Consider the following 70,236-nt stretch of genomic DNA (forward strand, 5'->3'; position numbering starts at 1 on the left):
ATTTCATCGACATATCAATGGAGGAAAACTACTGCTGCCGCTGAAGAGAGGAAATGTTGTTGTTTTTGTGAACACACAAATCACGAAGGCATCCGAATGCTCACAACCAATCATCGTAATCTAGAGAGATTTGTGATGCTGATATCCTAGTGTTGATTCCTTGGCTCAAAACCTTCGGGTTTATCATAGCCTCATCTAACAACTCCATGCGAGGCGTTTGCGCACGGGATATAGGTAAAAACAAAGAAATCAAAACGTATCAGTAAAGATCCATGGGGTTAGACAAATATAAAGTACTGAAATGTAAACAAGACCGAGGTTTACGTGGTTCAGCACTAAGGCCTACGTCCACGGGGTTTGCTGTTTTACTATATTCTTCACGGTTACACGAGTAGTCGAATGACTTTTGGGTTTACATGTTTCTCTTTTCTAAAGGATTAACTTACACTTGCAATCTCTCTCTCTCCTTCCCTTCCTGATTTTTCCGATCCCCCTTCCTCTTGGTGGAGAAGGGGTATTTATAAGGTTAGAATGTGGGACCCATCTCTGAAGGCCGTTGGAACCTTATCTTCTTGTGTCCTTGCGTCTATCACGCAGAGGTCTGCGTTTGCCCCTTGATCCCGCAGACATCCTCGCTCGTTCCACAGGTTGATCGACACGTACACTGCTCAGAGTGTTTAATGGGTAGTTGAGGGTCTGCTCGTGTCAGACAAGTGTCTTCTGCCCCTGTCACGTCCGTGTCAGCTAACTTTCTCTCCACCGTTGATCTTAGCTTCTTTTGGGGATGAGATAAAGTAACTCCTCGGGGTTTATTTGGTGTTTCGCAGCGCATCATGTTTTGATGTTTGGCCTGCATGCTTTCCACGTATCTTTTTATATACACGTGTCTGATAGTGAGATATATGTGTACACAATTTGCCCCTTTTCTTCGGGCTTGAATGTCTAATGGGTGCCTTGAAGAAAAACCATCGTCGCATATTCTTCTCACTCCTAATAACTTCTCCTAGATACTTGGGCACGTCTTTTATTCGTGCATTAACTGCTTATGTAACGGGCACGTTTCCCATTCCTCCATTAATTTCCTTCTCTTTCTTTCGGGTATATTAAGGAGAGAAAGAAAATTAATTTCATTCTTCCTAAACATTCTCTCAGTTTTCATTCTTTGTTTTTCAGCCCTTAAATTCTCTGTCAGTCTTCATTGAACCTGTGACCTTAAATTCTCTCCCCTTAGCATTAATCACGCCCGCTTCCACTGTTTGTTTCTTCTGCTGCTGTTTTTGCCGGTAAGTTTTTCTTTTCTTTGTTTCCACTGTTTTACGCTGTGTTGATTTGTAAATTCTCTGCTACTGTTGTTCCTTGTTTGTGATGAAGAACTTCTTTTATGCTTGCATACTAGTTTGCCCCTGTTCTTCATCTTAAATCAAGGAGCCACTGTTTTGCTTGTATTTGAGTTTTTAGGGTGAATTTTATGGAATTTTGAGCATGTATACTAATTTTAGGGTTTCTGCGTTATCGTGTGTGGATTGCTATTGATGTGGTTTTTTGATCTTTGGTAATGTTTTTGAATGTGTGTAACTTGTTCTGATTTTAATCTTTTCGCAGCCATGTCTGACCGTCCGCGGCTTCTTATCAGACTCCTGGTTCTGGCTATCGAGATCTCCTCCGCGTAGAGAGTCTCAAGATGATGTTCGTCGAGTCGAGTTTCTTCTGGAGCGAAGGCCTCGTCTTCTAGGGAAGAGATTCCTCGACAAATCCTTCTGGTCCCGAAGAGTCTTCGATCGCGCAGCTCGTCCTCGTGATGATATTAGGAGTACGCAGGCTCCGCCTCGTGCTGTTGCTTTTGATGTTCCTCCTCTACGTTCGTAGTGCCCGAGCATCATCTGCGTCCCCTCCAACTTTTAAAGGGAAGAATACGAAGGGTGTAGTTCCGAGGGCTGAATCTTCAAAGAATCCTCCTGTGAAGAGAAAAGCTTCCGAAGCGTTCATTAGTTCATCCGGCCCCGCCGAGGAGGATGAGGCTGCCCCCTTGATACGCAGTGTTCGGTTAGTAAGAAAAAAGTAACCTTCAAGCATATTGATCTCGAAATATTCAAGGAAAAGCATGAGCTTCAAGCCTTCGGGTTCGTTTCTATGCCCCTGAGGATGATATTACTTATGAGCTTATCTCAAAGTATGAGTTCGATGAATTTCATTTGTTAACGACGGTTGGAGCGTTCGAAGCTGGTCTTATGCTGCCGTTGTACAAATCAGGTGATTCCTTCTACTATGACGTGCTCGCTAGTCGTGAAGGCTCTTCCACCAATACTCACAGCCGTTCCGTATCCCAACTATCGGGGAATTATCTCCGCGCCCTGAAGGAGTGCTATCTGCGGAGTAAGGGGAGACGTCGATGACTTGCTACGTCCCAATCCCGCGGAGAAGGAATGGTATACTCCTGAGAATTTCAATAACTCCTTCGGTGATTACGTCAATAGTAGGAACCGCAAGCCGTGGAGTGTCAGCCTTCGGAATCTCGCTGCTCCTCGGGGCGAGATTCGTCTGTTAAATGAGGTCAGCGATGCCAAGCTGAAGTATGTTCCTGGCACGGAGGGGTCTAGTCATCGGAAACTTTCCCAGCGCGCGAGAGGATCAAGCGCGACCATGACTACGAGTGGCACGCCACCGTTATCGAAATAGTTGGTCCATGGGCTTACGGTTGGATTCCTGGTCCCCGCGGTTGGCGGCCTACCGAGAGTAGCAAGCCACGCGAGTCTCCTCCTGCTCGTTATGGGATTTCTGTCCCTGGCGTTTGAACTTTGCGGGTATGAATTTTCCTTATGCCCTTGACGTCGTAGAGGGAGACGAGGAGGAAGGTTCTGGTGCTATACTTCCACCGAAGAATACCTCAACTGCTCAGGTACGCGGATTCTAGCTGCGCTTCTCCTCTTTTAGAAATTCAACTGTCGGGAAAAATAATTCTTTTTGTGGTGTGTTGGTTTTCAGGTGTTGAAGAAGAAAAAGATTAAGCCGAAGCAGTCTTCTACTATTGTGATGGGCGAGGCTGAGGCCCAAGAAGTTACTAGTCCAGTGAACGAAGAGTTTGCTGAGGATGAGGAGATTACAGATGGGGAGGAACGTACTGGTACTTCCCCTATCAATGTCGAAGAAGAGGTCTTCGTGGTCATGGTGATGAAGGAGAAACAAAGCCGTGGTGGCTGATGACGTTGTTATTGGGACATTTCTGTCCCTGCTGGTGATGTCGCGGATACCCTTCCCACCTCTCAAGAATTTTCTTTTGATCGGATGTACTCCACAGGGGAGTTCTTTGACGATGCCCTCGATTTTCCCGAGGACTTCTCTTTACTTTCCCCCAATGATAATTGGGATGTTCTTGGTGGTGATGGTAATGGAGACGCTACTGTTGAAGATGGTGGCGCGGAGGAGCATGCTGCGCATGTAGGTGCCGACATTTGTGCTGAGGGGCCGTGTCAGAGAAGGGGAAATCGGTCATTGATGCGCCTGCTGGTAATCTTCCCAGTCGCCGACGTCTGAGGGTGAGGACGCCATAATGGATTGGTTCAAGGAAAAGAATCTTCTATTTGTCCCTCATCCCGCCCCTGTTGTTGCTGGGGAAAAGGAATCTACTGCGTATACCCGTCGCATGATGGAGATGTCTTCCAAGGCGCGGGTGTCTGAAGCCTGGGGAAAAAATTTGAGTGTTCCCGAAGCTACCCTTGTGCCGGAGCCTCCTACTTCCGTTGCAGATATGATGGCCATAGCCGACGGGTATCAATATGGCTTTCCGCAGCAGCGTGTCTTGGAGGTAAATTTTCGTACATACTTCTTCGTGACGATCGAATTCTTCGGTGAAATAATGTTTGTCGTCTTGATGTGTAGATGATGAGGAGTGAGCATTGTAACCACGTGCTGTATCAGTTCTTCAAAGCGAAATCTCTGAAGCTCGAGGCTAAGCTTCGTCACAGAGAAAAGGAATTATCTGCGGCTGAGGTGGAAATAGAAGAGCTGAAGAAAAGCCTCAAGGAGAAAGAAAAGCTGGGTGAAGCAGAGGCCGGTCTTCGTTCAGAGCTTGTTGCTGTTCGCGCTGAGTTAGAGCAAACTCGCGCCAAGTTTCACTTTCACAGGTTTGGTTCTTTTTCCCTCGCAGTGTGTCGTCATTCCTCTATTTCTTAGTTGTTCTGTCTGAGTCTCCCCACCCTATCTCCAGTGGGTGGCGTCCCCGAGCTGATATGGCTTCGAAACGAAAGAGCTCGGCAAAAATCTCGTATTAAGATCTGTTGAGAAAATTAAGAATGAAGCCAAGAAATGGGATGCTCGGGCTGAGGTATGGCGCGCAGGCATGTTCAGATGGTCGACATGCAAAATCTGTACAACCATGATCGTGCTTTATTTAATGGCACACTGCTGTGGACACGTGATAGTCTGCGGGAAGCCCGTGAGCGTACTTCCTTGCTGGAGTCTAGGATTCAGCTGCTGGAAGAAGAATTACAGAAGGCTCGATCCATTCCTCTTTCAGGGTTAAGGATAGTATGCTCTGTCTTGTCAGAGAAAGAGATGATGCCCGTGCCGAAGTCTGCGCTCTCAGCAATGCTCTTGCCGCGTCCCGTGCCGACGTAGCTCGTCAGGCTGAGTCTGAGAGGAATCTTGAAGTGTGTATGTACAGACTTAGCAAAGGGGTCTCAGAGATAAATAAAGAGGTCGACCACCTTCGTCACATGGATTCGATGAAGCAGGTAGAATTAGATGCCTGTCAATTTACTCTCACCAACCTTCAACTAGACTATAAGAAATTATCCGCGGAATATGACATCTTGATGAAGCGCGAGATGCGGTTGTTAATGAGTATGAAGAGGCTTCGGCTTGTGTCGAAGGTATAACCTATTTCATCGAGTGTGACCGTGTTTTTTTCTGCGCTAACTCCGTGGTGTTGTCTTTTTCAGAGCTCGAGGGACACCTTCGCGTCACAAATGAAAAACTTGAAAAGGCTCAATCTTCCTTAGCGCAGCAGGAAGAACAGACCAATCATTTCAAGAATTTAGCGGCAACCCGCGAGGAGGCCGTTGGTGCTGCTTCTAGAGAAGTGAATCGGCTATCTTCGTTATTATCCCAAGCCCAACAGCGGACAACAGTTATTAAGCACAAGGCTCGTTGTCAATTGGCTGAGGAGACGAACAAGATGCTGGAGAGGATAGAACTTGGCCTAAAGAACGAGCATGGTCTCGTGAAGAACTATCCTCGTCGTCCAGTTCCTTCTGCCTTGCCTGGCTCCTCGGGACCCTCTTCTGGTGGGAGCGTCCCTTCAAGTCTTCGGAATAATCCTGCCGATGGGGCGGCATCATAGGTAGAGACCGCAGCATTTTGTAGAGACCGCATCATTATCCTTCCCTTTTTGTAATCATGTAACAAGAATATTTTTTGCTATATCATGTAAAAGGAATATTTTTTGATGTGTATCCTTGAATTGGCCTTTCACTTTTTGTAATCATCCTTTATGAAATGGATCCTTTTCTTGATATACCTGCAATGTTGGTTTGTTTTTATTTTAAGCATTTGTGAAAAAAAAACAAAGTTTTTAAGTGTTTGGGTGCGATACTGAAGGAAGGTACCTTCGTGATCGTCTTGAGACCTGTCACCCCGCTGGCGAATCCTGGGCCAGAGGATTCCCAGACGGTGGGGGCCGGGGCAACGTTCTAGGATATGGGATTAAAATATTTACACACCCATTCCGTCGACCCGTTGCCTTAAGATTGGTTGGGTATCTCTTTCTGCTGGGTGCCTTCCCCCTGGTCTTACACTTATGGACACTGATGGGGGAGCCCTGAGAGATTGTAGATTAACTACTTTCCCCAATATTGTCGATAGATTCCGTGACTTGATAATTTGAAAGCTTGTTTGATTGATAGGTTGAGGCCTGCAATTCCTCTTCCAGAGATAGAAACATGTGGAGCGGTCAGGCTCCCTTCTTCTTCTGGTACACTCCAAGCAGATTCAAGTCTGCGTTGCTCCTATGGGAAGTATGGTTTGAGCCACTTAGCATTCCAAGGATGCCGGAGGACCTCGCCTTTTAGATTACGAAGGTAGTAGGAACCGTTACCCGCAACGTCGTGTATTATAAAAGGTCCTCCCCACGTAGGTGCTAATTTTCCCCATTTCTTTTCTTGCTGATACCGTGGGATTGTTCTCAACACATACTGCCCCTCTACAAAATTCCGAGCTTTACCTTTTTGTTGTACTCCCTTGCTAGTCTTCGTTGATAATTTTCCATCTTTTGTAATGCTGCTTCCCTTCTTCCTTCCAAGTCGTCCAACCTTTCTAACATCATATCTGTTGTGAGGTTTTTCTCCCAAGCTTCGGTCTTCGTGGTTGGCATGAGGATTTCCGTAGGGATGACTGCTTCAGCTCCATAAGTTAGAAGAAACGGGGATTCCCCGGTGGCGGATCTTCGTGTTGTCCTGTATGCCCATAACACATTGTGCAGTTGTTCGCACCATCTTCCCTTATGCTCGTCTAATTGTTTTTTGAGTATAAGGGCGAGGGTCTTGTTGGTAGCTTCCGCTTGTCCGTTGCTTTGAGGGTATATGGGGGTGGACTTGTTCTTTCTTATTTTGAAAGTATCGAAGAGCATGTCTATATTTTTCCCCTGTAATTGCTTGCCATTATCAGACAATTTCAGCGGGTATACCAATCTGCAAATGATGTTCTGGAATATGAAAGTAAACACATCCGCGTCTCTGATCCTGGCCAAGGCCTTAGCCTCCACCCATTTACTGAAGTAGTCCGTGGCTACTATCAAAAATCGTCTTTTCCCTGATCCTTCGATGAAAGGCCCGACGATGTCTACGCCCCATTTTGCAAATGGCCACGGGCTATCGACGGAGTTTAACATTGTTGCCGGCGCGTGGATCTTTTTGCGAAGCGCTGACATTCTTCACACGTCGGGACATCCTCGCGGCATCCTGTATCATTGTCGGCCAGTAATATCCTTGCGTTTTTGCTTTGTCAGCTAGTGATCTCATGCCGCTATGATTCCCCGCGTCACCATAATGGATATCATTTAGAATTCGATGCCCCTCTTTCCGGGACAAGCAACGTAGTAATGGTCCAAGGAAGGATTTCTTGTACAGGACCCCATCCCGAAGATCATATCTTCCCACTTTGGAGAGTATCTTCCTAGCTTGTTTCTGATCCGCAGGTAAGCTTCCTTTTCGAGAAAGGCATGGATCGTCACTCTCCAGTCATCTTCGTTGCTGAAGTCTTCGTCTTGATTTGCTCTTGACAGGATATCTCTTCGTCAAAGTCATTATGGATGTCTTCTCCTACCTGGTCTTCGATATTTTCTTCCACTGTATCTTGATTGGTAGCGAAGGAGAATTGAGATGCAATCGAAGGCTCGTATACCCTTGCTATTTTAATAGCTTCGACATTTTTATCCCTCAGCATGGATGATATATATGCTAGGGCATCCGCGTGCCTGAGGTCCCTTCTGCATAAGTGCCGGAACTTAATGTTCGGGATTTGTGATGCCAATGTTTGGACCAAGGCCATGTAAGCTGAGAGGGTGTCATCGTACACATTATACTCGAGCCCTATTTGCCGTATGACAAGCTGCGAATCACTTGTCAGCCTTACATCGGTTACCCCCATCTCTATTATTATACGGAGGGCATGTACGACAGCTTCGTATTCAACAATGTTGTTGGTATGCTCTTTGAATTCCAACTAAGTGCCTGTATAATCCTTTCTCCGTTGGGGTGATAATGACAATGCCTATTCCTGCTCCTTCCTTATTTTTGGATCCGTCGACGAAGACTTCCCATTGTCTTTGACTCGCAGGTTCGAGGATATCCATTGGATCCTTGTTTTCTTCCTCGGCTTCTGGTATTCCCTTAATCTCTTCGTCGTTGTCAAGGGGGAGGTCTGCTAAGAAATCCGCCAGAACTTGGGACTTCCGAGAATGTTGAATTTCATGAATGATGTTGAATTGGTCCAGATGGGTGTTCCATTTGGCTATTCGGCCCACTTTTCCCGTGCTTTTGAGGACTGCTTCCAATGGTGCTTTGCATGGGACCCTGACGAGGTGAGTTAGGAAGTAGGTTCTCAGTTTTTGGTAGCCCATACCAATGCGAGGATGAGTGTTCAATCTTAGTATAGTTCTTTCCGCAGAATTGAGGGTCTTGCTGACGTAATAGATAGGTTGTTCTATCTTTGTATTGGTTTTGACCAATACGCGCTGACTGCGTCTCTGTTGCTGCTATGTACAGTGCCAAAACCTCGTCAGGATCTGGCTTCTGCAGGATCGGGATTGAGGCTAGGTGTTCTTTGATTTTTTGGAATGCTTCCTCGCATTCAACGGTCCATTCGAACCTGCTCCCTTTTTTGAGAATATTGAAGAAATGTTTGCATTTGTCCGAGACCGGCAATAAATCTGCCCAACGCTGCTATGATCCATTGAGTTTCTGTACTTCCTTTAAATTCTTTGGGGACGGCATCTCTACTATGGCTTGAATCTTTGCTGGGTCTACCTCGATGCCCCTTTTTGTTACCAGATACCCGAGGAATTCCCCGAGGTGACACCGAAAGTACATTTCTCCGGATTCACTTTCATGTGATGTTTCTCATTGCTTCGAAGATATTCCTCAGGTCCTGGTGGTGATCTTTACGCAGCTTGCTTTTGACGAGCATGTCGTCAACGTAGACTTCTAGGTTCCTCCAATCCATGGCTTGAAGATAGCATCGACCATCCTTTGGTATGTTGCCCCTGCGTTTCGAAGTCCGAAGGCATTCTAGTGTAGCAATAAAGGCCATGTGGGGTGTAGAACGCTGTGTGTGGCTGATCTTCTTCTGCCAGGGCTACTTGGTTGTAGCCAGAATGTCCATCCATGAATGACAGTTCTTCATATCCTTCTACTGCTTCTACCAGCTGATCTATGCTCGGCAGGGGATAGCTGTCCTTTGGACATGCCTTGTTGAGATTAGTAAAGTCGATGCATATTCTAACCCCTCCATTTTTCTTAGGAACAATGACCATGTTGGAGATCCAGGTAGGATACTTGACTTCCTTGATAAATCCTGCGTCTAGTAGTTTCCGAAGTTCTGTTTCTACTGCCTCATGATACTCTGGAGCTACTTTTCGTATTTTCTGCCTGAACGGGGGCGTGCCCGGTTTGATGCGTAGTCGTGTTGGATTACTTTTGGGTCAATCCCCGGCATATCTCCTAGCTTCCAGGCGAACACATCCGCGTATTCCTTAAGTAATTTGGTTAAAATGTTCCCTTCCTTCGTCCATTATGGTCCCTATTTTGATCATCTTCGGGTTTTCTTCCGTTCCTATGTTGATTTCTTTACGGGCTCCACTGGTGTGAACACAGGCTTCGGGTTTCCGAGGACTGGGACGTTCTTTAATTGCTATTTAGCGTGTTTCTGTTCTTCGCTGGTTGTTGAAGTACTTGTCTCTGTGCTTAGGACATTATCATCTTTCGTCAAGCCCTTCCCTGTAGTTTCCTTGAGGAACAGGTCTATGGCCTTCTCTTTCGCGGTTTCTTTATTTCTTACTCTTCGGATTTTTCGCTGCTCTTCTTGCTCGTTGTTGATATGATCCTGAGTGGCCTGACACTCTCTCGTAGTGACCCGATCGATCTCCCTTGATTTTCATTACTCCCTCAGGTGTTGGAAATCTGAGATATTGGTGGTATGTTGCCGCAACTCCTTTGAGTTTATGTATCCATTTTCGTCCAATAATAGCGTTGTAGGGGGAAGGGGTATCCACCACACTGAATCGGGTTTCCAGTTTCATGGGCCCTGCGTTAACCTGCAACACGATGTCTCCCAAGGGCTTCGTGGCTGCTCCATTGAATCCGTAGATGGTGTGATAAGAGGTCATTAACTGTTCATCATGGAGCTTCATCCGTTTGAATGCATCGTAAAATAGGACGCACTAGTGGAAAATGGGTATTAAACAACACACATCTGAGACCCTCAGTGACCGTAGTTGGGCTGCTGACCAAATATAACGGTCTCTGATATGGTAAAAACACGCAAAAAATCCGAGAACCTATATAGCTGTCTCTGAATAACTAAATATATTTACCATTCTACCCTCCAATTCAGAGACCCCCAAATTGCGATGTAGATCTGGTAGTTTTGTGTCAGTATTTTTGGGCCCACACTGTGTATGGCCACGATTGAGCAATCTGAGATTCTAAAGTGAGCGGGCGGGATGAAGCAAAAACCTTATCTCTTCACCCACCTCCTATCTTTCCATCTCTCCACCTTTGTATCTCTCTCCCTTGTTTCTTCTTTCTTACCTTCTCCTCCCAGCCACCACCGGTCACCTTCACTTCCATGAACACCACCAACACCGATCTTCAATACACCAATTTTTTTTTTTACCACCATCATCCCTCCAGCGCACCACCAACAACACCGATCTTCTTTTAGTTGTTTTCTAGTTTTGTTTATCAAACTTCAGGAACAATCGTTCGTATCTAAATCCCCTAAATCAAAACTCTAATTTCATTTGATAAGCTATCTTATTTGCAAAGGAAACCAGTAGATCTGAAATTCTTCTCAGATTTGGAGTGAAACTAAGGATTTGATTTGGGGGTTTTATTAAGGTTTCACTAAATTGTGTTTGTAGAAATTTTCATTGATTTTTCTTTGGATTTGGTATAAAATTCTCTGGGTCGTGACTGATTTTCTGCAAACCAAGGCATTTAATTAGTATTTGATATTCATCAAACTGTATCAGGTGATGTAATTAGGCTTTCGAAAGGGTTTGATTTTGTGGATTAGGCTTTTATTGTTTAGTTAATGATGGATTTGTTTTTGATTTGCAGAGGGATTGTATTTACTTGTACCTGTGGATATTATACTAAATATGACTTGTTTCTTGTATGTGATTTCCTACAGTTCTGGATGCTAAACTCCCCTTTCCATCTTTGAAGCTGATTTCAATCACAATGTCCTAAATCGTGATGCCGTGTTGGTGCATATAATTGTTTTTTTTTTTTAATCTCTTTGTTGTTCTTATTTTTGAAGATCCAGTTGAACTAATTCTTATATGTTTACTTTTTTAGCAACAACTTTAATCGGATTCCACTTCATTGTGACTGCATTTGGGGTATGGTATGGTTTTTAATCAAGTGCCTTATCAACATCCAAGCATGTGCCTTTATGGGAGATTCTTTGGTTCTCAATTGTTGCTAATATGTCAATCACAGGAATGAGTTTGAGGCTTGTGCTAAACTCTGTTCGATTTTATCAGGTCTGAATTACATAGTAAAAATATTTCTTTCGTTTAAGAATTTGTTTCCATATGCTGTTGGATGAATTTTCTGGTGACTATTGATGCTTTATGGAGTACTTGTTGATGCAGATGAGAGGAGACTGTCCATTGAAGCCATTTTGGATGAGACATTGAATAATTTTAAGTGTTTACTGGATGGTTAGTATGTCCACCACTTAGTTTGCTTTTATCAGACTTGGTTTTTGGATATATAAATGTTCTTGTGAAGATTGAATGCAGCCATCCAAATTTAGTTTTCCATCATAAACTGATGAATGAATTGAATTTTGAGATAGCCCATTACATGCTTGTTAAAATCACCCAATGAGTTCCGTCTTTCAACTATTGATTTTAGTTTTGAATTGATGTACATATTTCACCCGGTTTCATGTTTTTACCATTTGTTTTCATATATTGTTTGTAAAAAGGACTCACTGAGTTCCATGACTTCCCTCCCCTAGCTGGGGTAGTTGTTGATTCCATGTCATTTTGCTTTGCTTTTGCTGCTGGAATCTTGTACAGAACCTCTACGTGGGTTTAAGCCAAACTTGGTGGTGTTAGTAATATGGTCTGGGATTTTTCTGTGCTGTTAGAGCTGTCCCGAGTTTTTTTTTTTCTTTTTTTTGGTTACTTTGTCAAGTTTAAATTTCGTGTGTTTGTTAAATTTTCCTAAATCAGTACCTGCACACCAAAAACAAAAATGGTGGTGCAATTGGAATTGATTTCTTGTTATTCACCATCTCAAATAGATTTTCCAATTTTATTTAAGACAATGCATTGTCTATTCGTTTGTATAGTCAGTGTTCCCTAAAAAATCCACCATGCCACCAAAATAGCAATGCCGAGTCCAGCCATCACATCCAATTTGTATCAGCTAATTCGCAACCCGAAAAAGAGAACATCTATACTAATTTGATGCTAAAAAATGTAGTTCAATGATGTCTTGTCTCCTCTTTTGCTTGTATTTTTTAAAAATCTGGTCTTGCAACATATTTAACTAATTTTATTTATTGTTTCAAGAACGATATAAGTGTATTAGTCTTCTTTTTATGATACTGTATACTTGATATGTATATGTACCTTCAGTGTACAGCCATGGATTTCTAGGAATCATTCTTGTGGATACGGAATTGTGGTATAGAGTGTCTTGTACTTAATATGGTTTGAGTTTATAGTATCTTCATTTGGTTAGAACACCTGTTGCTCTGTAATTGTTGATGGGTCTATTAGAGCACCTGCGTGACTATTATCATCTGTTGAATTTGTATTCCAATACCAGAATGGTTGAGACGTTCATTGATTGAGATGTTCAATTATTTTTTATAATTTTTTATTCATTATTCGTATGATTATGAATCACTACGGATTGTTTATTTGTTTGTCTCCATGTTTCTGTTTGTAAATTTCTGAAACAATGTCTCCATGTTGATTTAAGTAGCATCAGCTCGATGAGAAGATGAGTGTAACAGAAAGCAAGGTAGTGTACGGTTTACAGAGGATGGAGATTGACAGAGGTAGTCGGAGGGTACATGGTATCTTTCTGTTTCAGGAAGCATTGAAGATCTCCATCTAAGGGAATAGGTGTGTATTGTGTTTTGTTGTATTGTGTTTCTTGATGAACATGAGGGTTATGTTAGTGATTAATCACATCTCTGAGTGTTTTGACTGGAAACAACTCGAGCTTCAGTATCAACATGAGTACAACAACATCAGTAATAGCATTGGCTTGACAGAAAACCCCATGGTCAATTTCTCTGGAGTTGTAGGAACACCCCTTCTTGCTCTTGGTACTGATCTTTCTTACGACATTGCATCCGGTAACCTCACCAAATGCAATGCTGGAGTGAGGTTCGCAAATGCTGACCTGATTGCTGCTGTCACTTTGTGAGTATTTTCTTTTCTTTTGAGCTCTTTCATATGGATGACTGACTCTTTGTTTTTAGTGAGTGTTTTTCTTTTTTTGATTGCCAGCTCCTTGTTTTCTTTTGTCGATGTGTGTGTTTTTTTTCAATGCTTCTTACTGCCACGTTGAGAGTCCCTTGACCTATACAGATGTTGGTGCCAAGCTTGCCCATAGTTTCAGTACAAATGAGAACACCTTGACCATTGGTACCCAGAAAGCTTTGGACCAATTGACTTCTGTCAAGGCTAGGATCAACAACCATGGTAAGGCAAGCGCTCTTATCCAGCACGAGTGGAGGCCAAGGTCCCTCTTCACCGTCTTAATTAACCAACTGACGGTGAATTAGAGTAGCCGATAATCTTATACTAAGTTTTTATCAACCAATTTAGTCTTTGTTATAGAGAAGCTCAGATAATAATATTGGTTTCTTGTATGATTGTTTTACATTTTACACGTGTTTTACTGTCACGTTTAGGAACTGAGAATGTGATGCTTAATATCTAATTTCTAAAATGAATTCTTCAGGTATGATTATAGGTGCAGTTGGGTCAACCGTCTATTGCCAGTCGCACTGGCTCTCGTTTTCCTTACTAGGTATTCATATTTTCCCTAAAGCTAACTAGGCTCAAACTTTATTCTCAAACTTTATATTCAAATGATGGAATTCAATTTAGACTGTTGGATTATATATTTTAGAATTAAGAAGTGCATAATTTCACTCTTGTAGTAACATGAATGTTCCCTTGTTATTTTTTCAATTTATTTGCTTCTTAATAGTTTTATATATGTCCTTTTTGTTTAAACATTAATCCCCCCCCACCCCCACCCACCCCCACAGTTAGTATCATCAAGTGTCGGTCATTTTTAGGCATTGGGCATCTATTCTTTTAGCCTACTGCACTTACGTGTACAATAATTTTTGTGTACAAATGCATGATTTGGTTCTTTTGGCTTGATAAGTTCTCTAATTGTTAGTACCATTACATTTTCTTTCATTTATTTCTTTAATTGATAAAGACTATAAAGTAGAGGCATAAACAATGGTTTTGTTTGTATGATTAATATCCATAACGTATCAGTTAGATGCTTAAGTATAATTTTTGGTGTTTTTTCTTGTTGTCTCTTCTCTTGGTGTTTACCTTGTGCTTGTACCATCCAATTTCTTGACTAATCAATATATCATCTGTTGTAGGCATGGTTTTAAGTCTAATTTGAAGGAAGTGATCATACCCATCACGTACTTACTGGTAAGTCATACTCATCCTATCTAATTTATTTGGATATGCACATTTATGTCCCTTTATTTCTTCTATTTTTGAGAATCATAACTTACTTTTGCTACAGATACACCATTATGAAGTATCTTCTCAATTGGGGAGTTGGGAATTTTAACATTTTGTTGTTTAATCAATTTTCTATTAGTTAATCATGTTGTTTAATTTTAGAACTTACTAGCTATCTCGAACATATGTATTGCTCTGAACTAAGGATTTCAATCTTTTTTTTTGTGTAATTTTAAACCCAGTGGATAAAATGAATGAATATGGAATTCTCAAATTTGAGTTTAAATTTGAATTTCAGTCTTCCATTTGATTTGACTTGACTTTGACTTGACTTGACTTTGATGCAGTCAGATCATTTCAGATTTACCCATTCAGGCATTTCAGCAAATCTGAATCTATATTTTTTTATATTATAATTTAAATATGAGACCCACGGTTAAGGGTCTGTACCTCGTTACCCTTATAATCGGTCGTTATTCTGAGACCCATGGCATTGGGTCGTACCAAACAGAGACGCTTTATCAGAGACCCCAACAGAGACGGTTAAAACTGGTCATATAACTCGTATATATGACTTGTCCTGACGAGTAATATTTTTCTTTAAGTTGTTCTTTTTGGATCACTACCTAGTAATATTTTCAACGAGTACATCCTTAATCAATACTAATGCAAATTTTCAACATAGATGCCTGCTACGATCGAGGATTTGGAAGCTGCAATTCAAGATAATATTTCTCAAGCAAATTCCATTCTATTTCTGAACCACAATATTCTGGAAGAATATGAAAGCCGCCAGCAAAAGGTTATTTAACTCTTTTTTACTTTCTTTCCATTCCCCTTTTATCATCCTGATCTTGTAAATTTCTTTGAATTACAGATAGAAGCCATTGCTAAGAAGCTGGAAGCTGACGAGGAGGAGCTAAAGAGGTGTGTGGCTGAAATAGACATCTTGAAGGTAAGTGAAGACAGTTGAATCGTCTCCTCTGTTGGATTCATTCTGATTATACACGTCAGAGACTTATGCTTATTGTTAGTTTCTAATTATTTGTTTTCTTGTCTTTCTTTTGTTATATATATCCAAATCCAAAATCTGCTTGGGTTTATGTTGTTATGTACTGCACTATAGAGGTTTTGGTACATTAGAGACAATTTATGATTATAGTGTGCTTGTGCAGGAAAAATGGCTCCGACGCTAAGAAATCTTGTAGCTCAAATAAATAAGACATTTAGTCAAAACTTTCAAGAGATGGCTGTTGCAGGAGAAGTTTCATTGGGTACTCAGCTACTACCTTCAGCTGTTAAAGATATGACTAACAAACCGACTAACTGATCTTGTTATATGTTTTGATGATTCATTTCAGACGAGCGTGATATGGAGTTCGATAAATTTGGGATACTTATCAAAGTAAAGTTCAGGTTAGTTCGAGAAAGATACTTTTCAGAGCATATTTAACAAGATTGTCCTCAACTGAAGTCTCTTTCTCTCTTTCTGATTATGTTTTTATTATAATCAGACAAGCAGGACAGCTTCAAGTCCTAAGTGCTCATCATCAATCAGGAGGGGTAATCTTGCAAACCGGTCCATATCACTGTTATCTTCCATGCTTTTGTTATCTTCTAATCAACTGTAAGTCTGTAACGAATTTTGTTTTGTAGGAGCGCTCTGTTTCTACTATTCTTTATCTGGTTTCACTTCAAGACCTTACAAATTGTCCTTTTCGCGTGGTTGATGAGATCAATCAAGGTAAATGTACAGATTGACTAACATAATTTTTTCGTTTCAGAGGGTTAGTGTTTTGGTTCATTCGTAATGTTTTGCTTCTTGTCTCATCAGGGATGGACCCTATCAACGAAAGGAAAATGTTCCAGCAGCTAGTGAGAGCAGCCAGCCAGATCAATACACCACAGTAAGGACACAATGTCTTCTTGTATGAAATTGATAAAGAAACCGACTTCCACCTCATTGATGACCTAGCATGTTCAATTTGGACACTTGTCCCAGATTCACTCTATGGTGGTAAATATTTCACTCATGTTTAGGAGTCTCTAGTTCATTGCAACAATATTTTCACATTAAGTTTGTAAATTCTGATTCAAATGCTCTATTGGAATCTCTTTAAATAGCCCCTCACAGCTTGGCCCCTCTGGAGTTTGCTTAGTGTGTACGTCTTTGGAAAAGCCTAGTAAGCTGTTTTTTTAGGTTATTGGGATCATAGGTTTACTCATGGCATGATATGTTCGTAACCCCAACTATCATGTATGAAAGGAGGTTCATAGATATGGTCGACTTTGTTAGTTTGTCCCAGGAAGAACTCGATTTTTGTGTTTGCCCCTGTGTGTGGGGGGTGTTGGAAAGTTGCTGCCGGATTTGGTGTGTTTTCCCCTGTGTGTGGGGGGTGTTGGAAAGTTTGTGTTTAACAATGTTATCATGACAGGTGTTTCTTGCTAGCACCAAAGTTGCTGCCGGATTTGGTATATAGCAAAGCATGTAGCATGTTAACCATTATGAACGGCCCTTGGATCAATGATGTTACGAAAGGTACCTTATTATATTACTATTGGCGGATATCACATCTGTGAAGCAGTGCTTCTTTTTTCACTCTCCTTTTGATTTATTCGCTCGGATTGTTTTATGGCATTTTTTTTTGTCTTTCAAATTGTTCAGCATGGAGCGGGGGTGATAGTTGGGGAACGGTAATGGGATTGGCTGGAGAGAGAATACATTGAATGACAAAGATGTCTCTAATTAGAAGTCGCCGTCTGAAGGGTAAACTGGTAGCAGAAGAACCGTTCTTATGATACAAAATCTAGGCAAGGAACCCTAGTTCTGTGTTTTTTGCAATTCTTGATAAGCTGTTGAAGAAAATTCAGAAACGGAGTGGCATGTCATTCACTAACTACTGCTTGCAGAGTTAGTCAAGTAAGATCGTGGATAAACTCAATTGAGTCCAACTCCAGTGTGCCAACACTTATATTTTGACATGCGTTTATGAGAATCTAGCTATTTGTGATTGCTTCCAAGAAACCGGCACTTCAAACATATACTGATATACATGAATAATAGATTATAGGGGTTAGTTGTGGGAGAGTTCGAGAGATTTTAATGTATTTAGGTTTTCTCCTGTTAGTCCTGAGGGAGTTTGAGGGAGTCTCTCCAAATCTCCGTTAGTCGTGGGGGAGTTTAGAGGAGTCTCCTAAACTCTCTAGAAAACACATGTTAGTCGCTGGGGAGTTTAAAAAGAGCTCTTGAACTCCCTGTTAGTCATAAAACCCTACAATACTAGGGAGTTGGTTGCTTTGGGGAGTTCGAAGGAGTTTTTAGTGTATTTTGGTCTCACAACAAATCTCTCAAAAGAGTAGAGATTTGGGAAGGAGTTTGGTGCGTAGAAAACCATAGGAGAAAGAAGAGGAAACGTTTTTTTCCAGGTATGTTTTTTTTCTTCTTTGATCTCCATGATTGTTTATAATAGTTTGGTTTGTGTACTATTTTGATTGTTTTTCATATCTTTGATCTCCATGATTGTTTATTTTGATTGTGTGTATAGTTTTTTTTTGTGGGTACTCTCTCTCTGTCAAAACCCTAATTTATGGTTCAAAAGATCTTGGTAAGAAATTGCATGATTTGATTATAATGATATCTTTAAATTCAACCGTTGGAATATGATGAAATTTGAGTATGTCGTAGTTTACCTTGTTATAGAAGTACAGTAAAATTTTCACGCGGATCATGTCACGTTTGCTACTGCAAAGCTTGCACAATATATGACTATGGTCTGCTGAGTTTAAATCCCGAATAGGGGACTGATTCCTATTTATCTCATTCTCCGCTTAACGGACAAAGCTGAAATTTTAGTATGATGTTTGTATATATGAAGGTTTCCTACTGTAGAAATTTCATGAAGTTCTGATCACTTTAGGTACACCAAAGTGTGAGAAATCCGGAACTGAATTTTGTATGCACGTATTGAAAGTAGTCGGGTTCTGAGTAATGTATCTTTTTAATGAACTGTTGGAATGCTATGATTTTTGAGTGTGTTGTGGAATATTGAGTTGTAAGTGTACCGTAAAAATTTCAAGAGGATCAGGTAAGTATTAGTACTGCAAAGATTGGACAATCTGAAACTGTGTTTCGGTGAAACAGAATTCCTTTACAGCTATCTTCATAATTTGTTATGTCATAATGCATTAATTGGCTTGCTACTTTGCATGGGTGTCATTGAGAATTACTATCACTTGTTAAGTCCTCTTATTTAGACACATACTTCTCTTCTATTCTATATGCCCAAGTTCAATACAGTGGTGTACTTCATTCCGTATTGGCGTGTTTTAGCCAATTCATACGGTGCTTTTGTTGCAAGGAGTTGCTAAGGGATTTTCTTTGATTAACAATTTGGCTAAGTAGCTCTGCGTGTTAGTACTGTGTAATCTAGTATCACATTTTTTTATCATGTTTACATTAGACTGTTTGGTGTTATTACTATCCTTGCTTTGTTAAGTTCTAGTATTAGTCTAAGTACTAATGTAGCTAACATGTCACACCATAGAATGGAAAAATCCAGCCAACCTGCTGAAAACAACAAGAAGAAAAAGAATGTTAGGAAGAATAAGAATATGGAACCGGAAACGGAAGTGACTACGAATTACAAACGATGGACAATTCGAGAGACTGAGAAATTATTGGAACTGTTGGTAGAAGCTACACTTGAGAAGAAGAAAGACACTAGTGGATGTTTTACTAAGAGAATGGAGATACTTCCAAAACTTAACCAAGCATGTGGTTGTGACAAATCTTTTGAGAACTATAAAGGGAAACATAGATGGCTGAATACCAGGATTTGTTTAAATCTTGTACTTCTGGATTCGGTTGGGATGATGCTAACAAGATGATTACTGGATCCGACGAGATGTGGAACAATTACTTTGAGGTATGTGTGTGTTACTCACTGAAAACTAAATTTGATATTTTTTTCTTCTATTTTGTGCAGAGTTCTAATTCATGCTTTATCCTTTATTTTATTTTTTTATGTAAACAGAGCCATCCAAACCAAACTAACTTAAGGGAAGATAATGGTAAAGACTATGGTGACTTGCTTATTGTTTTTGGGAATAAATGTTCGTGAATAAAGGGAGTTAGAATTGTATGGAGACCGTTAAATTGAAGGGAAAAAAAATTATCTCGTTGCACAAAATAACATACTATTGATACAGTGATATGATCATTTTCATTTATTTTTTTCTTTTGATTAAAGATCAATGTTATTTGCAAATAAGGGTTTATTGTTTCTTAAAAGAGAATGAGTTAGGTGTGAATTATCTCAAACTCCCCCAAACTCCCTCTAATAAACTCTCTCAAACTCCCTACACTTCCCCAAACTCCCTGAACTCAAAAATACAAAACTCTCTCAAACTCCCTACACTCTCTCAAAATCCCTGAGATTTAAAATACACTCAACTCCCCCGAAATCACTCGAGGACTAACCGAGTAATTACTGAGGTGATTTTTTTCAGCTGATTTGAGCCAGGTTATAAGATACTACTTACTACTATTATATAGATTATTAGAGAATCTTATGGCCGCACAAACCTGCACCCACCAGAAAATACCAGTACCCGAATTAACTTGCCTGGGCGTCGACTATGCAACATCAAAACCCGCCATATGTTGATTCTGGTGCGGATAGCACCTTCTCTTACCCGTTTTAACCCGCCCACCCGCCTAAACTACTCTAGCCCTTGGATGGTTAGATTATCTCCCATCTTGGCCGTTAAATTATCATATATAAATAAGAAATCTTAAATCAGCTAATCGCAGCTCTTTCTCTTCTCTCATCCGATTCTCAGTTTCTACCGAGAAAAAAAAAACTCTTCTCTCAGTTTCTAATTTCTGTCATCTTCCTTCTTCTCTTCTGCAGAGTCACCTCCACTATTGTTCAGTACCCCGTCAAATCACCTTAAGGTAATTTCATCACATGATTCAATCTGATTGTTTGATGATTCTTAGGGTTTATGCAATTATGTTCTTTGATTTGAATTTTATTGTTAGGGTTTGAAGTCTTTATTTTGAATCTTTGATGTACTTGGATTGAAGTTTGTTTCCTTTTTTCATTTTATGTATTGGTTTATGTTTGTTCTTTGATTCATTTGCATTTTTCTTTTTTCTGTTTTTGTTTCATTAAAAAGGTTGATAATAACAATTCATTCAATCCTGACACACTCCTGTAAATTCATTGTCATCAACTCTATGGCCTTGTACACATCAAGCCATTACCATCTGCAAACTCCAGCTCTAACAACAGCATCTTCATCACTAACTCAACTTCAACCATAAGCCCTGTCTCATCATTCAACTCAGACAAACTTATATTTCATTCCCAAAACCAGTTCAGATTACCGACAACAATTCTCTACCAATGTCTTCATCATAGTCCTATGTTGTAAAAGGCGCTACGCAAGGCGAGGCGCCCCAGGCGAGCGCCCGAAATTTAGAGAACGACAGAAAGTAAGTATAACTTGGCGCCTGGGCGCCTTTTTTTTTTTCCAGGTGCCAGTCCAGCGCTTAGTGCGCCTTTGGCGCTTAAGCCTTGAAGGCGCTCGCCTTTTACAACATAGCCAGAGTCTCAACCAATTTACAGCATTGTAACACAACCAACTCAAACCCATCTTGCAACTCATCTATATCTTCAACTCCATTTGTTGCATGTTCTTAACAAGATTCAGGGCATAAGCTTCTTTTCCTGTAGTTAATCACAATCCCTAACACACATCTAAGCTTAATAATTTACTTCATTCATTGCAATAGTGCTTCTTTTCCTGCAGTTATTCATTGCATGTTTTTGTTTTTGTTCTGCGATTGAAATTTGTTAATAAGGCTAAACTGTTTTGCGCAGGAAAATGTCTGGAACTTGAAGCTGGAAATCAATTGAAAGGAGAAATTTTCTTATTAGAGAGGTATGTCAATTCTACTTTAACTGAAACTCCAATTGAGAACTCCTTTATCTGGAACTGGCACAGGTGTTAAGGGTTCACAAATGAGTTTTTTGCTTTTCTTCTGTTCTTGTTTGTTCTATCTTCTGCATTTTACTTAGTAAATCCACCAATAACTGGTCCATAAGTTATGTTTGTAACAATATCTGTTATTCTTTTTATAATGTGAAAAATGAACTGCGGTTACATATGGAATTAAGTAGAATAGTATTGGAAACACACAGTAACAAGAACCACTAGGAAACTAGAACCCAGTCGAGCCTTAAATTCAGCAGTAAACCACTTCAACTAGATATCTGGCTCGGTGTTATCTATTTGGGGTATGAACTAAAAAGCCAAAATTCAAACATTATTGGAATATGTGGCCAGCCCAACCCAAGTCCCACCCCTATGATTCATCACATGACTTACGTTATCATCATGTGCAATGTCATGGATAAAGTATTCATCACAAATTCTAACCGCGTGTGCATTTCTAAACTTGTTTCTGCATTTAGCCTTTATTTTTCCTCATTGGTCACTATCATTTCCTTTTCGGCTCTTTATTTTAAAAAAATAAAATAAGATGCACACCAAACCTGTTTCTCGGTCTGAAAGAAAATGAAAGCAAAAGATAAATGTTGTTTTCACGAATGTTAGGAAACAGAATTGGGAAACAATTTTCAAAATCTAAACCAGTCAGGCTCTTATTTGTCCGGGATATTAAATATATTTTCCTAATAATTTAAAAAGGTCAGAGAATATGTTTGTATACAATTGCATAACATGTCTTGGTTTCTCTGAATTTGTAGGCAAAAGGTGTTGAATATTTAGCCTATTGTATTCGCGGGAAAAGGGAGTGAGAATCACTGCCTTTATTTGTTATCACTTCATCCCATGAAAAGTTGATTTCCCCTTATTTATTACTATGAAGCTCATTCCATTTCTCAGAACTACTCCTATCCCTCCCAGTCTCCTGGAAAAAATTGGTCTGCCGCAATGTCGTTTCATCCATAAGTACGTTCCCAGAGATCCAAAGGATAAGCCAAAGGTTTATAGATACCCAGCTTCCTATGATCCATATGGCCCTAGACCCCCACCATGTGACAAGATCATGCAACTTGCTGAACGTATGGCTGCCTTACCTCCCGAAGAACTGGCACAGATTGGTCCCACTCTGAGAAACAAGCTACAACATCCTAAAATGCAACGAATTGACTCAGAATATACGGACCTTGGTTCTCAAGGTGGGGCTTCTGCTGGTTCTGCGAAGGTAGAAGAGAAGAAGGCAGAGAAAACAGCATTCGATGTTAAGCTTGAGAAATTTGATGCGGCCTCAAAGATCAAGGTTATCAAAGAGGTTAGAGCATTTACTAGTCTAGGATTGAAGGAGGCCAAGGAACTAGTGGAGAAGGCGCCAGTTATAATGAAGCAAGGAGTTACCAAGGAGGAGGCTGACGGTATTATAGAGAAACTCAAAGCGATCGGGGGTGTCGCAGTGATGGAGTGAAGTGATGGACTTCTGTGACTTATGCAAGTTTTAATGGGTTTTGTGCAGGCATGATGTATGATCTCATAGGCACATATTCAGGGAACTAAAAATGTCGTGATGCACAAATTTCCCATAAGTTGAATGAGTTTTCACCCACTAACTCAACATCCAAGAATACTTTCGTAGAGCTGATTTCAGGCATACTGTAGTTTGTAAGACTGCAAGCCTAGAAATTTAGGCATCTGGAGAGAAGAATTTTTGTTGTCTTTTTATATTCTCCTGATTATAAAATAGAGGATTCAGCTTGGTAGTCTGGCATCCTACTTTCATTATATGAACTGTAGTTTCTACTTTTGGTACAAGTAATATTTTTATTTTCTTTCAAGAAAATGTTTTACGAATTCACAAAGGGAACAATCAGAAATGTTTAAGTAGGTGGAATTAGTTCTCTCTTTGGCTATAATGTCTCAAGAGTTGGATTTTGGTGACTGGTGAGCATGGTAATATAGAGGATTCTGCTGCTCCACCAGCTACATTTCTTATATGATCACCATACGTTTACATAGTTGTTTTTTTAGAACTACTTACAGTATTTTGTTTTAATAATTATCAACCACAGGCGTTAAGCACCAGCTCTAATTCAGTTAGTCAAACTAAATCCATTTTAACTGAACGTTAAACCAAAGAAAAGAAGCCTTCAAAATTTTCTTCAGTGACCACCACACCTAGTTTGTGTCTCTGTATGGCTGCTGATTTATCCTCAAACTCTGAGCTGCTAGGGATGCAAATATACTCGTCTAGGTTGTGCACAGTTCCGTCTGCATCAGGTATTGCGATACACACATGAAAATCCAACATACAGAAGTGGTGTGTGGAAAGGAAACTGGTAACATCACTAACTCCGAAAGTAAATGGTCTTGATATTTACCTTCAGCTACAATGGGCTCATGCGAAGGAGGTTGAGAAATCCAATTTCCAGTTGGATCCTTCATGTGTCTCCTGTCAGTTGCAAAGCAGCGAAGGAAAATTGGAGCATGCACAACCCTGAATAACCTGAGATAATCACAAACACAATTTCGTCAACTAAGATCTTTTTTTTTGGCAACTCACACAAAAGTCAAAATAGCTCCCTTTTTATTCTAGTTACACCAAGAATTGAACATAAAAACTTTGCAAGTAGGTACCTTTGAAACCCACTGTACAGCTGAAAAGAAGGTTGTATAGCTTCCGCAACATAGTGGGCTAAAGGGCTAGGGAAAGGAAGACTGGAATCTAGATCCCACACTTGATGAGTATCGTCTTTTCCGTTCCTCTGTGATTTTCATAATGATTTTGGATTCTCATCATTAAAGGAACATGAAATAACCTAGTCAAATGCATTCAGTATTCTAAACCTCCAATCTTCGAAATAATCAATTGATAACCCTAGTTTTGTTGACTGCTGCATTATTATCTCGGTATTATAACTGGAGTATGCTAAATAACACCGGAACTCACCTGAATGCAAATGACATGATAATCCCAAAGAACCAACCCATCGCCTCTTTTGCTAGCCTTTTGGTGCCACAATGGAATCTAGATAATTTTGATGCAGAACTGTCAAACTAACGTATATTAAAAAGATTTGAAGCTAACAGTGACGCGAATAAGAAAGAAAGAAGAAACTAACACACAAACACAAAACAAGAAATGATGATCCAAACCTAGGCAAAGACATTTGTATGTTGGGTGTAAATAATTACGCTTAGACCCATTGTATGAGTAAATCAAAGACTGTTTTTGTGGACGCTGCCAAGATGATTAATAATCGGGTTCTATGCTTTATTTACTTTGCTGCTTCACAAGGTTGACGCCAATAATGTTTTTTTTTCAGACTTCCTCTAAATCACAACCACAATAATAGTGTATTTTTTTCAAGAAACAATCTCTCAAGCAGTCTATTGACACCTATTCCAATCGATTCAGAACAATATCACAAGTCAACTTTTGCTCTTTTGCCATCTTCTCATATCAAGATATTTGGTTAATGTTTGCCTATTTCAACACCACTTGTTCAAACTCTGTCACCTCCAATAACAGGATGGAACCTTTGCATTTGCTTCCCAATTCCCCCATTGCTTATTAAGAACACAAATCATGGGGAGATTGTATTAACTAATAGTTAATAATATTACATAGAGGGAAGGAGTATGACATTGACATACCTTATTAACTAATCTCATTGAAACACAAATCATGGGGAGTTTGTATTTATGCAATTCTAATAGTTAATAATACTACAGTTATATGAATTGAAGAGACCCCAGGTATGGAAATTTATAGTTAAAAATTGATCACACAAAAAACAAACACCAGTCACCAAATACAATTTCGAGAAACAAAGGTAATGGAATTAAGTATAGCATAGAGGGAATGAGTATGAGATACCTGTTTGTCCTTATTGGAAATGAAGACGACAAAAAGATCCTTTCCATCTTCATCTGCTAACCCTAACTTGATTAATTTTTTACATAGTCTGTATACATTCTCCTCACTGGAATCCAAAAACATCATCATAATTCAGTTATCAAAACAACATAAAGACATAAAGAGAAAGAAAGGAGATTGCTAGTTACCAGTAACTAGGGGTGTGATTAAACGAGGACAAATCTGGGGAAGAGTTATTTTGAGAGGAGGAGGAGGTTATGATCGAGGGGGACTCCATTCTCGAAGACATCAGATTTTCTCTGCTCATCACAAGGCTTAGGTGAGGTGGTGGTACAACAGAATATATATTTTGTTGACCATCGTTTAACCAAGGACTGTATGACCCTACCACGTGATTGGTAGGTCTTAACATCGTTAACGTTTCCGTTTGAAAACGACTGTTAATGTGTAACATGTCCCACCAAACACATGGGTGGATATTCTAGGGGTACATATAACGTGGGTGTATTCATCCACTTACACATTATTCTTCAAATGAATTTACCTTTATGCAGAAAGGATGCAGTTATGTCTATGATTTCCTTTCTTTACTATTTGAAATTCATTCCTTGGGAATTTGATTTAGTACAATTATTTTTGTTTAAATTTCTTTTGATCAAATTATTCATCTTGTGGTGTATGTCCGCGTTTGGTGTTTTGATTCCATTGCCTGAGCAATATCATCGGATTTCTTACTAATTTTCATGCACATAGTAATAGCAAATTTCTTTTTTATTGAATTTGGTGCCGGCGAATTTTGAACTCAGGTCATTGCATCATCCCATAACTTAACCCAAAAACCAAAACCAAAACCAAAGCTCGAGCAGAGATAAACCGCGTAACAGTCTTATTTCCAAAGTGCGACGAAGTTTTTACACCGGCTGCCAGTCCGCCGAGACGCATCCCATAACTTAACCATCAGTAGAAAAGTTCTTATTGTATAACGGTGAAGAATGAACATATTGTCGAAGGACCTAAAAATTGTGCTTGTTCTTTTGACAACTACATCTACGTGCATGTAAACGGAGCTCGCCACAAGTAAGTTTGCAAAGCCACGTGTCTTCGCCTCTTCCCTATTGTACCATTTTGTTTATCTTTTAGCTAACTTGACGATCCAAATTCTCTGCAGCAGAAACACGAAAATAAAAGAAGAAGGGAACTACATAGAATCAGTTAGTAGTTGGATTTAGGATAGGTTAATAATCTGCGTTCGTGCACAAAGGTGGCTGCTACTAGTTGAGTTATCGGTTCTCCTGATTTGTCGAAAGACTGATTTATTATTCTTCACCAACCCGATGTCATATCCATCAGTTATGGGATGTTCTTCTTTTCTTTAGCCTGTTTTTGGAACCTCAAAATATGTGTTTCTGACGTGGAAAGTAGATAATCAAACAGTAAATATTAATTATCCTATTTTCTTTTTATTCAATAGAATTTATACTCTACTATTTTCAACTCTCTCTAATTTTAGAAATGAAAATCCTAATAATAATAATTAAAAAAAGAAGAAAAAAATCCACATCAATATTGGCCGGTGCGACTGTGGATTCCTTTTTTGTTTTGGGCATCATTTTCATCATCCCTGGAGTGCCGCCTAACTTGTTGTTTCCCATAACTTAACGTTTCCCTTTTCCGTTTCTTCAATTCAATTCATAATCCAAAAATCAATTAGAATTAGAATTCAATAAAATCAAAACCAAACATAAAGTTAATTTTTTTTTTTTTTTTGGACAGAGAAAAAGAAAGCAATTATTCACTTTCTCAAGTATCCATCCATCTCCTTTGCCAGCTCTACAGCTTTTTCTTCTCCTTCTCCTCTTTCTCATTTTCAATTCTCTCTTTCTATTTCTCTTTTTCTGAATAGTATAATACCCATAACTCAATCACTCACTCCCATCATCATATTCAATTCTTACACAATTAATCTTTTCGACTCAAGATCTTAATAAGGTAACATCTTTATTTGATCCAGCTTTAATTTTCTCTTATATCATCTTTCTGTTGTTATTCTGCTTGATCGTTGATTTGTTTCATTTTCTGGCTGATCTCTGGTTTAGTTGAGTATGTGTCATTGCATATCTTGTTGATCTGAGTGTCTAATTGACCAATTCTGGCTAATTCCGTTTATTATCCTTTTGTGAGTGTTTATATTTGTGTGATTTGATCCATTCCATTTCGTTGATCTCTTTTGTAGATTTTCATGAGTAATTTGTAGGAATTATAGTATGCTATATTGATTGATGATTTTGAAATGAGATGGTTTGAATTTTAATTTCAATAATAGTATGCTAAACCAGATAAAGTTATGTGTGCACAAAAAGCCGAGTTCGATCTCTTGGTTACGATTTTCCAGAAAGTGTGGAATGTTTTTGTTGTTTTCTTCCCCACTAATTGGATTCTGAGGATTCTAACATTGCATTGTATGGTATTACGTGGAAATCTGTTGGGATTTTGACATCTGTAGCCCAGTGGATAAATAGATTTGTACAAATTAACTAAATGTTGGATGGGAATGACACTTGTTGTCTGTTGTCCTGAATGTAAATTGGTGTTAGGGGATTGATTTTCAGTCTTTTGGTTTCTTATGTTTTATCTGGACACATTTATTTGGGTCATGGTAATCCATAAAACAAAACGGGAAGTAAGGATAGTGTATGTGATGTTGAACTCCGTCTTGACATGTTGGCGCATAAGAAATTAGAATATGTGCACATTGCAAGTATTTGATTTTTACATTGTTAGTTAGCTGTGCTGAAGCATGTCTACAATGAGTAGTAGTCCGTGTTAACTCACCTGATGGTTGGTACATGTAATAGGGCTTGTTGTTGCTTGTGTATAACTACTTTGAGATTTTAATAAGCTATTATTTCATTGTGTGCATTATCAATGTACGATAGTTGATATATTTAAGAAAAATGTGCACCGTTAAGTTGTTGATCCATGTAAACTTATTTCTTCATGTTCCTGAGTTTTTTTAGTTTCTTTAACTCGCGTGTTTAAAATTTTCTTTTCTTTATTTTCTTCTTCTCATTGTTGTTTCTTATTGGAATTTTAGGCATTGTATCGAGTTGAAAAAGTGCTTCAGTATTTCTTTTAAGAAAGGAAATAAGAAGGTTGCTACAGAATGGCCAGCAATACAAAGGTTCTGGATCCTGCATTTCAGGGAGCAGGGCAGAAAATGTATCCTTTTTTATAGATTATGCACTAAAAACATACTTGATGCCTCCTTGTTTTCTTCTGCATCCCTCGTACTAAAATGTTTGCTGCTATAATTTTTTTTTCCTTTTCCATCTTTAAAACATTTGGTACTGAGGTGGTAATGCAGTAAGTTATTGCCTAGCGTTTTATACTTTAAACTTTGTTGAGGTCCGAGTAGATTCCTTCGCTGTTTTGACTCGAATTTAAACTTCGATATTATTATGCTTTATAAGTTGTCTGGTTTTTATCCTTGACATTTCTTAGAGGAACTGAAATTTGGAGAATTGAAAACTTTGAGCCAGTTCCATTGCCAAAGTCTGAACATGGTAAATTCTACATGGGGGATTCATACATTGTTTTGCAGGTACTTGCATATTGTACTTTCCATTCAAGTTTCCCTAATGCTCTGAAGGATTGAACTTTTTTTAAGCTCATTTGTGAATAAGATACCGAATGCACCTTTTATTTTTTACTCCGTGTCATTTTATCTTTGGCGCCATAGTTATTCTTTCTTTTATTTGTAAGACTTGTTGTGTAAGTGCCTATTGTTACTGACCAGATAAATAATTAAATACTGCAGACTTCTCCTGGCAAGGGAGGTGCCTATCTGTTTGATATCCATTACTGGATAGGAAAGGATACGAGTCAGGTGCGCCCCATTTACTATTTTGTGGCAAACAACGCGAATTACCTAAGTGTTCACTCCCTCTTGATGTTATGGTTGCTAAATTTGGTATCAGGATGAAGCTGGAACAGCAGCAATCAAGACAATCGAGCTTGATACAGCTCTTGGAGGTCGTGCTGTGCAGCACAGGGAACTCCAAGGCCACGAGTCTGATAAGTTTATTTCATACTTTAAACCATGCATTATTCCATTGGAGGGGGGTGTTGCTACAGGATTCAAGAAAGTTGAAGAAGAAAAGTTTGAGACTCGTCTGTATGTTTGCAAAGGAAAACGAGCTGTCAAGCTGAAGCAAGTAAGAGGCCTATAGCTTTGTTAGTTTGTTATATAATGGTGCACGTTGGTAGATATAAATCTCTAAATTGTTCACGCAGGTTCCTTTTGCTCGCTCTTCACTAAACCATGACGATGTCTTTATCTTGGATACCGAAAACAAAATTTATCAATTTAATGGTGAAAACTCCAACATTCAAGAAAGAGCAAAGGCTCTTGAAGTAATTCAATTTTTCAAGGAAAAGTACCATGATGGTACCTGTGAAGTTGCAATTGTTGGTGAGCATTTTCCCTTTACAATTCTACTGCTATGATGCGGTGAACAAAGAGATGGAATTTTCCCATTGGGGTTACCGAGTAGAATTTTTAGAGTTTGCTTTATCTTGCTAAGTCGAACTTAAGGAAAATGAATACTATCTCAATGTTGATTGTCATTCGCTTTTGCTTGCTTGAGTTAGCTTTGCTTAAGATGGATATGGAGAGGGACCATTGATATTTGAATAGATGCTTTCAGGATATCTTTTGTTGGCAGGGGTTTATCAACGAATTGCTCTAAGCATTATTTATTTTCTCACCTAGACCCTTTGTATCAAAAACAACCAAAGAGCTAAATATTTAGTTTGGACATCATCTTACATATGTTGATGTTTGTACTAGATGATGGAAACCTACGAACAGAGTCAGACTCGGGAGAATTCTGGCTTCTATTTGGGGGGTTTGCACCAATTGGCAAAAAAATCGCAAGTGATGACGATATTACTTTGGAGAGAACTCCTGGGAAGCTTTATAGGTACTGTTTCTCACTCAGTTACTTTGTGAATGAGGAATAAATCAGCCTTGTGTCGATCATATCGAACTTTCTTTTTTATATAAATTGTTGTAGGATCAATTTGATTAAACTCTTATAGCACTTTTCTGATACCTAGCAACACAAAATGCATTTTTGTGCTTACTTTCATTAAGTAGTTGGTGGTTCTTCTGATGACAGAGTTGTTATCAGATTTTTATGCATAATATGTTTTTTGATTCTCTCTTTATTTAGTGTATGCTGGTACATCAATTTTCCTTAAATCGTTGCACATTATTGTATTAGTTGTTTTGGTGAATAGCTAATTCTGAGCAAAAGCAGCATTTGCTCAATGTCATACGTGCCCTTAAAGAACCGTACATCGCTATTGAAAAATCTAATGAATGTAAATATGTGTCTAATTAAAAACAATGTTTATATTTCGGCCTTCACCAAATTAGAGTACCGAGCAAGACGTAGCCACGTAGTATATAGCTTCACATTACATTTCAACTGAACGTTTATGTATTAACTAACTTGCATCACCGGTTTTCCGCAGCATTACTGATGGTCAAGTGGCACTGGTAGAAGGTTCATTATCTAAAGGCATGTTGGAGAACTACAAATGCTATTTACTGGATTGTGGTGCTGAGGTTTTTATTTGGGTTGGTCGGGTTACTCAAGTGGAGGAAAGAAAAGCCGCCAGTCAAGCTGCAGAGGTAGGCAGTTGCATCACATTTCCCATTGCAGATCATATTGTCAGGGAACTTATTTCTGCAAATCTTCTATCAGGAATTTATTTCTAGCGAAAACAGGCCACGTTCAACTCGCATAACTCGTGTCATTCAAGGGTATGAGACGCATGCATTCAAGTCCAATTTTGAGTCCTGGCCTGCAGGTGCCGTAGCTTCTAGTACTGCTGAGGATGGAAGAGGAAAAGTAGCAGGTATTAATCACATCTCTCAATTGTTGATGAAGTTGGAACTCTTACTGCGCAGTTTTTAACAATAGAGCCATTTTGGATTTGTTTAGCTTTGCTCAAGCAACAAGCACTTGGTGCTAAAGGAACTGCAAAAACTACTGCTGTAAATGAAGAAGTCCCACCTTTGCTTGAAAATGGCGGGAAACTTGAGGTACTTGTGTCACCACTTCTCTTTCCACGCTCTTCAATTTTTGGTTGATTTCGGTTTAATGACATGTGATCTTTAGAAGCCTCTAAAAGTTGATCTGATTGATTACCCTTCACCTTTTTCAGGTATGGCGTATTAATGGAAGTGCCAAGACTCCAGTTCCTAAGGAGGAGATTGGTAAATTTTACAGTGGAGATTGCTATATTGTCCTATATACGTACCACGCAGGCGACAAGAAAGAGGACTACTTTTTGTCATGTTGGATAGGAAAGGATAGCGTTCAGGTTTGTAATTAAATTCTGGGCCATGGTTTAAACTTATAGATTTTGAGCTGGTGCAGTCACATATATACATCTGAATAATTAATTTGTTCTGTTGTTGTATCCATATTTTTGAAACAGTGAATTGAGTGATAAAAAATACATATAACAACTCTTTATATTGACTTATTTTCAGGAAGAACAAATGATGGCTTCTCGATTAGCTAACACGATGTCTAATTCATTTAAAGGCAGGCCTGTTCAGGTATTACGGTGTTCCATCTTCCAATTAGTTGGGGTGTGATTTATATAACATCGGAATTTACAAGGATTTCCTGCAGGGTCGTGTCTTTCAAGGGAAGGAGCCACCACAGTTCGTTGCGATATTTCAGCCTATGGTTGTTCTCAAGGTAATGATAGTAATGTATAACGGAAAGTCCAATTTGATACTCCAATTTTCATATTAATCTTACACGAGAATCATCAGTTGGCATTCATACTCAATGATAGCCTGTGCTGTTTCTGTTTTAGGGTGGGATAAGCTCTGGTTATAGGAAGTCTATAGAAGACAAAGGTGTAAATGATGACAGTTATTCCACTGATGGTGTTGCACTCATTCGGATTGCTGGGACATCTCTGCATAATAATAAAGCAGTGCAAGTTGATACGGTACATTGTTGTGTTAGCTTTGCTGCCATTTTATGCATGTGTATGTATCCTTTGGGTTTTCAATGGAAGTAGTAATATACTTATCAGGGTTTTATCTGATGTGCTTACGGTCCCTGACTTCTCTATCAATTGACTTTAAAATCATTTTGGTTTTATCCTATTATTGCTATTCTACTTAGCTAGTAAACCTTTTTTACTGAGATAACTTTGGAAACTATTCCTAGATCCCGTGATAAACCATGCTACCTTTTGTAGTGTGTAGTTTACTAGTTTCGGTGGTAGACAGTCTGTAAGCTGGTAGTTTGTCTCATTCGATTTTGATGCCGGTTGTTTACTTGTGTTTTTAAGTAGCCAAGTTGTGATTTCGAAGGTGTGTAGTGTATGAGTGTCAGTGTGTTAACCTTTCTTCATCAGTTCATTACTTTCATTGCATCCGTTATATCTCATTGGTTGATGTACTTTCCTGGGAATTTCTTGTGTTAGGATATATACCCTTCTTACCATATAACTTTTTCCCCCTTCCTGGTGACACTAACACTAACATATTTGGGTATACATGTTTTTAGGTGGCATCATCCTTGAACTCCAATGACTGCTTCCTTTTGCAAACTGGATCATCACTATTCACATGGCATGGAAACCAGAGTACCGCCGAGCAGCAACAATTAACTGCAAAAATTGCAGAATTCTTAAAAGTAGGCTTTAAGGAATTATATGTTTGGGTTTGGCCTTTTTCTTTTCCTGCAGTGTGATCTTACTGAATTTCATTCCTGTAAAAATTCAGCCAGATGTTGCTATGAAATATACGAAGGAAGGAACCGAGAGTTCAGCATTCTGGCATGCACTGGGAGGGAAGCAAAGTTACACAAGCAAGCAGGAATCGCAAGAGATTGTTAGAGATCCTCACTTATACACTTACTCATTCAATAAAGGTCGTTACTTATTCGCAGGCATTTGTATATTTTCTTCTTCAGTATATTCCCTTGGATAATATCAAACCACTCTATGTTCATGTTCGCAAATTAATGGCAGAAGCTGACGATTTTTCCTTTTTTATATCTTTTCAATATTTTGTTTCTTTCGCGGTGTTGGTCAGCAGGGAAGTTCGAGGTGCGCTCTTATGACCTTTTCACTTTTTGGATTGTGCTAAAATATAATTTTGGGCCTATTTTTCTCTATAAAGAATGCACTGTTTAATTTGCATCATGGTTAAATAAATATGAATAAGAAGTCTAGTAAAGAATAACAAAAGAAAAACGTGTTCAGTAAGAAGTTTATATTAGGTGTTTGCTTACCTCATCATCTTGTTTCCTAATTGAGCAGGTAACAGAAATATACAACTTCTCCCAGGATGACTTGTTGACTGAGGATATGTTGATACTCAACACACTTGCGGAGGTGTTTGTGTGGGTTGGTCAGTCTGTTGACTCCAAAGAAAAGCAAAAGGCATTTGAGATTGGGCAGGTATTATTTCTTACATAGTAGCTTATGATTTCTAGCTATTGTGTATATTTGTCTCATGCATCACTGAAAATTTTCAGACATACATCGAGCTGGCATCAGCTTTGGATGGGTTATCTCCTGATGTAGCATTGTACAAAGTCACAGAAGGGAATGAACCATGCTTTTTCACAACATATTTCTCGTGGGATTTCGCGAAAGCCCATGTATGTTTTCATATATTGCAAATTTTCCAGTTTTGTACTTTCTGACCCTATTGTATCCACATTCGAATTGATAAATCATCAGAGTTTGTTAATTGGCTTACGTTAACCTAATCTTGTACCAACTTTATTTCTACTTTTTTCTTTCCTTCTCATTAATCCTTTTGTGAAATTAAAGGTTCAAGGGAACTCATTTCAAAAGAAGCTAGCTTCACTCTTTGGGGGAGGACATGCTGTGGAGGTAAATGATTTGTTTATTAGTTATTCCAGTTACCATGCATAAGTAATTAGGCAGAGGAATCCCAAATTGCCCTCTCAATTAAGTTTTTGGTAGGTTTTAGTTGGGTACAGTTTGATGCTTACTGAGTCATTGCAAAACCAGGATAAATCTAATGGTTCAAACAGTGGAGGACCAACTCAAAGGGCTTCAGCTTTAGCTGCCTTAAATTCTGCATTCAGTCCATCCTCTGGTGGCACAAAAACTGCAGTTTCACGGCCTTCCTCTTCAACCCGAGGATCATCACAAAGGGCAGCTGCTATAGCAGCCCTTTCTGGTGTTCTAACTGCGGAACAGAAGAAGCCATCACCTGATGTCTCTCCATCTCGAGCTAGAGGAAGTCCAGTCAGGAAGGCCCGCGATGCTGGTTAGCAATTTGATATAATCCTATTCCTTTAAATTTGTTATCTAGTTTTTTTTTTTTTTTAATTGATAGGAAAGAAGGAATGCATTAATTTCTTAAAAAAATATTACATTAGCTGAAGGAAAATAAGGTAGAATGGCCATCCGTTCACCAGAAATATCTGTTATCTAGTTATATCTTAATAAGATTATGGTTGTTGAGTTAAATAAGATATCTGTTTCCTTTTACGGATTGAAGGAATAGAAAAAGAGAAAGATTCAGAGGCTGAGGCTGAGGTGTTTCCCAACCAAAAGGAGAAATAACACTCAACTTTTATACACCTCCTTATTTATCTGCTTGACTGATGGAAGTCACACGGCTGTGCCATTCTTATATTGAATCTCATGCTTTATTTTGTATGCTAAATTCATATCGGAGTTGTAGATAGTCTAAATATTGTATATATTGCAGAGGAAAAGAGTGAGAGTACTGCTTCAGAGGTCGAAGCTCCTCCAGAAGTTTCAGAAGTAGTAGAGGAAGTAAAGGAAACAGTAGAGGAAGTAAAGGAAACTATGGAAGATGAAGTAGAGTCAGTATCAATATCCGAAAACAATGGAGAAGACACTGAGGAAAAGCAAGAGGAACCACAGGCAGATGAGATTGCTGCTGGAAGTACTACTTTCAGTTATGATCAATTAAGGTCCAAGTCAACTGATCCTGCTCAGGGAATTGACTTTAAACAAAGAGAGGTATGAAAATCAAAATAACTACTGTAGCTAAGTACTTCTGCCCGGTTAACTTCTTTTCATAATCCCATTTACTTTTTCTATTCCATATCTGTGAAGGACAAATACCAGTTCATATATATGTATATATAATTCATATTTGGTATAAACATTTTCATTTTCTTATAATTCTCAGGCCTACTTGTCTGACGAAGAGTTCCAGACAGTACTTGGGATGACGAGAGAAGCTTTTTATAAGCAGCCAAAGTGGAAGCAAGACATGCAGAAGAAGAAGGTGGAACTCTTTTAAGTGGGAATTGCCAAACTAAGAAACGAAAAGTTGATTTATTTTTTGTCAACTCTTATTTTACCGATTATTTGCTTCTCATCATCATGTTGTCTATTTTCCAATTTGGAAAAAAAAAGGGGTGTGATTTAAAAGAACAGAAAGGTGTGTATCACACCGAATTTGCTATATCTAGGGTGTTGTGTGATTTCCCAGTTGAGGAAGATAGCTGCTTCTAGTAAGTCACCACTGTTAACAACCACAGGATGCACTACCAGTTGGGGGCATTTTAGTTTCGAGGTTGTTCCCAGCCGTTTGAGGTCTGGGATTGTATTTTTAGGGCATCTATGATGGCAGTTGTGACCGTAGGTGATATTCTTTTATTTGTGAAAGTTGGGGGGTTGTTTGTCAACCATTAAAATGGTTAGAAAGAGAGACATAGATGGTTTGCTGAAGTTGTTTTGTATGTATTGTCATTTGATGTTGATTACTATTGATTCTTCTTCAGTTTTAGTGATTTTTACTAAATAACAGACTGTACTTAATCCTGTACCTCTACTGCGGTTAGACTTCAAACTTGTTACTGTGTCAAATATCTATTCGAGCTTTGTCCGCTACACCGAGCTTTGAACGTACATGTGTCACGCAAGAAAACGTATTTGAAGGGTAGAAAGTAGAAGAGTAGGAATCGTAAATTAGCAGAAAGAGGTAAACAGTCGTATAGTAGTAGACCTGAGCACATGGGATTATTGAATGCGGTCGTGATTCTCTACGCTCTTCTCCTGTCCTGCCTGTAAAACAGTTGTTACTTCAATGGGTTTTTCACATACTACTATTTTCCTCTTTTCCACGAGAAAAACTCAGATCGTTAACAGTCTTTCACATTGTTCAAGTCAGATTCAAGACTTTAAAGTCTTTAAACAGCTCATTGGGAAGAAGAAAGTATTTCTTAGGGTAATGTGCTCCTTAGATCTTATCTTAAGGGGAAGTCCATTTTACTGTAGGCAGTCGGCCGATGATCATTATAATCTACATTAAATCTTGGGACCCACATTGATATTTTGATGGTTAAACACTTAAACCTTGAATAGGACTGGAAATTTGGAACATCACACATGTGACGAGAAAATTTTGGTTTTAAAATTATGAGATGGTTAAACTTTCCTTTCAAAACATGGGTTTCTTGATAAATTTGGTTCCCCTTCATTGCAATTATTTCTTTCTTAATTGGGTTTTCGTCGGTACATGCATTGATGTCACGGGAAATTGATATATCCGTCGACATATTAGTTAGTATACCACTGGGGATGACATATGAAGGTCAACCGTCGACAAGAGACGACATCATTGAACACTTCCCAATGCAATTTTGTTCTACATTGTAAAATATCATAGTCGACATTAAAAAAGATGAATTTATCTCATACAAGCAAGGATATAATTAACTTATACTCATTTATTTTTATCTAATGGCACCAAAATGGCCAATAATAATTGGTAAAGCTAGTCTGGATTGTAACATGTACTATTTCTATTTGTGCATGACTGCATTCATATTGTTGTACATAACAAATTGCACTGTGCCAAGTACCAAGTACTTTAATGATTGACTGTTGACATATACAACTCACCTGGTTACTAGAAAACGTCACTGTAACCCTCAAAATTTCAAGGGTAGTTAGTCGTATTAGTTTAGGGGTGGGTTGCAAGGACGCTTCATTTCTTGAGCCGTCCGACACACTAATTTGCGCATCGTGCGCGCGTTTGGTTTGGACGCACCGATAACTCGGATTTATTTATTTTCATTTAAACTTTTTCCTTTATTTTTAGTATTGTTAACCAAATGAAAAAAGACAAACATTTAGATCAATATTTAGGTCTTTATTAGGATTTTGTAAATCGGAAATAACATCACGTATATCTTTAGTTGGGCATGTATATTTCTAAGAATGCATTTTGATTGTGTCATATGTTTAATAGTGATTGATTATTTGACCTCCGGCGTGTATAAACAAACGATGTTTTCTTTTCTTTTGAAATTTATACACATAAAGCATCAATATCTAATTTTTAGGATCGAAACACTTGATACATGATTGTATATATAAATAAAATATGTATATACATGTCTGCGTCCTAGTTTTTTAAGAATTTTGTAATGTCGGCGGCCACGTCGTGTCGTGTCCGCGTCCCCATCTGTGCAACCCGGGTTTAGGGCAATACTCTTTTTTATTATAGACAGGAACAGAATACTGCAAGGAATGTAGGTCAGATAATTTGTTTCCAGAATCAAAAATCTTCTTCTTATCAAGAAAGGAAAGGATATTTTAATTTTTTCTGTAATTAGGTCAGGCAACGTAAATACAAATAGCTACTACTACTCAGATCATTTATAAACTCTCTGAATCAGACACCCCACAGTATTTACTTAATACTATTCCACCAACAAATCCATTAGCACCACCACTAACGACAATCAACTCACCTTCACATCTTTAGAACCCTAGGTTAGGTTCTACATACCCCACGTTTTACATAAGCAACCATGTCCTTTAGGATCGATCCACTCTTGAGTCTTGACTCTTCAGTCCCGCCTTGGCAGTAAAATTTTTGAGACCCAGCACTGGTAACCATGAAACCTAACTTTAGGCTGCATCTTAATTTTTTTTTTGCAACAAATCTCTCTAGCCTTGGCAAAAAAATAAAATAAATGCACTCGTTCGCTTTCAGCAGCATCACAATTAACCATCGAAAAATGAACGACTTGCTACTGTTGTAGAAATAATTGATGGGCAAATCAAAAGAGATATGATCGAATATATATTATTTTGTTTCCCAATATGAACAAGAAAATTTTGATAGATTACACGTAGGACAGAATTTGAGAGAAAAGAAAGAAAGAAAAACAAATAAATAAATTTTCACTATTTTTTTCTTTTACTGCATTTCTAATTTAACAATCACTGTAAACTAAAGAATCTACTGAAGAAGAACACAGTTCTCTCAAAAGTATAGAATTGAGATCAACATTTCTATTACCTCGGTGAACAATATTCTGATGCTGATGGTGGTGGTGATGATGATGAGTCAAACCCGAGTTTCTTTTACTATTCACGAGTGAACTCGTATCAGGAATAGCTGATTCAGTTGTCACCGATACTTCTATATGCTTCAGTAACGACTCATTATGGATGAGTTGACTCAATATTCCTGAATCAGAAATCGTGTTTGTTTTACCCTTGTGTTTCATTGTAGCTCTAACAATTTCATTCAGCATTGCATTTGATAATCTTCTAATACCTCTCATTCCACCCATGATCAAATCTGCAGTTAAGGGTTGCTTGGATTGATCCTTTTTGTTATGGGATTGGGTAGTTTTATCCAACAAGTTTTTATTCATCATCCATAAATGAACTGACTCAGCACTTCTACTCCTGACTCGGGACATTGAGTCACCAAGAAGAACCACGTCTTTCACATTTACTAACATAATGTGCTTGAAATTCCGCCGCACCCGACCTAACAGCATTGGATAACAAGCCCATCTTCTCATCCGGATCGATGGTGGATTGTTAAAGAAACCAGATAATGAGTCTTCAGGGTCTAACTCTGCCGTTTCGAAACCTACCATGGATCCAATACTCAACTCATTAATATCTCCTTCTGCCGAGTTGTTGTTATTGCTGTGATTACTATTGGTACGAATTCGTTTCCCCCAGAGAGATTCACCTTTATTATCAGATTTAGAAAACTGTGTCACATCGAAACTGTTGATCATCGTCTTCAATTTCTTGGCCACATTAATTGCTGAACCGTTCCTTCTGTGGTGGTGAACGAGTTTCAGAAACGACTCATTTTCTTGATGAATTATAGAAGTAAAATTTGGAGAAAATGAAGAAGAATAGATGAACACAACATCTGATTTAGCTGTAACTGAAGATCTATGAAGAGTCCTGAGAAACAATTGAAGCTCATAATCCGTAATATCTTCAGTCAAATGAGCAACAATAAGATCATTCATTGGCTTGGTCCCTCTTCTGAACAGAGTACCCATTCCTTGTAATGCGAAATTATTAACAGAGTAGGATGAAATTTGAGATTTTTTGACGTGGGTTTTGTCTAAATGACTGTAATTTATCTTCTCAGGAAGCCAACGGCGAGGAAATTTAGTAGCAGCAGAAGTAGAAGAATGAATGGAGGGTTCGAAAGTAGAAAGAGTAAAAACAAATAGAGTAAAGAAAACAAGGAGAGCACAAATTGAAATAGTTGATTGAGCTTTACTAATAAGTAGCTTATTGTTGTTAAAGAAACTAGGAGTATTACTCCTACCACTACTCGGTGAAGATTTGAAAGGAGATGAAGTTGCTAAATTCTTCTTCTTATTCTCATTGTATTTCTGATTATTATTATTATTATTATGCTGTTGCTGATGATCTTCATTGTTCTCATCATCGAGAAAAAATACTAATAACAAACCCAATCCCCAACTTTCATTGTTGCCGCTCTTGGTTTTCCCATACAAACCCATCTCTCTCTGTGAAGTTGGAAGCTAGTTGTCTGTGATGATATTTTGTTTTAAGAGGAAAGGGGTGGACTTGAAGAGGAGAGAGGGGTCAAGAACCAAGCATTGGTTAAGATTTCTTGAGAATTCACTCACCACTCTTGCTGCCTTAAGAATTGCTTTCTCTCTCTGTAGAAAATATACAGAGGAGCGCAGTGTGTGTAAGGTAAATGAGGAAAGGAAAAGGGAAATCAGATGAAACCGCGTGGAAGTCGAGTGATGGAGTGAATAAAGGGGAAAAGATGGTGTAGATTAGGGAGTTAGATAGGTTATGTTACGACGATATCCCTCCCATGTGATTAAAAGATGATGGTCGTGAAGGAAGTAATAATGTCATAATTGTGGCGCAATCATATCCTAACAATCAAAATTTGCTGTCTTTCGTCCATCATAATTAATACTTCTACTTATTTGGGGTTGAGTATATGCACCCAACATAATTGACAAAATTTCCATGAATTTTAATTACTTCCATTTCAGTTCTAATTTAAGTCTTAAAATAGAAGCAAATCGTTTGGATGAATATTTGGGGATTCTTCGAATGACAAAAAGGTTACATGTTTTTGTCTTGTACTAGAATTTTAATGGCTCAATACACCTTGCAACCCGTTTGTTCTTTAACGTATTATTAGTATTGTTATCAATAAACGTTTTAACTGCATGGCGGTGGAAGTAGAGCATGTTCTGTGGTCCTATTGAGTTGGGTAAAATGCAGTAGTGGAATCATTTGACTCTTCTTTAAAGTGGAGAATCCGAACCATAATTTTCTACCCGAGATGGAATAAAAGAGAAATTGCATGTTCAACAGTATTTGCCGAATCATGCAGCAGTTACTGCATGATTGAGTGGAAATCTACGAGAAATATCCATCAGCCCGATACTATTGTTGGATTCAGACTTGGCCTTGGGGAGGTTAGCTTGTAGTTATCAGATGGGTCGGATATATATGGACCCTAGTTTACTGAGTGACACTTGAATAATTCATATAATTGAAGTGCTTAATTTGGTCCTGTTTTACCTTTAAAAATTTCAATCCACAAGTTTATACAAGTTACTGAGTTTCCCATTTCTTCTCCAATCAAAAAAACAAAAGTAGTCCAATTCGTGCACCCAAGGATCTTAAAAGGCCTTTGGTTAGATTTGACACAGTATGAGTATCCTACCCAATCATAATTCAATTTGTATTTTGTAAAGGCCCCTCGAGTTTTGGAAGTAGGGAAGGCAGATTCACTCTAGTCAGTTCTTGCCAACCAGGGGTCCAGGACCGACACCTATAGTTTTAATTATGGACCATTTAAGATTTCTTTGACTTAGTGGCCTCTTATGGAGCCATCGAGTGCTTAGTTCACACGTATATTTGCCACAACAGCGACGTATGCACGTACTGCAAAGAACGTGGCAGTTTTAGTGTAGTGTAGGTTTAAATTTTTTAACAGCCACGTCGGATATCGACTAAATTATGCACCAAAATTAAAGAAAAATCTTGAACTCTGGAGGACCTCCAAGTGTTGTTGGTCTTGACTTGAGTCTGACTCTTGTAGCTACGGGAGAAAGAAGTTGCGGATCCAAATTAGGCATGGCTGCATTGGTATGCTACTAGATAATCAAGTGCCAGGGGATGGACCTCCAAATAATGGTTGCTACTTTGTCCTTCGTTTTATCTTCTTACACGTTCAAACGGTGATCATGCTTTTGGGTTTTTATATGGACTGAGTTTCTCTAGACCAAACAAATTGCATGTATGAGTCATCTACACCCACATAAATTATGGTATCTCTTGATTGTCTTCAAAGCATAATAACATTTTCTAAAAGAGTTAGTTAGTCCAAGGTATTGAAATCAAAGGCAAAGCTAGACAAAGTTAAGAGGACAATATGAAGAAAGCATTGTTGGAACTTAATTGAAGTTTACAGGATAGTCAAATTAGTTTTGTATATATTTTTTATTTGGCTGATTCCTAAAGATTTTCTGAAAATCTAGAGATTTTTAGTGATTTTTTGAGAGTATATTAGAGAATCTTCGTGACCTATATAAACAAAAAATGAGATTTATAAAGAGTTTTTGTGATTTGTAGAGACAAAAATGTAAAATTATCTAATCAAAACTTCTACCGATTATTTTATCATGTACTTTCTCATATTAATAAAAACACCATGAATATCTAGTAAAATATGTGTTTTATTGTCAAAAATAAATCTTACTCTTGTTTTATGTCTAAGTTTTCATTCTTTTTATTCCATTCAACCCACATTTTATATGATGTGCTATCTCGCCACTGGTTTACTTCGCAAATAGCTCGTTCCTTGGTCATTCGCTCAAACAAAAAAAAGAGAAAATTACTGTCAAAAACAAATATTTCCAAATTTTCCAAGTCTCCCAAAATATCACCTCTTGGTAGGGGTGTAAATAATACCCGAAAATACTCGGCCTGCCTGTATCCGTCCGAGCCCGCCTGTACCCGAAGTAGCTCAAAACCTGTTATGGCCCGTCATGGACCACCCGGCCTGGCCTGGATTAATTTATTGGGCGGTCTCGGTCTTTGCGATTAATTATGATGCCCGGCCTGATGCCCGGCCTGAAAGCCTTCTATGTGCCATTAATCATTTAATATCCTCTTAAAAAGACTTAAAAGTTACAATTTTATAATTGTCAATTTTGTGCCAAGAAAAATAAAATATATAATTGTTTTTTTACTTATAATTAACCTTTTCAAAACATTAGTGGTAATATATTTTCTTATTAGAAAGTTTATTGTACTCTAATTAATTATTTATTATAGGCTAAAATTAAAAATTTGTCAGTGTAATTTAAATATAAAATAATACTATCACTTACGATATGCGATGTTGGAAAGGAAAGGATATTGTATTTAATACCGTTCATTTGAAAATTTAAACTTAAAAAAAAAAATCAAAATAGTGGCCTGTCCGGCCCGATCTGGCCTGCCCGTATAAAAAGCGGGCTTTGGGCGGTCTTTGGGTAGCAAATTATCTACTTGTGCCCGGCCTGTCCGGCCTGAATTTGTTTACGGGCTCACAAATATTAAGCCTGGCCTGCCCGGCCTGTCTTAGTTTTTGGGTCGGCGGCCCGGCCTGCCCGAATTTACACCCCTACCTCTTGGGGATAGATTTCTACCATGCCTATTTTCGTATAAAAAGGTCCGTTAAAATCTATGAAAACAACAAATCAATGACTTTCAATTCCCCTTCGAATAACATGGGTGTTGGAGTAACTCTTATGAAATCCTAATCCAATAACATGGAGTTTCAGAGAATTTAAATGACTTAAAAAAAGTCTCTAACCAATAACTAGAAACATTGGGAGACTCTACAAAAAATCTCTATCGACTAACAGTAGATTTGCAAACTCCACGGAAGTCATCTGAAATCTCAATTGACTACCTCCATGTTGGTTTGTATTTTGAATTAATGCACTTAAACTATGTTATGGGAACCTCCTTCAATCTATAATAAAGTGGCTTCTTTAAATGACACACATGAGATGGAAAATTTAGATGCACAAAACCTTGTGATTGTCATCAAATAAGAATTTATGAAGGAAGGCATTGGATACATCCACTCTCTAAACAACGCGATGGTTAATTACTGTCAATGTGAAACAAACATTCCAAATTAATGTGAAAAGTATTAGAACTATTGTGGATTTGACCAAGACTAAATGCTTTATTATAATGAATTCTGTATTGTTGATCATGTAACAAGTACATACTTAAATCGTTTATAAAATCATCAGATTTAACCCTAAGTCTGTGAACCCATTTGTAACAAAAAATATGCATATGAGGTTCTGGTGGTTCTAATTGTTAGTTATTAATCTTAACTAAAGCATCAAACTCATCATACGTAGTTGTAGGAACAGCGGATAACATGTATGGGAAAGTAGCAGGCTTGGGTTATGAAGTTCTTTTATAGACCCAATAACAATTTTGCTAACTGAAACGGACTCAATCTGAGGCGAATGAAGAATAAACTCAACTTAAAACTCCATTTGAGGCAAAGCACTAGTTGAAATAGTAGGAAAAGAATCACATCGGTAAAAGGAGCATCAAATGTATTATAAGTTGATTAAAGAAAATAAAATTCATCGAAAATTACCATTTCTGCATAACATATGAAAACATTTTATACCCTTAGTGTCAAGGACTATAACAATATACATATGAAGTTTTCTAAAGACGTATGAAAACGTTTATACCCATAGTGGGAAGGGACTATAACAATGGAGACAAATTAACAGATCTGGGTGAAAGTTTATCAGGTCTAGAATGACCCAAAAAATAAAAACATACTAACCTAAACACTTTCAAGAAATAATAATCCATCACAAAATGGAAGAAGACATACAGAGATTTAAATTGAAAAAGATTTATTGAAATTGTATTTTAAAGTATGTTGCACTTAGTAAAAGCATCATACCAAAAAATCAAAGGATAAAAAGAGTGATAAAGGAATGTATGACCAATTTTAGTGATGTGTTTATGTTTTTTATATAATTAACCATTTTTTTTTGGAGTATTTGAACAAGAAATTCTGAAACGAATATCGCTAAAGTAAAAGAATTATTTAAATGGATTTATACCAAGTTCAAAAGCGCAATTTGTTTTAAACCATAGTATCTTTATTGAAAATAAGTTTTCAATAAGAGTTTTAAAATAATAGACACACCGGACAATATTTGTTTTCAACTTTATCCAATAAAACTACTAATAACGTCAATAAAAGTAATATAGTACATATACCCATAAATAAAAGCATTAGAGCTGGACTATAAACATTACAATGGATTAAAGGTAAAGGTTCAGACTCATGCCGAAGTGAAAGATGAAATAAAACTTTTACTTTCCACAATTTGACAAGGGCGATAAATAAATTCAAAAGACTCAGAAGTAAAATTAATGCAAGTTGCAATTAATTAAATTCAAATGATTATCTATTTTATTTAATGGATAACTTATTTTGTTATGCAAAGACTCAGAAAAGCAATGGTTGAAGCATCAAACTTGAAATTGGCAGAGTGAAAATTATGAAGATTGGTCATGGAATACAAATTAGTAACCATGTTTCCCCGAGTCAAAATAACTAGGGCATGTAAGTCCCTAGCTTCATAAACTCGAGGATCAAACACAAAATAACAACAGTTGTACATGCTTTGTAAACATAACAACAGATAGTAGGTTATGTTTGATTTTTAACATTTATAGAAGGTTATCCTACATTTGAATACGTTAGGTGTTTGTATAGTAGATGTATTCGTTAAAGAAATAAAAAAAGTCTAACCATTTCCCACTATAACCTTTCCATGTCCATCATAAGAAGAGTACTCTTTTAAAAGGTTCTTATCGCCAGTGTGTTGAAGCACCATAATTGAAGAGCTAAGTTGTTGCAAAAGAAGAACCAAATGGATCATCACTATAAAAGCAACATTTTTCTAAAAGCCATTGCCGAACAATTCGAAGAAGAAATTTTTTTTTGAGAAATATTCTTGAGCAGTTATTAAAAAAGAAAAAACTACTAACATAATGACCTATTCTTTTAAAGATCTGACATTTTATATTTCAAAACAATAAAAGATTTCTTTAAACGGCCATAACAGAGATCCCCACTAGCACTTATAAAACCATTTTAGATCTCCATGAAAGGTCGTTTCTAATGATCTGCAAAGGTGACGCTAAAACAAACTAAAATATGTTACACTAACCTTTTCCTACTCACTGGAAAAGATAATGCTATAATAACCTATGTATCAAATAATAGCACCATCCACATGAAGTGCCCATACAAATCATGATTTTGAAAACTACCATTAAACTCTAGAAGATTTAACAATCAAGTACAATATGTATGCAACCAATAATGTACTATGTGGATATAATGGTGCACGACATCACGTATTGTGTGCCCTCTCGCACCTATAAATATTCGCCACAAATCAACTTAGCAAGTACCTTTGGAGAACACGGATACTCCTGGAGGAAAAATTAGACAATGCACATTATACAACATACACATCCAAGATACATCAAACATGCTCGTAGGTAATAAGGCACATCATCCTCGCAGATAATATAATAATAAACTATTTAATGATTACAAGAAGTTTATAAACGTTCCCACTTCTTTTGATGACAAGCTATACATATCTCGAGATCCATAATCTACTTGATCATTCTTTGAATCTGTCATTGCTAATGTAGACTAATTTCTAACCACACAAGCACTATAAGAATCTAGACAATAGGCTCACACAATTTTCATAGCACAATATCATACAAGTTCATAATTATAGCTAAGTGAATTAACTAATATTTTTAATTCTATTAATGGTTCTATAACCTATTATCCACCAATTACGACATAAATAAATCTACTCACCCAAATTGGGTGATATTATACGACACTTGAAAGGTTTGCAAAGATTTACAACTTTGCTGAAGGCCGAAAAGGTTCAATACAACAAAATAAGATGACACTTCTTCTTCATCTGTTTTCAAATGGATTGATATGATTTTAATTTAATTGACAATAATATGGTTTTGATTGATAATGATATGATTTAATTTAATGGATTGATATGATTACTAAAGAGTTATAGTTTTATGTATTACCAGAAACGATATTATTACATCATGTTTACACCTACATAATTAAGCTAGGTACTTAAATTATTTTTTAATAATCAACGCTAATATAATATTATGCTAAAAATTATTCAAACCCGAAATTAATGCAGATTGACTAAAGTTAATCTTTTTCGAATTTTAACTTCCGAATGTCATATCTTTCTCGTCAGGTACACGAATTGTCATTATGCGGCGTAATTGTCATTTGACAAGTCAAACTGGATTGACCTGGTTGCGGGTCCTTACAGGTTACTTCAAAAGGCATTGCCCAATCTATCTTCAATGTCTTAAAGAAGTAACTCCAATTTTTTTGACAAAACTACAATGAATAAATAAATTGTAAGCATTTTCTTCTTCTATGTTGTAAAAGACACAAATGTAAAAGACACAGCGGGTGTTATCAATATTTACACTTATACTACGTAACAAACTTCTCATCAGAACAACATTATGAAGTGTGCAGGCCAAGCAATGAAAAGAACCTTAGTCATAACTTGCTTAAATCTTAAAACCTAGCTCGTCAAAGTCTACAATAAATTGATCCCTGCATTGAATCTCATGAAGCTTCCTTGCAATGAATTCACCTTCCAAGTAATCATCTTCGTCTGTCTGGATGTTTCACTAAATTAGGTTCATTTATTAGTTCAAATATATCACTTCTTTTGGCAGAATTTAATGTTCTCTTGAAGTTTAGAATCCAAGACGAACCCATCACCTCTTTCCCACTAAAATATTTTTGCAAGCTTAATTTTAGTAATCTAGGAAGTTTTGCTTTCAGTGATTCATTGTTATCCACCATTCATGCCACAATCTAATGTTTTTTCCACCCAAAACTCTCAATTTAACATTATTATGAAATTCAGCCCTAACCCGTAAAATCACCAACCACATGCTTCTGCCAATGAAAGTATTTGAATCTAAAGGAACTAGAAAGTTTTCATCGGAACCACTTTTCCGACACATAATTCTTCTCCAGAAAGCATGTTTTTCTTTCGCATATCTTCAATGCCACTTTGTTGGTAAAAAAGACTTGTTTACAAGACTTAGATTCCTTATACCTAATACGTCTTAAGCTTTTGGTTTACCAATCTTTTTCCATTAAAACTTGTGCATAATAGAATTAAGTTCTTTATCCCTAGATGCAAAAAGATATAGTAGAGACATGTGTTAGATTGGTAAACTCTCTAACGAACTTTTAATAAGGGTGGTTCTACCTACGTTATTCAAAAATTTCCTCTTCCAAGGTTGTTAGAGCATTGCTTGGTTGAACCCACCAAGTGTTGGTATATCAAGTTTGGTTGTCATATTTTAGTGAATCAAAACTCATTTAAAGAGTCGCTTGATTATTTACTAGAGTTAACTTCGTATAGGTTAGCTAAAAAGTTACTAGGATATGAGACTTACAAGTATTACGTGAAGACTTGAAGAATGTGAAGAAGTAAAGAGCTACATCGACGACATCATTCTTCCTCTTGATGTTAGTAATATTTGACTTGAACTGGTTCATTCCTAACGTATCTTTCAAGTCGTGCATATTGAAAACACAACTGCGAAGCTGTGAATGATTATACACTAGTTAGACATAGTATCAAGGAATTACAATACGAAGTATAACGTCTATCTTTTGAACTTTGTATATAAGACATCGACATAATCGTATGAATGTTATTGTGATTATGTGTATGGGTATGGGTGAAGATTTTGTCCTAGGAAACAATGTTTTACATTTGTTTAAAGGAAGTACAATTCATAAACTTGTTTTATGAATCGAAAGGGAAATAGATAGGCTTTATTAATTGCAAATCTTTGGATTACCAATATGTGTGTTTAGTATAATCGCTCATAACTTGTTTATGTATCTTGGTAAAACTATTCACAAGGCATGACTTTTGTATTGGTATGACTTTTATTAGTGAAACCGATTTTAAGTAATCACCTGAGATTGTATGATCGATACATTGTAATTGGCATGACCAACTCTAAACATTGGGGAACCGATCCTAGTAAGAGGTGCAACCGATCATAAGTTTGTGGGGAGTGCAACAAGTCTTAGTAATTGGTGACCGATCCTATGACTTGTGCAACCAATTATGAGTAAATACCATAATTATGTGTTAATCGATCCTAGTACCTAGTCAACCAATTTTTAGAAAGCTAGTGTGACTGATCCTAGTACCCACATGGAGGTAGAACCGAAGCCTTGCGTTTTGGTAGAACCGTGAAACCCTTTAATGGTGATTTGATAGGATAATCAATCACATAGTTCTTGGAAGTCAGATGAACCAATTCTAAACTCGTTTGGAAGTGTGGCAAATCGGTTCCAAGATGGTAAATATGAAAAAGGATTTACCAGGTAAAGATGTCAACATACTTTGAGCACGTGCATTAATTCTTATCTTTTATTGTTCAAAGATATTCCTTAATAACTAAAGGAGAATCCCGGATCGAAATAAATTGACAATCTTTTAATTAAGGTTTTTAGTATTATATGCTTTTAATTTCAAGCAATTAAAATGCATATCTTTAGAAAATAAAAATTGGTAATGTGCATTTACTAATTGGAGATTTTCTACTGAGTTTTCCGTCAATATTTGTACAAAGCATTTCCAAGAATTATGAAAACCGAATTTGGAAATATATTGCATATCTTGAGAATATTTTCGGTTTTGGAAATTCCTTGGTGTCCAAACCTCATTGGTCTATAAGTATTGAAGTTTTCATTTCGAGCAAACTAATCTTCAGAGCCAGCAAAACTACCTAGTTATGTTGTTACTGGTGGAGCCGTCTATTCGGAGAGGAAAGTACCCTAATTAGGCGAAATCTCTTGCGACCGCTCGTTTTAAAGACTTCTTTGGGATTGGGAAGCTCTACGAGTACCGTTGGTGGGAAAATGGATAATTGCAGTTTATTATTAGTTCTCGATTGATTTGATTGACTAACGATTTTTGAACTTTGACTGCACCTAGTTTGTTTATGCTCGAGAATCTTCTCTTCTGATATAAGATTCACTCAAACTAGATCGAAGTTTCGACAGGGATCTTTAGACTGTTTGTAGATCTAAATACGTCTTGTAATAATCCATTGTTAACAGACTCTGTTCTGTGTGTGATTGATCACAAGAGACTCAAGTTGATTGTGTGCAGGTGTTTATTAAAGATCTAAAAATATTTGAAGACAAATAAGATTGTTTGTTTGAGTTCATAATATTTGGTGTGCACAAAACTTAATCGGCTGGGGATCCAACTATAATCGGTTTATCTTTATGATAATCTTGATTGATTAGTTGAGTAGATCGGCATCAATATATTGTCTTTGTGACTAAGAAGTATTGATTGCAAAATCTAGAAAATTACTTTGGTAGCTGTATTGAGATAGATCTAAGAACCTGACAAAGGAGTTTATTGGGATAAACGGAAGAGCCTTTTGTCAAACTCATATCACTTGTTTGAAAAGAGTTGTTACCAAACATATTTGTTGTTCCTTTACTGTTTGGAATACGAACAAAAGGAATCGTTCCGAGTGTGTGACTTATTACAAGTTGGAGGCGCAGGGATACAAACATAACTAGGTGAACTATAAGTTTAGTTGCTTGGTCTCAACTATACGAAGTTGGTTTAGATTTTTTATATCGGCTTAATCCTAAGAGTATTCAATTCTGGACAAGGTCCCGGGGTTTTTCTGCATTTGCGGTTTCCTCGTTAACAAAATCTTGTTGTGTATTTTACTTTTCTATTTCCGCAATTATAATTAGAAGTAAAATACACAAACGTTGATTCCTAATTACTTGATATATATCCTATTGTGTTTGGTTAAGTCTGAACCTATTATCAAGTAATCATATTCTGTTGTTGTATTGTCTCGATCTTGTATCCATAGTCAATCACACAAGTCATCTTATTGTCGTACTGTCTCGATCTCGTATCCACAGATGATCACACGAAGTGTGAACTGATTAGTTGTATTGTATCGACTCAGTCCATAGACAGTCACTTTCGGAGAAAGAACTTATAGGTGGAAAATATTCAGATTGAGGTATATTTGGGTACCCTCGTCATTTCAAATGTGCTAGCTTCTTTTTTATTCTATCAATAAGCACGTCCAACAGAACTGCATATCTTCTTGAAACACCCACTAGCATGCCTAGATAAATTAAAGGAAATTTAGGATCGCACACCTAAGTTCCAAAGAAAACTCTTCAACCACATCATGTGTGACAATGCTAGTAATATAGATATTCTACAAATGTAACTTAAGTTCTGTCAGAATTTCAAAGAACAGAAGAACAACATGTAACCTTTTAACATCATTCTTATCTGCATTAAGAAAGATAATAGTATCATCTGCAATTGGATGATATATGATAGTACCACCCCTTGCCACCTGAAATTCATTGATCCTTCCTTCACTATTTGTATCTTCCAAAAGCTTGCTTAAGATCTCTACTACTAAAATGAATAAAAAAGGTGACAAGGGATCACCTTGCCTGATCCCTTCGATAGGTCTTATCCTATCTGTAGCTAAATCATTGACAAGTACCGAGAGTTGAATTTTTGTTACACATCAGATCATCTACTTAACCCATTTGTCACTAAAGCCATATTTCTTCGAAATGATATAAAAAATAAATTCCAAATGATGTTATCAAAAGCCTTTTCCATATCTATTTTGCAAAAAATACTATGATTTTGCGGTTTTAATCTAATGTCAACGGATTCGTTAACTATCAAGATACCATAATGTATCTGCTTATTTTTAGTTAATGCACCCTGAGCATCTGAAATAAAACTTGGTATCACCATTTTCATTCTGTTTGCTATTTTTTTTTTGAAATTATGTTGTAGAAATTACTTATGAAGTGAAAAAGTGGGGGTATAACAACCACACACAATAATTCGTTCGAAAATCTGTATGGACTAAACTCCAACTAATTCCGAGAAAACCAACTTAAAAGTGAGACTTAATCAAGAGTTATATCTCTTTCTTAATACAATCAGAAAATCAAACAGATAGAAATCTGCGAGCCTGATTGATATGAGAAATAACTTGGACGGTACCAAAGAGTCAAAGACCAATGCCCAAGTGTCAATCAAGTTTTATCCAACAAACAAGGTCGGATTTATCAACTGATTGAACTACGCACAACCTGTGATATTTAAATTATAAAAAAATATAATACGGGAAAGAAATAACACAAACACCAGAAGTTTTGTTAACGAGGAAACTGCAAATGCAGAAAAACCTCGGGACCTAGTTCAGATTTGAACACCAAACTGTATTAAGCCGTTACAGACTCTAGCCTACTACAAGTTAACTTCGGACTGGAATGTACTTGAGCCTTAACCAAGTCTCACACCGATTAAGGTACAGTCGCGTTCCTTACGCCTCTAGAACCACGCCGGATTCTGCGCACTTGATTGCCTAGGTGATCTCACCCACAACTAAGAGTTGCTACGACCCAAAATCGAAGACTTATAAACAAATCTATTCTTTATACAGCTTTTGTTCCATATTTTGATAAAATCAAGGTGAACATGAACCAACTAATAATCCGGTATTATACTCCCGAAGAGCAGCCTATAAATAATAGTCACCTCACAATAACCCAACTGATTAACATGAAAAGTTATTGCGGAATCACAAGAGTCTGAGACGAAAAATGATGTGATTACTTTTTATATCTTACCTATCGGAGATAAATCTCGAGTAAATCTCAGGGAAATAAAATGCAATACGATAGAACAAGTAAGATCAGAATACACAACTACAGAGAAAATAGTTGGGTCTGGCTTCACAATCCCAATGAAGTCTTCAAGTCGTTAACCTACAGGCTCTCGATAGAAACCTAAGGTTAAAGGAGAATCAACTCTAGCTTATACAACTAGTATTACACATGAGGTGTGTGGATTAGGTTTCCCAGTTGCTAGAGTTCTCCCTTATATAGTCTTTAAAATCATGGTTGCTTTCAATCAAAGCTAAGATAGCTTAGTAACAAAGCATTCAATATTCACCGTTAGATGAAAACCTGATTTAATATTCAAGCTAAGTATACTTACACACAAATGAAATACCTTCATTTAGATATGGGTTACCGTACCTAAACGTGTATATTGAGTTGGCTCAACAATAATTAACTGAAGTTAGCCATATGTACACTTTTGTCTTAGTCGTATTCATCTAACACTTATAGATCAAAGATGAAGATCAATCAATCATGAAACATAATCAAATGAATCTAATTGCATTTCAATTAGAGTTGTTCAATTGTTCACTATCTCATAGAAATATATATGAACAAATTGAATCGAAATCGGTTTGATTTGTAATCATATAAAGTACTTATACAAGAATCAATTCATGAACATTAAGCCATGGTTTGCAAAATTTACATTCCTTAGATCATAAATGTTTTAGTTCATGAGTATGAGAATCATACATGACCGATTATAGAACTTCACAACTGTGTTCGCCAACCAGGTACGCGAACAGTGGCTCCGGACCTTGGCCTAGTCAAGCCGTTCGCAAACCTGGTTCGCGAACAACTGTTCCGGGCCCAACTCAGGTAAACCCGTTCGCATACTAGGTACACAATCAAGAGTTCTGGAGTGATAGGCGCCAAATATTGCATTATTTATCATCGTTTTATTGGCACTTATCCCATTTTGCATACCATAATTCCCCCTTTTTGTAATGAATTTTGTATTTTACTCTCCTCAAGGATAATTACTTAATGTTGTTTAATTTTGTATTTTTAGGTACCAAATAAAGACTAGATGAGTTGCGGAGCCAAAAGAGCAAAGACACGGGAGAAAGCCGGTGGAATCTCTAGCGGAAAAGAAGTGAAGAATGTGTTATGGAAGACTCAAGGATAAAAATGGGCTTAAAAAGGAAGAAATTGTTCTTAAAGAAGAAGTGGGCTCAAGATTACCTAAGCCCAAATCCAATTCCTAAGCCCAAATCCAATTCCTAAACCCAAATCCATATCCTAAACCCAAAATTCAATACCCAAACCCGTTTTCCTTCTTAACCGTAAGATTGGATCCATTCCATCATCCAACGGTCGCTGCGTCATCATGCATCAGATTTCGATGCACCTTACCAACACTACAGCACCTAACTCCATCTTGAGCCGTTAGTTTCGTTGTATTTTTGCATCCAACGGTCGCTCCTCGCTCCCTTCCATCTCGCCGTTAGATCGATCTATCATTTCCGCATCATACGGCTCAGCTTCGCGAAACATCGAGATTTGATGAGCCCGCTCAACACCCAAACAACCAAATACCTATACCCGCAAAACAAACACGCCCTTCATCCCAAACCCATCGACTCCATCTTCTCCATTCCTCTACAGAAACCCTCACCACCACCATGTCCGCTCAACCACCTCCATCACTGTACCCCATCAATCAGCCTCCCCCTCCATCACTAAAGGACACCACCATGATACTCTCTAGCTCCTTCTCTCTCAACCCTTTTTTCTTTTCAAAAACAGTGAACCTAGAAACTAGGTTTGAGAGAAACAGAGTTAGTGAAATCAAATCACCAATTACGGAAGAGGAGAAGCGATAGAAGAATGGGTCGAGACCATTGATTGATTTCAGAGATTAGGTAAAGGTCAATTTTAGATTTTTTTGTGAACCCTAATTTTACTGATTTGGGGATTTTGGATTTTTTTTGTTGTAACTATAAAAGGGTGTTAGGGGTTGAAAAATTGGGCATCTCTGGGCTAGCCAGTGAGCAATATTTGCAGTTCAATATTAATTTCGAAATTCATTTTCAATTCATGTTGAATCTCTCTTATGCATAAAAGTTGAATGTGAATTGTATGCTGTATAATGTGGAGCATGTTTATACCTGTTAGTATCATGATTACAAGCATGTCCATGTTCTAATTCACTTGCTAGGGTTTAGAGGAAGCTCTTGATCATATGCTAGGAATGTTAATGTATTTGTATGTTCTTTTATTGAGCTGAATTGCCTTAGGATGAATGCTTAGCCATTTGGGCTACCTGCTTGTGATCACATGTGCTGTTAGAAGACAGCTGATACTAGGAGTGGAGCTAGGTCTTTGGCCAAGAATTCAATCCACTAGAGAGACTGCCTTAAGCTAAACTAGCTAGAGAAGCTAAATGTCTGTGATTAGTTGTGCTGATTAAAGACAACTGATGCTAGGGGTAATTTGGCTAGGATAGTTAGTAGAATCCTCATTGTAATCTTTCAGGAAAGAACAAGACATACATTGCATCATAATTTCCTTAGCCTAGGGTCAAGTAGTGGAATCAAAAGCCTTAGTACCTTCCTTTGAACTCAGATAACCTTAGAAATTTAGAAAACTTTAGCAAATCCTCCAAGTCCCTGTGGACAAACCTCTATTTACATTCTATCTTCATCAAGACCCTGTATACTTGTAGGTAAAACATAGGTTGTAGTTTTTAGGTTTCATTCCTTGAGCTACCAAGTTTTTGGCGCCGCTGCCGGGGACTCGGTAGCGGTTTGCTTGTTTTCTGTTTTCTTTCTTGTTAATCTTGCTTGTCCTGACCTGCAACTTGTTCCTTTTTTCTGTTTTCTTTCTTGTTTTCTGTTTTCTTTCTTTCTTGTTTTCTTTCTGTTTTCTTTCTTGTTAATCTTGCTTGTTCCTGACCTGCAACTTCCTTGTTTGCTCCTGCTCTTGCATTGCTCTTGTTCTCGCTTCACTAAGAGCATTGCCTTGCACTACCTTGCACTGACTGTTATTGAAGCTGTTGTTGCTGTTATTGGAGCTGTTGTTGCTGTTGTTGCTGTGAAGCTGTTGTTGCTGTTGTTGCTGCTGCTGCTGAGAAGCTGCTGTTGCTGTTGTTGGTGCTCCCTCCTGCTTGCTGCTGCTGGTGCAATTCTGCTAAAGTTGCTAAGGAAGATCCAAGCCCAACTGGGCTAGTGCAACAAAAAGGGATAAAAAGCCCAAATTTGGGCTTCCCTCCAAAAATCAAGTAAGCCTAACCCATGAGCTAACCCAACTGGGCCTCATTAAATTTCTTTGGGCTTGTATTTAAGTATTTATATTTGGGCTTGTAATAATTTTAGTTTTTCTTTTTCTTTATTTTCTATTTGGGCTTGTAATAATTTTTATTTTTCTTTTTCTTTTTCTCTTTCTTTTATGGGCTTGTAATTATTTGTTGTTATTTTTTTTTCTTTTCTTTTGTGGGCTTGCACTTTAATTTGGACTATAGGTTTATATCCCATCCATTGGGCTCCTAACCTTACAAAAACAATTCTGTTGGGCTTAGAGGCAACAAAATTCTGTTGGGCTGTGAGTTAAGATTTTTCTCACCAAAATTCTTCAAAGAACCCAAGAACCAAAAGCCTTTTAGTTGGTTGGGATTTGTCCCAATTAATCCAAAAATTTTCTAAACCCATTTTAAACCAAAGTTTCTAACCCTTTCAAACCAAAAATTTGGACTCTGCATTTTATAAACCAAAACCCATTGTGAAACCAAAACCCATTGTGAAACCAAAACCAAATTTTAGGTCGTGTTTTTTTCATTGATTGTGGGCTTGTTAGATGTTATTTCATCGATCAATGATCTTATTAGGATATGGTTGTGACCTTTAGGGACCAATCAAACCGACTAATTAGAGTCAATCCAATAGACCCAATTGACATACCCACATCTTCTGAAGAAAACACACCGGACCAACCTGAGATAATGGAAGAACCCCGTAGTCTCAAGGATTACATGTATCCCACAAGGACAAGTCAACCCTCGTGCATTGTTTTACCAGAAGCTGCTGGTCATTATGAGCTAAAATCGAGCACAATACAAATGCTTCCCGTGTTTAGAGGAATTGAAAATGAAAACCCTTACCATCACGTGAGAGAATTCGAGGAGATTTGTGGAACTATACGTTTCACTCAGATGTCTGACGAAACCCTAAAATTGAGACTATTCCTTTCTCTTTGAAGGAAAAGGCCAAGTCATGGCTGTATGCTTTACATCCACAGTCAATTAGGACATGGGACAACCTCACAAAAGTTTTTCAAAAAGTTTTTCCCTAATCACAAGACTGCGACAATTCGTCAAAATTGAACAGCTTTGTACAATTAGAAGGTGAAACCTTAGCTAGATATCTTGAGAGATTCAATGAATTGTTGCTTAAGTGTCCCCATCATGGTTTTGAAAAATGGAGACTTGTGCAAATTTTGTATGAAGGTTTAGATGTCTCCACCCGAACAATTGTAGAGTCTATGTGCAATGGACTCTTCACAGATAAAAGTGCTGATGACTCTTGGGCTTTCCTAATTGAAGTTGCTGAAAAAACTCAACAATGGGAGTCCATTCGTGAACCTAGAAAGACTACACCTGTAGATAAGGTCCATAGAATTGAGTCTAATTTTGAGGGAAATGCAAAAATGGCAGCACTAGCAAGAAGAATAGAAGCATTAGAACTTCAGAAAAACGTAAAACCTTCTACCACTGCTTTCTGTGAACATGTCGAAATGGCTATCTGTGATATATGTAACGGTTCTGACCATCAGGTCAGTGATTGTCCGGAAATGCATGCATTCCAAGAATCTAGGCTAGAACAGGCACATGCTATGTTTCAAAAACAAGAGCATAACCCTTATTCACAGACCTACAACCCAGGATGGAGGAACCACCCCAATTTTTCATGGTCTAAAGGACCCATTCAAGGAGGACCATCTCAACCCACTCAAAGCTATCAAAACAATCAAGGCTATCAATACCCTAAAAACCTCAACAGCAGTCGTACCCTCAATACACTGCTGACAAGAAATTGTCTAGCATCGAAGAGAGTATCAATCAGTTGACCCAACATCTGATGAAAATGAGAAAGCAACTGATCAACGAGTCTCCGCTCTAGAACTACAGATGGGTCAAATTTGCGATGCACTGAATACAAGAGAAAAGGGTAAACTTCCTAGCCAGCCCCAACAAAATCCAAAGAGGATATTTCAAGCAGGCACATCATCTTGCAATGAAACCTCACCCGATCAAGCCCATTCCATCACCACTCTCCGAAGTGGTAAGATTGTTGAGAACAATGTAGGCATACCACAATCAAATGAATCTGAGCCAAGCATATCATTGCCTACACCACCAAAGAACACCTCCAACTTAGAAAAGGAGAGCACATTAGCGAAGCCGACAATCCCACTGTTGTGAATATCCCTCTAACTCCTAATGCTCATGTTGCTCCATATCCTCAGAGGTTAGTTCGCCAACAGATAAGCACCCACTACAATGAGATGTTAGAACTGTTCAAAAGAGTCAACATCAACATTCCTTTTCTTGAGGCAATTAAGCAAATCCCTGCATATGCCAAATTCCTCAAAGACTTGTGCACTCAAAAGCGCAAGATTAATGTGCACAAACGTGCTTTCTTAGCTGAACAGGTGAGTTCCATCATTCTGAACAAAACTCCACCTAAGTTTAGGGACCCAGGTTGTCCAACAATTTCTTGCACTATAGGAAACCACATGGTCAATAAAGCTTTATTAGATCTAGGTGCAAGTGTGAACCTCCTGCCATATTCTGTTTATGCGCAGTTAGGTCTTGGAGAATTGAAGCCAACACCCATAACTCTCCAATTGGCGGACCGATCCGTCAAAGTCCCTCGAGGTGTAATTGAGGATGTTTTAATTAAGGTTGATAAGTTCTACTTTCCTGTAGACTTTATTGTCTTAGACACTCAACCTGTACAAAACCCGGATAGTCACATTCCTGTCATTTTAGGACGTCCTTTCTTGGCGACGTCTAATGCGATCATCAATTGTCGTAATGGAGTGTTGAAGCTGTCTTTTGGAAACATGACTGTAGAGCTGAATGTGTTTAATGTTAGTCAACAACATGTGAATCTTGATGATGAGGATGTACATGAGGTCAATATGATTGAGAGTTTGATACAAGATTCATTGACTGGTATTATGTCAAAAGATCCCTTGCAAGCATGTTTGGAAGATGTTAACTTGGAGTTGTATGATGATGAATACATTGGTGAAGTCCAATCTTTGCTCGAATCTGTACCTCAAATGGACATCACTAAATGGCAGACTACAATGGAACAACTCCCACTTTCTGAGAAGTCTGTTATATCTTCGGATGAGTCTCCTAAGGCCAAACAGGAATTGAAACCATTACCTGATACTTTGAAGTATGCATTTCTAGGTCCTTCTGATACTTTACCTGTTATCATTTCTTCACGATTAAACATAGAACAGGAAAACAAGCTTTTAGAAGTACTTAAGGAGCAGAAAGAAGCCTTAGGATGGACCATCTCAGATCTCAAAGGGATAAGTCCCACCATTTGCATGCATCACATTAATCTTGAAGAGAATGCCAAACCATCTAGGGAAATGCAAAGGAGACTTAATCCTAACATGAGAGACGTTGTTAAGAGTGAGATCTTGAAGCTACTTGATGCGGGTATCATATATCCGATTTCAGATAGTAAATGGGTTAGTCCCATTCAAGTTGTGCCTAAGAAGTCAGGCATTACTGTAGTTCGGAACGAAAAGAATGAGTTAGTCCCTTCACGTACAACCACAGGATGGCGAGTATGTATCGACTACAGGAAGTTGAACACAGTAACAAGAAAAGATCACTTCCCCCTTCCCTTCATAGACCAAATGCTAGAACGTGTGTCTGGACACAGTCACTACTGTTTTCTAGATGGCTTTTCCGGTTATAACCAAATTCACATTGCACCGGAAGATCAGGAAAAAACTACATTCACGTGTCCATTTGGGACATTTGCTTTTAGACGTATGCCCTTCGGGCTGTGTAATGCGCCTGCTACTTTCCAGCGTTGCATGATGAGCATTTTTTCAGACATGATAGATAGTTTTCTCGAGATCTTTATGGATGATTTCTCTGTGTTTGGTTCCTCTTTTGATGAATGTTTGGACCATCTGGTCCTTGTGTTGTCTAGATGTAAGCAAAAGAATCTGATTTTAAACTGGGAAAAATGCCACTTCATGGTAAACTCCGGCATAGTTCTAGGACACATCGTTTCGGAAAAAGGAATTGAAGTAGATAAAGCTAAAGTCGACCTCATTCAACATTTACCACAACCCCACTCTGTGAAGGGTATTCGATCATTTTTAGGTCACGCTGGGTTCTACCGGCGATTCATCAAAAACTTTAGCCAAATCTCAAGACCTTTGTGTAATCTACTTGTCAAAGATGTTGTCTTTAACTTCGATGCTGCTTGTGTGAAGGCATGGGAAGAACTCAAGACTCTCCTCACCTCAGCTCCTATTGTCCAACCACCCAACTGGGAACTACCGTTCGAACTCATGTGTGATGCCTCTGATTATGCCGTTGGCGCTGTTTTAGGACAGCGTGTTGATAGACTACCATATGTGATATACTATGCTAGTAAAACTCTTAATGATGCTCAACTCAACTATTCGACTACCGAGAAGGAGTTACTTGCCGTGGTATTTGCATTAGACAAGTTTAGATCTTATTTGATAGGATCTAAGATCATCATATACACTGACCATGCGGCTTTGAAGTATCTTCTTTCTAAGAAGGATGCTAAAGCTCGCCTTATTCGATGGATACTCTTATTACAGGAATTCGACATCGAAATCCGTGATAAGAAAGGTTGTGAGAATGTGGTTGCTGATCACTTGTCCCGATTAACTAGTGAGTCTATTGATGAATCTGAGCTGATTAGAGAATCATTCCCTGATGAACAATTGATGTCTGTGTCAAACCTTCCTTGGTTTGCCGACATTGTTAACTACCTTGCTACAGGTAGAATGCCCTCACATTGGTCGAGACAAGACCGCTCCAAGTTCTTGGCTGAAGTTAAACATTTCCTTTGGGATGACCCATATTTGTTTAAGTACTGCCGAGACCAAATCATTAGGAGATGTGTACCCGACATGGAACAGAAAGATGTGATATCTTTCTGTCATGACCAAGCATGTGGAGGGCATTTCAGTGCCAAGAAGACCGCTGCAAAGATCCTGCAGTGTGGGTTTTACTGGCCATCGCTGTTTAGAGACTGCCATGAGTATTGTATTGCTTGTGAGCGCTGTCAGAAACTAGGAAGTATCTCGAGGAGAAACATGATGCCGTTGAATCCGATTTTGATCGTTGAGCTATTTGATGTGTGGGGGATTGACTTTATGGGTCCATTTCCTATTTCTGAAGGCAAATTATACATCCTAGTTGTTGTTGATTACGTTTCGAAGTGGGTTGAAGCTGTTGCAACCAAGACAAATGACCACAAGGTGGTACTCTCATTTCTGAAGGAGAACATATTTTCACGTTTTGGTACCCCTAGAGCTATAATCAGTGACGGTGGTTCACATTTCTGTAACAAGTACTTTGAGTCTTTAGTACGCAAGTATGGCATAACCCACAAGGTTGCAACTCCGTACCACCCTCAGACAAGCGGACAAGTAGAAGTTTCTAATAGGGAAATTAAGCACATTCTGGAGAAGACGGTCAACCCGTCAAGGAAAGATTGGTCATTGAGATTGAATGATGCTTTGTGGGCCTATAGAACAGCTTATAAGACACCAATTGGCATGTCCCCTTATCGTCTAGTGTATGGAAAGCCATGTCATCTTCCTGTGGAATTAGAACATCGAGCTTACTGGGCTATCAAGAAACTTAACTTTTCTCTCGACAAGGCGGGTGCACAACGGAAACTTCAACTCAATGAGTTAGAAGAATTGAGGAACGAGGCTTATGACAGTGCCAAGCTGTATAAGCAAAAGATGAAGTTGTTTCATGATAAGCGTATTCTGCGCAAGTCATTCACACCGGGTCAGAAAGTTTTGTTATACGACTCTCGGCTGCATCTTTTTCCAGGAAAATTGCGGTCCCGATGGACCGGCCCATTCCTAGTACGCACGGTATTCCCTCATGGAGCTGTGGAACTTGAAGATGTCTCCAACAAGAACATTTCAAAGTGAATGGGCAGCGATTGAAACCGTTCCTTGAACCACTTCCGCCTGACATTGAGGCAACCGATCTGGAGGATCCCGTCTATGCGGCCTGATTGGTCCACCCTTGTACATAAACCAGGTTGAACGTTCCATTTTATTTTATGTTTTTCCTTTTCTGTACAGTTCTTTCTTTTGCACTTTTTAAACATTGAGGACACTGTTTAATTTAGGTTTAGGGGTGATAATCAGTATATACCCTTATAACATGCTATAATTGAAAACAAAACTCCTCCCTCTTTTTGAAAAAAAATCAAAAAAAAAAAAAAAAAATAAAAACATAAAAATGGAGCTCATTTACCTTGAAATGTTGACTCTTGTGCAAATATGTAATTAGGAGTCTTAGTCTAGATATTTAGGCACCCTGATTCTAGCACAATTCACATAGTGATAAGAAATTTGCACGCGCACGATCTACCAATACATGTATAGCCTCGATCTTCAAGGTGTTTGATAGGAAGTCACGATTGCCAATCACTTTAGAATACTGAACGAAACTTGACTAGCTTGTTCTTTGGTTGGTTGGGATAGAAGGTGGAGGTTACATTAAGAAAACAACCATCGAATTTAACTGGGTGCATCAAAAAGGGCTACCTCTTGCAAAGTGTCATGTAATTTTTGTTTCCTTTTGTATATGTATCAAAAGTGTTTCCTTATTCAAAAAAAAAAAAAAAAAAAAAAAAAAAAAAACGATGTATATATTCAAAAAAAAAAAAAAAAAAAATACAAAAAAAAAAAATCAAGTATTTATCAATTTCATCATCTCTTGTTCCAAAAATAAAAAGAGAATAGTCAATGTAAATAAGAGTCATGTAAATAGTCATTTTGTTGTTTCATTGTAATAAGCAAGGAGGGTGTATGCCATTGATGTACAACGCGAGTAATTGTGAAATACCTCCAACTCATTCACAATCCTCGTAAAGTCGGACAGCTAGCTAGATTTCGACCTTGGTTCTTAGCCTGAGAAACTATCTCTTGGTGATTAGTAGTCATAACTTCAGATCTTTCTTTACACATGTGTAGATACACTTTACACTCTTATCACATGTCTTTTTTTTGTTATCAGTGCTAGGATTGTGCCTTTGATAGCTAGATTGACATCTCCATTTTGCTGTGAGCTTAAACTGACTTGCACATGTCACATTTGATGGAATCTGAGCTTATATTTTGACCTAGAACTTTGTAGGTACGTTCTAAGCAAACCTTCACGAGACTTCACTCTTCCACTAGGGACACTTAGTGGTTTAAAAGGCTTAGTGCATACGCTAAATGCATTCGAGAGACCAGCGACAGTGGTATAGGTAGGATTTCCTTAGTTTCTGTTTTACTTGAGGACAAGTAAAATTCAGGTTTAGGGGTATTTGATAGGCGCCAAATATTGCATTATTTATCATCGTTTTATTGGCACTTATCCCATTTTGCATACCATAATTCCCCCTTTTTGTAATGAATTTTGTATTTTACTCTCCTCAAGGATAATTACTTAATGTTGTTTAATTTTGTATTTTTAGGTACCAAATAAAGACTAGATGAGTTGCGGAGCCAAAAGAGCAAAGACACGGGAGAAAGCCGGTGGAATCTCTAGCGGAAAAGAAGTGAAGAATGTGTTATGGAAGACTCAAGGATAAAAATGGGCTTAAAAAGGAAGAAATTGTTCTTAAAGAAGAAGTGGGCTCAAGATTACCTAAGCCCAAATCCAATTCCTAAGCCCAAATCCAATTCCTAAACCCAAATCCATATCCTAAACCCAAAATTCAATACCCAAACCCGTTTTCCTTCTTAACCGTAAGATTGGATCCATTCCATCATCCAACGGTCGTTGCGTCATCATGCATCAGATTTCGATGCACCTTACCAACACTACAGCACCTAACTCCATCTTGAGCCGTTAGTTTCGTTGTATTTTTGCATCCAACGGTCGCTCCTCGCTCCCTTCCATCTCGCCGTTAGATCGATCTATCATTTCCGCATCATACGGCTCAGCTTCGCGAAATATCGAGATTTGATGAGCCCGCTCAACACCCAAACAACCAAATACCTATACCCGCAAAACAAACACGCCCTTCATCCCAAACCCATCGACTCCATCTTCTCCATTCCTCTACAGCAACCCTCACCACCACCATGTCCGCTCAACCACCTCCATCATTGTACCCCATCAATCAGCCTCCCCCTCCATCACTAAAGGACACCACCATGATACTCTCTAGCTCCTTCTCTCTCAACCCTTTTTTCTTTTCAAAAACAGTGAACCTAGAAACTAGGTTTGAGAGAAACAGAGTTAGTGAAATCAAACCATCAATTACGGAAGAGGAGAAGCGATAGAAGAATGGGTCGAGACCATTGATTGATTTCATAGATTAGGTAAAGGTCAATTTTAGATTTTTTTGTAAACCCTAATTTTACTGATTTGGGGATTTTGGATTTTTTTTGTTGTAACTATAAAAGGGTGTTAGGGGTTGAAAAATTGGGCATCTCTGGGCTAGCCAGTGAGCAATATTTGCAGTTCAATATTAATTTCGAAATTCATTTCAATTCATGTTGAATCTCTCTTATGCATAAAAGTTGAATGTGAATTGTATGCTGTGTAATGTGGAGCATGTTTATACCTGTTAGTATCATGATTACAAGCATGTCCATGTTCTAATTCACTTGCTAGGGTTTAGAGGAAGCTCTTGATCATATGCTAGGAATGTTAATGTATTTGTATGTTCTTTTATTGAGCTGAATTTCCTTAGGATGAATGCTTAGCCATTTGGGCTACCTGCTTGTGATCACCTGTGCTGTTAGAAGACAGCTGATACTAGGAGTGGAGCTAGGTCTTTGGCCAAGAATTCAATCCACTAGAGAGACTGCCTTAAGCTAAACTAGCTAGAGAAGCTAAATGCCTGTGATTAGTTGTGCTGATTAAAGACAACTGATGCTAGGGGTAATTTGGCTAGGATAGTTAGTAGAATCCTCATTGTAATCTTTCAGGAAAGAACAAGACATACATTGCATCATAATTTCCTTAGCCTAGGGTCAAGTAGTGGAATCAAAAGCCTTAGTACCTTCCTTTGAACTCAGATAACCTTAGAAATTTAGAAAACTTTAGCAAATCCTCCAAGTCCCTGTGGACAAACCTCTATTTACATTCTATCTTCATCAAGACCCTGTATACTTGTAGGTAAAACATAGGTTGTAGTTTTTAGGTTTCATTCCTTGAGCTACCATGGAGCTTCTCAGGTAAATCCATTCGCATACTAGGTACGCAAAGAAGAGTTCCGGACCTAAATCATCACAATATAGTTCGCATACTAGGTATGCATACCGTATTGTATTCATACATGAGTAATTTTTTAAACTCTCATTTCAATCATTGAAACATCCTTGGAAGACGATAATGGGTGTCTCACACAAACCATTAGCTTCAAGTAATTTTCAAGTGACCGAATGATCAATACGGAACTTGTCAAGCTAAGATCAAATGATTGTCTCACACAAATCATATAAGATGTTCAAGGTAATTTTCACATGATCACCTTTTGACATTATATTTAGTTTCCAACAAATAAGTTGTTTCCAACTAAACTCGTCAAGAATATGATGAACATAGCTAAAGCAAAAAACTTCCAACACATATTTCGAGAAATAGATAAGCGAGATAAACTCGGTTCGAAATATCAAATGTGTATAATGTAAAAGTCTATATAACTATACGCCATAATCTCATTATAAGATAGAATAGAATAAACTTCCGAGTGATAGATAAGTTTTAGTCTCCACATACCTTTTGTTGATGAAGTTCCTCCAAGCTCCTCAGCAGATCTTCGTCTTTGATTGGTGAACGCCGTGAAGTCTAAAGCTCAACTACACATTCTATCATAATCCGAGACATAGCTATAAGTAAACAAGAAATCAAGTATAAAGTTTTGATCAGCTAAACTTAATAAACAAGTTTGAGATAGCAACGTTTGCGAGTTCGATCGAGCAGTGCTCTACCATGAAGCTTATAGGCCTAGAAGTCTTGGTTGTACCTGGATCTTCCTTTTTAGGAATGAGTTTAATAAAAGACATATTCAACTTACGGTCCATTTCTTTATCATATAAAATTCTGGCTATAGCTGTTACTCAGAATAACCCAAAACGGTTTACTAACTAGTATTCATGTTATGATGCAAATCTACCATCTCACATTCTTTATGAAAGCAAGCAAAAATATAAAATTCATAACTAGTCTTGTTATGAAGTTTTGAAGAGGAAAAACAGTAATGAGTCCAACTGCCGCCTTTAATTGGGACTTTGGAACCCAAGAATGACCAGCAGGAGTAGAGAAAACAGCTCAGTGTAAAATTTCCACGTGCTGTCTAAAAGAAAACGAACCCTAAGACCACACTGACCACCACCACCACCACTTCCTGCCTCCTTTTCTTCCTTTGAGCTCAATAAACAATTTATACAACCAGTTAGGAACACCATAGAAAGGTGTAGATGAAACTTTATGGCTTTTCCCTCCTTACTCTGTCCTCTTTATTTTGTTTTGCCAAGAACTTTATGGTTATGTCTTCTCACTTTAACTTACCTACCTTAGACCCTCAAACTTTTTTTTTGCTGCAATATAAAAGCAAATTGGATGCACTACTATCAACTAAGAGTCATATATGATCATGATGAGTGATCCACTACTATCAACATCATATCAAGAAAAGAATGTAAAGGATGGATTTTATTATGAAATTATAATGTCATAATTTTCATTGGTTGGACGGAAATGATATAGGATGACCACTGGACCACATCATCTTTTTATATGGATTGAGTTAATTTTAGGTTGAAACACTGTTCACATGCTGCACCATGTGTGTTCAGGAAAAGAAAAACATCAAAGCTTATTTCCTTGTTAAACATACAAATACTAGTTGATAATGTCTACAGACTGTTTAGTTTAATTGCCACATTCTTTGCCAGGGAATGGATATTCATGAGAACGAATGTAGTGAAATTATTAGTTTTACAATTATTATCTTAATCACAATTATAAAAATTATAAGATACGCCGATTACGTGCACACAGAAGCACAGAGTTAGCTGTGAAAAAACATCATTGAACTCGAAATTATTTAGTACTTCCTTTTTAAGATTAGGTTTTTAATACATTCCTGCTGTTACCATTATCTTCTAATTCTGACAGAAAAATTTCTTGTTGGGAATAAAAACCAACTTCCATTCTTGCAGGGTTTTTCCTCTTCAAAATGATTTCTGTATTTCACTGTCATTGACCTTTTTTAATCACCTATTAAAACACAACAGTTGTTCAACCAAAATTATAAGTGAGGGTGCACAAAATGCTACCACAAAGAACCTAGTCGGAAAATAACAGATCGTTACCGAAAAACTGGAATTTCCTAAATGCTACAGCCAAACCAAGCTCTGAGAGAAACGGAAGCATTTAATTTACAAGTTCCAAAATATTTACATTTTTGCCTCTACAACTTCTGCCTTATATACATTTGAATGTGCATCAACAAATTGCTCGACCGTAACAGATTGATTCTGCATAGAGATGCTTGGACCGTTTTTTCTGCAACAAAGAAAAGTACAGAAACTAAAAAAATTCTCGTCAACCATATAAGATTCACGTTTGCATAGTTGAGGATCTGTCAAACATCATAATTGGTTGCTTTATTAAGTTGGGACATCAACAGATTATGATATCATTTAATGCTTCCAACATGTGTTTCGGAAATGCTTTATTGGAGTTCTTTTACGTTGTTGGAATTTTTTTCAGTTATGTTAGGGAAGAGAATAACCCACCTCCAGAGCAGTGGTCGGAAAAACAGCAGAACGACCTGTTTGTTGAATATATTTCACCTTCGTTTTGCTAAATATGAAGGCAACTTGATCCGGGGTAGCCGTGGCACACGTTATTCTATGTCCACTCCTCCATCTCCAACGTATTCCTTCACTCGGATATTGAAAATCAAGCTCCAGAACCTTTTTTTATTAGAGTATTAAACAATGCATGTGAGAGATACACACAGTTAGTAAACAATGCTCCAGATTTTTTTTTTATTAGTGTATCATGCAAATAACTAGCAAACATTTGGTAAAAGGAAGAAGATCTGCCACTAGGAATTCCTGAAGTCCAAATGATTACCTGGTCAGAAAGAGCGGTGTTCTTGGACATTACAACACACCAGCAGTTGCCAGAGGTAGTCATGGATGTCACTTGGTAATCCTCTTTCCATTTTGTATTAATCCATTTGATAGGAAACGTGTTATCTACTTGGTAGCACTGGCTGGTGTAAGAGGTTCCTACAAAAAAGAAATATCACGTGAAATATGTAAAAGAACATTCTACATTCGAAGGAAAAAAAAAGTTCCACAGTAACTTTGAGGGAAAAATAATCTCCACAGCCTAAAAAGATTTAACAACAGCAAAGCCCAAATATTAAAAATACCCAAAATGAAAACGAAAGGAATATAACGAACCTTGCGACATAACTACCGAAGATTTTCCATTGGCTGCACCAGAAAGGGATGTGATGAAGAATTTCTTTTTCCATTGGTTTGTTATATATTCCTGATGAGTACCAAAAATGGAATATTATCAGAGATTCAGAATTTGCAATTGGAAATAACCCACTCAATATATATTGCCTACGCATCTGCATAACGTAAGAATACAAACCTGATGCAAAAACTTATCTGACAGGAGATGAACCTGGTCACTGAATCCTGTTCCTGCATTCATGATAACAGCCCATTGATTTGGTCCATCAGAAGCCACACAACTGATGTATAAACCATTATCGGTTACACCCTCATCTATAAGACGGCTAAGACGTAAGTCTGAAACATTATAGTGGCATCTGCGCAAAAAAATAAATCAGTTGGTTTTCTTCTTTTTCCTTTTCCCAGTTGGTTCTTCACTTTCTGTTAATTCAAAAGATATAGATTAGCCCAATCAGAAGTTGCTAGAAGTTCACAAGCAAGAGCAATATTGACTAAAGATACACTCGAAGTTGCTAGACGTTTTTATATATGTAGTATAATCAGATTTAAACAGTGTGATGTATAAATCATACATAAGCTCACCTTTGCTTCATTGGAAGGCGTGGGTTATAAACTAATATCCACCGGGAAGCCGGATCCCCCAGTCGTAATTTCTTCTTTGGCTGCTCGTTGTCCTCAAAATTTACAGTAGACCTTCCGCGCTTTTGTACAACCTACATAAAAACAAAAAAGTTACAAAAAAAGATCATGAATACATTTACGTCCAAAATAATTAAGCCAGCAGTAATCATTTGTGACACTCACGTTACTTACCTTTAGTGCTCCATCAATACTGATTGGCAGCACGGGGTTGCAAGGCTCAATAAGGCATTTGAAAAGAGAAACAAGTTCGGAGTAATTTGGTACTTCATCAAAATTCATATTCACAACGATCTCAACAAATTGTTTAAACGCAGGAGGGCAGCCAAAGCACAATGACTTTGGAGAAGTGGACATCTTTTCTCTGCAAACACGGAAATTTTTTGTGTCTCCCTATACAAAATTAGAATTTAGAAAAGAGAGCCTCAGGCGAGATACCCACATAGGAACATCTAAAGGGACGGTAAACGAGTAAAGGTAATTTATGTACCTCATGCCCTTGCCAGGGTAATCTTCCTGTTACAAGATATACTAATGTGTATGCTAGAGACTCCAAGTCATCCCTTCTACTCAATGTACGACCTAAATGTGCATGCACACTCGCATATCTTACCGCCCCCCTGTTAACAAGAGTCTTAAAATACAGGTAATGACCAAATAGGTAGGAGAATTCAGAACTAACAAACCTGAAGATGTCTGGCTTCTGATCATAGTCGACATGCTGATTAGATAAGGTTCCCTTCCACCTAGATGCTAAATCACGTCATATTAGTGACAATAGCAACATTCAACAGGGAACTTGGGGTTTTTGCCCCCATTGCTTGTTTTATTAAGACAAAAAGTTTAAAATGACTTCCATGTTTTTTCATTGAGGTTAAATATAAGATGGCATACCCAAACCAAGGTCTACGAGGAATAACTTTTTCTCATCAGCAGTTCCAGGTTGACCAAGTACAAAATTTTCTGGTTTTACATCTCCGTGTACAAACCGAGGAAAGAACCAAAACAAAACAGGTTAGAACCTTGTAACAAGAAACATGTGTCCCCATTCTGAGCAATTCATACAAAATTTAAGTGAGAAAGTCAAGGGCATACCCTTTCAAGTGTATTCTCTCAAGAATCGCTATTGCCTCCATGGCAATGCAAGCCACCTTAGTTAGAGGCATCCTGAAAAGGCCAAAACAGTGAAAGTTGCAGCGAATATGAGAAGAAAAACAAATTTTCTCAAACGAATAACAAGAAAAAGAAAGAAAACAATAA

At 37.8% G+C, this 70,236-nt stretch overlaps 7 protein-coding genes across 7 annotated transcripts in view; 4 read left to right on the forward strand and 3 right to left on the reverse strand.

The window, feature by feature from the left end:
* Window positions 1-12,902: 12,902 nt before the first annotated feature.
* On the forward strand, window positions 12,903-15,623 carry LOC113324490 (mitochondrial outer membrane protein porin of 34 kDa-like). The gene is made up of 5 exons (XM_026572811.1): window positions 12,903-13,167; window positions 13,250-13,521; window positions 15,153-15,269; window positions 15,345-15,422; window positions 15,594-15,623. The coding sequence occupies exons 1-5, from the start codon at window positions 12,903-12,905 to the stop codon at window positions 15,621-15,623; spliced, it is 762 nt and encodes a 253-aa protein (XP_026428596.1).
* On the forward strand, window positions 15,107-17,578 carry LOC113320587 (structural maintenance of chromosomes protein 5-like). The gene is made up of 9 exons (XM_026568491.1): window positions 15,107-15,269; window positions 15,345-15,422; window positions 15,643-15,741; window positions 15,829-15,883; window positions 15,982-16,030; window positions 16,124-16,211; window positions 16,302-16,374; window positions 16,903-17,006; window positions 17,133-17,578. The coding sequence occupies exons 3-9, from the start codon at window positions 15,648-15,650 to the stop codon at window positions 17,192-17,194; spliced, it is 525 nt and encodes a 174-aa protein (XP_026424276.1). The 5' UTR covers window positions 15,107-15,269; window positions 15,345-15,422; window positions 15,643-15,647; the 3' UTR covers window positions 17,195-17,578.
* A 2,712-nt stretch (window positions 17,579-20,290) lies between these two features.
* On the forward strand, window positions 20,291-23,326 carry LOC113322741 (50S ribosomal protein L7/L12-like). Its single transcript, XM_026570882.1, has 3 exons — window positions 20,291-20,423; window positions 21,355-21,415; window positions 22,243-23,326. The coding sequence occupies exon 3, from the start codon at window positions 22,359-22,361 to the stop codon at window positions 22,938-22,940; it is 582 nt and encodes a 193-aa protein (XP_026426667.1). The 5' UTR covers window positions 20,291-20,423; window positions 21,355-21,415; window positions 22,243-22,358; the 3' UTR covers window positions 22,941-23,326.
* A 26-nt stretch (window positions 23,327-23,352) lies between these two features.
* LOC113322740 (protein N-terminal glutamine amidohydrolase-like) lies at window positions 23,353-25,663 on the reverse strand. The gene is made up of 6 exons (XM_026570881.1): window positions 25,538-25,663; window positions 25,350-25,455; window positions 24,420-24,497; window positions 24,107-24,234; window positions 23,851-23,975; window positions 23,353-23,740 (listed from the first exon to the last, which is right to left on the reverse strand). Exons 1-6 carry the CDS (start codon window positions 25,654-25,656, stop codon window positions 23,598-23,600), a joined length of 699 nt encoding a protein of 232 aa, XP_026426666.1. The 5' UTR covers window positions 25,657-25,663; the 3' UTR covers window positions 23,353-23,597.
* A 1,263-nt stretch (window positions 25,664-26,926) lies between these two features.
* LOC113322956 (villin-2-like) lies at window positions 26,927-36,234 on the forward strand. The gene is made up of 23 exons (XM_026571160.1): window positions 26,927-27,338; window positions 28,444-28,568; window positions 28,851-28,950; window positions 29,167-29,235; window positions 29,327-29,563; window positions 29,643-29,820; window positions 30,199-30,331; window positions 30,888-31,047; window positions 31,121-31,274; window positions 31,361-31,461; window positions 31,584-31,742; window positions 31,915-31,983; window positions 32,060-32,128; window positions 32,250-32,387; window positions 32,954-33,082; window positions 33,172-33,319; window positions 33,487-33,497; window positions 33,711-33,851; window positions 33,929-34,054; window positions 34,230-34,292; window positions 34,434-34,695; window positions 35,143-35,420; window positions 35,593-36,234. The coding sequence occupies exons 2-23, from the start codon at window positions 28,513-28,515 to the stop codon at window positions 35,704-35,706; spliced, it is 2,895 nt and encodes a 964-aa protein (XP_026426945.1). The 5' UTR covers window positions 26,927-27,338; window positions 28,444-28,512; the 3' UTR covers window positions 35,707-36,234.
* A 2,252-nt stretch (window positions 36,235-38,486) lies between these two features.
* LOC113323070 lies at window positions 38,487-40,418 on the reverse strand. Its single transcript, XM_026571316.1, has one exon. It carries the CDS (start codon window positions 40,208-40,210, stop codon window positions 38,636-38,638), a length of 1,575 nt encoding a protein of 524 aa, XP_026427101.1. The 5' UTR covers window positions 40,211-40,418; the 3' UTR covers window positions 38,487-38,635.
* Window positions 40,419-67,077: 26,659 nt separating this feature from the next.
* Window positions 67,078-70,236, reverse strand: part of LOC113320594 (casein kinase 1-like protein HD16) — a 4,875-nt gene continuing 1,716 nt past the window's right edge. Inside the window, exons 7-17 of the mRNA XM_026568498.1 lie at window positions 70,073-70,143; window positions 69,871-69,966; window positions 69,663-69,729; window positions 69,467-69,596; window positions 69,151-69,369; window positions 68,920-69,050; window positions 68,513-68,693; window positions 68,314-68,404; window positions 67,979-68,136; window positions 67,636-67,815; window positions 67,078-67,402 (exon numbers count right to left, since the gene is read on the reverse strand). Coding sequence (XP_026424283.1) covers window positions 67,343-67,402; window positions 67,636-67,815; window positions 67,979-68,136; window positions 68,314-68,404; window positions 68,513-68,693; window positions 68,920-69,050; window positions 69,151-69,369; window positions 69,467-69,596; window positions 69,663-69,729; window positions 69,871-69,966; window positions 70,073-70,143 — 1,384 coding nt within the window. The 3' untranslated portion in view covers window positions 67,078-67,342. The remainder of the gene's footprint in view (window positions 67,403-67,635; window positions 67,816-67,978; window positions 68,137-68,313; window positions 68,405-68,512; window positions 68,694-68,919; window positions 69,051-69,150; window positions 69,370-69,466; window positions 69,597-69,662; window positions 69,730-69,870; window positions 69,967-70,072; window positions 70,144-70,236) is intronic.

The sequence above is a fragment of the Papaver somniferum genome, chromosome 11 (assembly GCF_003573695.1).
Source record: "Papaver somniferum cultivar HN1 chromosome 11, ASM357369v1, whole genome shotgun sequence".
Classification (NCBI taxonomy): Eukaryota; Viridiplantae; Streptophyta; class Magnoliopsida; order Ranunculales; family Papaveraceae; genus Papaver; species Papaver somniferum.

Bases quoted from the DNA above. Each gene is read 5' to 3' on its own strand.
- LOC113320587 (XM_026568491.1), top strand. From the start codon at position 15,648: ATGGCTCCGACGCTAAGAAATCTTGTAGCTCAAATAAATAAGACATTT. The intron at 16,212-16,301 runs GTAAATGTACAG...TTGTCTCATCAG, and splicing joins GGTTGATGAGATCAATCAAG to GGATGGACCCTATCAACGAA. The intron at 16,375-16,902 runs GTAAGGACACAA...TTATCATGACAG, and splicing joins AGCCAGATCAATACACCACA to GTGTTTCTTGCTAGCACCAA.
- LOC113322741 (XM_026570882.1), top strand. From the start codon at position 22,359: ATGAAGCTCATTCCATTTCTCAGAACTACTCCTATCCCTCCCAGTCTC.
- LOC113324490 (XM_026572811.1), top strand. From the start codon at position 12,903: ATGAGGGTTATGTTAGTGATTAATCACATCTCTGAGTGTTTTGACTGG. The intron at 13,168-13,249 runs GAGTATTTTCTT...TTTTTTGATTGC, and splicing joins GATTGCTGCTGTCACTTTGT to CAGCTCCTTGTTTTCTTTTG. The intron at 15,270-15,344 runs GTTATTTAACTC...TTTGAATTACAG, and splicing joins ATGAAAGCCGCCAGCAAAAG to ATAGAAGCCATTGCTAAGAA.
- LOC113322740 (XM_026570881.1), bottom strand. From the start codon at position 25,656: ATGAGCAGAGAAAATCTGATGTCTTCGAGAATGGAGTCCCCCTCGATC. The intron at 24,235-24,419 runs GTGAGTTCCGGT...TGAAAATCACAG, and splicing joins ATCATGTCATTTGCATTCAG to AGGAACGGAAAAGACGATAC. The intron at 23,741-23,850 runs GTAAATATCAAG...TACCTGATGCAG, and splicing joins TGAGCCCATTGTAGCTGAAG to ACGGAACTGTGCACAACCTA.
- LOC113323070 (XM_026571316.1), bottom strand. From the start codon at position 40,210: ATGGGTTTGTATGGGAAAACCAAGAGCGGCAACAATGAAAGTTGGGGA.
- LOC113322956 (XM_026571160.1), top strand. From the start codon at position 28,513: ATGGCCAGCAATACAAAGGTTCTGGATCCTGCATTTCAGGGAGCAGGG. The intron at 29,821-30,198 runs GTGAGCATTTTC...TGTTTGTACTAG, and splicing joins CTGTGAAGTTGCAATTGTTG to ATGATGGAAACCTACGAACA. The intron at 31,275-31,360 runs GTATTAATCACA...GGATTTGTTTAG, and splicing joins TGGAAGAGGAAAAGTAGCAG to CTTTGCTCAAGCAACAAGCA.